We start from the raw sequence: 72089 nt of genomic DNA on the forward strand, positions 1-72089 counted from the left end.
CATAAGTAGACTGGTTTATTATTCAATTTGGGTAGAACCGTTTATTATTCGAAAGGGGTGTTCAACTGAATAGCGAACAGTGCGTAACAAGATTAGCCTGCACGGACATGTAATGATGAAACGCATTCAAGAGATATTACAAAATGTGCAAATATTCTCAATAGTATCTAAAACGATCAAACGAAATGATATTAATGACAGCTGTGTATTGATATCAGTTAGGATATTAAACATTGTACTTAAAGGTTCAACCTGTAATGTCATTTAGAAATAATTGTTTGTTGATTTTGCTTCATTTCATCATTGAAAAATGATGATTTTGCGCTGAAGTTATTTATTTAACTTTTGCTAAAAAAATAAAAAAGATAAACAATAAAAACAACAACAAATCATATAAATCTCTGGCGTCTTGGTCTAGCATCTACAGTATAAAACTGGTTCTACAGATGTCAGCTTTGAAAAATAAATTTGAGACGCACAATGAGAAACCCAACATAATGAATTTGCGACCAGCATGGATCCAGACCAGCCTGCACATCCGCGAACTCTGGTCATGGTCCATGCTGTTCGCTAACGGTTTCTCTAATTTCAATAGGCTTTGAAAGCGAATAGCATGGATCCTGACCAGATTACATAGATGCGCAGGCTAGCCTGGTCTGGATCCATGCTGGTCGCAAATACACTGTGTTGTTTTTTTCATGGTGCGGCTCAATGATAAACGTTAACTAGCTTAATAAATGGGTTTAACTCTTACTCTGCTAAGTCTAAATACAATTATCTGATCTTGTCCATCATCCAATTTGGACAGTACATGGGGTGCTTACCAAAAAGATACTGGCTGAATAGCGAACAGTACAGATCATGATATACACTGGTCGCAAAGGCAGTATTAATTGTTTCCGACATGGCAAGGGTACTGCGAATTTCAAAGAATGTCACATCTGTATGACCCTGGATATGGTATTAAAATGGTCAACTTCTATATGATATATATTAGAAATGAACAAATCCCATAAAATTCCCCGCTTTATAAGTCAGATTAGTCTGATAACTTCGCTTATATTTTCTCATTGCATATCTATTGTTTATTGTTTCTACATTTCCTGTCCTGAAGCATACCCTTACCAAAATGAAAAGTGTACGGCAAATTTGCCGCAAAGTTGCGGTAAATTTGCCGCAAACATTTTAGTTCACCAGAACAGAGTAATAAATGTCTGCAGGAGTTTGTGGCGATCTTTCGGCAAACGTTTCAGTGACTTTGCTGCAAACTCACCACCACTCAGCTTTCACAACCTTTAAGATACTTAAAAGAGTTTCAACTCCATGTAAGCATAAAACATATTTACTAAAGACATATTGTTACGCTCCTACCCCTTGGAGTCGCTTTCGGAATTATTCCTGTGTTTATGTGTATATATAGCCTATATGCTATGACAGCGGTCAGTCGCTGCCTAGCAAATATGCTAATAAGTGCTACCTGCCTGTAGCCCTTGGGCGTGAACTTGGGTATGGTTCTGGACTACACTGACTGGCCGGATTGGACCTCAGGGTTAGGTTTTGAGCATATAAGTATACAACTGGTAGACGTGTGTGTGACTGTTCAAATGTTCTTCTGGAGTTGACCACTGTGTGCTACTTCCCCTGTAGACCGCAATAGGCTGCTTAACGTGACCGGACTATTTTGACTGCTCGACGTGTCTGTATTTCTATAGGCTGCTAGGTGTGATAGGTCTTCAGTTGACTGCTCAACGTGACTGTACTGCTATAGGCTGCTAGTTATGACAGGACTTCAGCTGACTGCTCAACGTGGTTGTACTTCTGTAGTCTGCTCTTCTTGACACGGTCTCAGAAGTCTGCTTGTGTCTGAAGGATCGAGTGGTTCTAACCTTTATGCTCCAAGATAAGATACTCCTGGGAATTTAATTATAAATGTAAAATGAAATGCAAGTCTGTTAAACGTTTCTAAAATTTATTAAACAAAACTAGCATATTCAATGCAGAGTTCATAAAATCTATACTGTATGCATGTAATCACACACAAAACACGGATACGGAGGTAACAGTCGCGAAGCTACCACAAGAATTCCGCGAACTGTCAGTTTCCCCAAGATAAACATACAATAAATTAAAATATTGCAAAAACCTATTTTTACACAGTAATAAACTTTAAAATGACTTTCTAAGAAATCTAAAGTAAAAAAAATAATGCACACCTTTCTAATTTCGAATCTGGTAAAATATTTTAAAAATTCTGAGAAAATGCCAAAATGCAGTGTGCAGCCGAAATTTTGGTGTTGGAGCTCCAGAATGACGGTGAGCAGCCCTTATATACTGTCACCGAACACCCCACAGAAAAAATGGTGAAATGGTGAATTCACTAAAAGAACAGTGAATTCCCTGAAATAACGGTGAATTCACAGCGGTGAATTCACTGAAGAAATGGTGAATTCACCAGGAACGCTCCACAGAAAAACTGTGCCCACAGAAAATTATGGTGAAGATTAAAAATGGCTCTAGCAGACTGAAAAAATACAAAAATGATCTAAAGTATTTAAGAGACATAGAGAAGGCTACAATATAAACCTCACCTGTACGAAATTTTACAGCTGTAAAAGACCTGTATTTTTGTTCAAAATAACAGTCATGCTTATTCCAAATTTACACCTGTAGATTTTATATAACAACATTGATTTTACAGCTGTAGATTTCAATTAACAGCTGTCAAACGAATGTAAAACAGTTCGAAATATGCAAATGAGCTACACCTGTAAAAAAAGTTACAGCTGTAAAAATGAAAAAAGTTACAGCTGTAAAAATGCCCAAAAGTTACAGCTGTAGAAATATTATAGGTGTTGAAAAAGAGAGCATTATTTTAAGGGACGAAAGTAGAGGTGCAAAAAGTTTTAGGATGAATTGCAATTCTCTAGATAAGGTAGCAATTACTATGAAAATGGCAAAATAAATGATCTAGTACGTAAAGTATATGTGGTATGATTACAGTATGGCAATTGCAAAATTCAAGAGTAGGATACAAAGTAGGACATATGCAGATCTTGTTTACAAAACTTTCTTTGTCAGTCAGGTATCGAGACAATACTCCTCTGGGACAATACACCCTTGGACTTTACTCCTCCAGGTCTTTACACCCTAGGACTTTACACCTCCCTTACTTATATACTATAGATATCTATGGTGTAGGCAGTAATACTTATTGATTATTTAAGTTGAAATTGATTTGATTAAATAGAGGGAGTTTGTCACACTTACACTGAGTAATTGATAATTAAAAGTTAGGCATGTGGATATTAATCCACTGTTGATGTTAATGAAATAGATTGAAAATGTTTGGGAAATAAAAGTTAATTGGGTATTTTTGTAGGCTCTCAACAAAATATTTAGCCAAATCTGACTGATATTTTCCAAATAGATTTTAATTCTTTTGTAAATGTTTTAAGAATGGATGCTGGTTCAAAATTCTGTCTTGTTGAAATTAGCTTTTTTTCAGATTTATGTATTATTCAGCTTTCTGATTAATAACTCATTTTTTAACATATTTATTTATAATTATTATATTTTAATTAAGAACTCATTTTTTTAATTATTACAGTATTAAAATTATTATAACTCTGTTTCAAACTTAATGTGAATTGTAATTGACCAATTTAGGATTATTTGTCAAATATTGTGAAGGTAGAAAGATTATATATTAAAAATGATAATTAAAATGCGTTTGTCAATGCATTTTGTATCAGTCATTACAGTTTATAAAACAATATTAAAATATTTTTTAATGTATTATGAAGTTATTTAATTTAAAAGATAATATACATATATTTGTGACAACATTTGTCTGTTTAAAAACTGATCTCATTGCTTTATGATATATATTGTCCAAAATAGAAGAATTAATTCTAAAAAAATATATTGTCTTAAGTTACATGTTAATATTATCTTTCACATTCCTGTGAAATTCCAATTCAAGCAAGTGTCACTGTTTGATAGTAATATCACATTCCAGAGATGCTATTATGTCTAGCAATTAGTTAATTCCCACATATCACATGCCTATATTGTTTTATTGAAGTATACATGGAAAAAACTTAAAGAAGGAAAAGAACAAATTCAAAGATATATCACTTTTTTTAATAATTTTCATAATTTATCATTTCATTCTCATGTAACACTGTAACAAATTAACATATAAAAATGTACTTATATGTATATCTAATAATCAATCATGCACTTCACATCTTAGAAATTTTACTCATATTACTCATAGTCATATTTAGCCAAGATATCACAAAGTACACAGTCCTAACAAATATATGTTTCTTAATTTATCTGAAGTGTTCACTTTCTTAAATGCATATCAGAATACACAAATTTAAAAGATAATATCCTAGTAAATTATATGTGTGTCTAATCAGCAATCATGCACTTCACGCCTTAGATATTTACAGTCATATATATTTTTCACTTAGCCATATACCCGGCTGGTCCATAAACATGTCTGATTCCTTGAAGGAATTTGGTTGCACTCAGTTCCTTTTTTTCATACTGATCCCAAAGCTCGAATATTTCTTTCTCACAATGTCTAGTTTGGCGACGCTGTTATCTTCCAACACCATGGTCAAGTAGTTCATCGATGTCGATCTCGGCATCAAGGGCCTGTTTCCGCAGAGCTGGCACCATTCGGTAGAAGGATAGTGACCGGTACCCACAATCACTGTTTAGACGGTTGTCACAACCGGGTTGTGCCAACCTGAAAGGGAGATATATAAAATTATATTAATGTACTTGGAATTGAATACAGTAAATAGAATTTAATTCAAAAGGGATTATTGATCTAACCCTTCATTGCTTTATTATAATTCACATGTATATTCCTTGTGTGATGTATTATATTCTAATAATTCTTTCTAATAATACATGTTTTTAATTCTTAAAAATATTAGTATTATCTAAGTCTGTAAGAACAATGCATTTAAAATTAAAATGTAATTTAAATCGTTGTTTGTAATTATTGCTATGCTTGAATGTTATTTTGTTTATGCTGAGGTAGATTTAAAACAGATCATTTTCTTTGACTTTGCCATAAAAAATATATTAAACTGGTTAAGAGTGCTAAGTTATTACCTTCAACGTCATTGTTTGTGCGGATCCTGTACCTGAAGACACACCAGCTCTCAATGGGAAATAACTCGGACTCTATCCACTGTTGTCTGATGTAATGGACAAGCTCCTTTTGTTGGTCATTGGTAGCACGCGCTGCTAGACTGTTAAACGTTGTTGCGATATGATTGCTTGGCAGGAATGGTAGAACAAGGAGTTTACGGATCCAATCCCAGACAGACTTGCGCTCCATGTATGCTGGACCTAGCCCAATAGTTTGTACGTGACGCCACACAGACTGTGCCCATTTTTATCCAATGTGCATTGTTCCGATTATGAGTATATCACACAAAACATTTAATTCTTTTATTTTTTTTAATTGCAATCATCATCAAAGGATCAATTAACCTTTGAAATTCTTGTTACTATATTTGGGTGTGCAAACTTGGTAAATTATTGTGTTTATAAGATGCTAATGCTTTAAATATTATCAATCAGTGGTCATTAAAACATCAAAGATTCAGGTGTTAATGTTTCTTTTGTGATGATCAATTGATTAACATAACAATTATATTAAGGTTACTTTAATCTTGAACTTAGAAAAGTGTGACACAAATCATTATCACTTTTGTATTATTACAGCTGTAAAGTTTGATTTTTAAAAAATAAACAAGATTTTGTACTCATAATTTTGAATAAAATAATTAAATATATGAAAAAGTTGTAAAAATATATATATAAAACCTTGGACTTTACACCTCCCTTTTGGAGGAGTAATGTCTCAGGTTTGGAAGGTGTAAAGTCCCAGGGTGTATTGTCCCAGAGGAGTAAAGACCTGTATTCGTCAGTCATGAAAACATATGACAATCTTGTAATTATTTCTTTTAAACTTATCGGCTTCAAGTAAAGAGTAAATTGTTAATGTATGTACTTATACATGTCCTTTTACAACTATAATACTATAATAGACAATTAAACATCTGTACTTACTCTAGACCGCTTTAAATTCCAAAATTTTACAAGATGTGATGTCTGTGTGAATTTCAGTTATATCCCGCCAAATGCATTAAAGATGGCTGACAATACTCATGTTTCTCATGACCATTTTACAGCTGTAACTTTCAACAGTAAAATTTTTACAGCTGTAAATTGAGACCTTCATATTTTACACCAGAAAATTTCAACTGTATTTCTGATCATTTTTCCACTTACAGGTCTTTTACAGTTGTAATTTCAAAATACAGGTCTTTTACAGACGTTTTACAGCTGTGAAACAGGTCCTTTTTTCGTACAGGCAAACTTGCGCTTTCTAACATTAAATTGATGTCTCATAATGTAAACAGCTTCTTAGCAACTATCAGCTATCCACCGTGTAAAACAAGATGGCGGATGACCTTGTAATCAATAAAGGAAGTGTCTAGGAGTACGGATCCGTACCTCTAGAATCTGATTCTAGAGGTACGGATCCGTACCTCTAGACAATCCTGTTAGGGGTTTTCTAGGAGTACGGACCTCCTTTTTCTAGAGATATAGGGTTATATATATCTTAAATTTTGTTGAAAATGAAATAAAAAAATAAGACTTATAACCAGTGCTCACTTAAAACTTGGATCTAAATGCTTTACAGATCCCATACGAAAAAGAAATTTAATAAAAGGTCAATAAAAGGCAAACAAAGGGCTAGCAAAAGGTACTTCTATGTTTTGTTAAAACCTTTTATAAGCCTTTCATTTAACAAAATACTAACAAAAGACTATTAAGGATTTTGTGAGTAATACATTTTGTTTACCTTTTGTTTCAGATACTGCCTTTTATTAATGTTTCATTACACTTATAATTTGAAATTTACCTTTTATTAGCATTGTATTGGACTTATATTCTTAAATGTTGCCATTTGTTTGTATTTCATTCCACTTAGAATCAACACTTACATATTTTGTTTGTATTTCATTACACTTGCTTTCAAAAACAAGAAGTTTTGTTCATATTTCAATACATTTGTAGGTTTGGACGACTTGTTTCACAAAATCTAGCATAAACAAATTAGTTTCATATTTCATTGATATTGGCTAAATACTGCTGCTGCTGCTGTTTTGAATTTAGAGCTACATCTACCATTCACTATGTTCTTCATATACATAATTATACACTTCTGACGATTGCAAAGGTTTGTCAGTAAGTAAATGGCTACTGAGCACTTGCAAATGCATAATATTCTTTATCATACATAATCAGCTTTAAGAGAGACAATCTATAAACAGAGACCACTTGAAATAATAATTAAAACTTCTCCTGAAAAAACAATTCCAATGTTTTTCTCATTCCATAGAATTCCTTAGAATTTTTTAAGATAATGCAATTAAAGTTTTCCTAGTAAGATTTTTTTATTTAAATTGCAGCAAAGATTACATTGAAAATCTTAAGATTTGTTTAGATTATACTAGGTATCCAAATTAATTGAAATGAAACAAGGAATCTAACTAATTAAAATTTATGTCAGTGTTTTCATTTTGTATATTAAAAATATGTTAATTAGAATTCTATCATTTTATTTATAATTAATATAACAAGATATATCATTGAAAATAGGTCCTATTTATAAATTATATAAGCTATTTATTTTTTGGTTATTGGACACCTCAAACAACAGCACCAGATAATAGGCATTAAAAGTCATTTCATAAGTACAACAAATTGTAAATGATATGCTTTTGATATAATGTTACATCCTCATAAATGAATTAGTCTATTCTTTTGATGATTGGCAATGATTAATTATCCTGCTTTTACAGTCACTTGATATACTGCTGTTCAATGTATACACATGTGTTAACACACGTACAGAGATACAGCTTATCTGATCAAGATAAGGACCAATGAAAATACAGGCTTCTGAACCGTTTTACACCTGTACACCAAAAAATAATCCCCATCTTTCTGCTTGTTTTCTTTTCTCTGAGATCTTTGCAAATGCTGTGAGCAAAATAAATGGTCAAATTTTCCCATGAACTGTATACTTATATATTTTAAGAACACAGATATTCCCTTCAGTAACTATATATTGTACCAAAGAAAATGGCTCATGAATACAAAAATTTGAATGTAAACAGGAAGTTCATTGTTCATGTTGTTGGAGGCAAATGGAATAAAGCTAACTTGAAACTCTAAAATGCTTTTAGAGAGATATCAGGTAAGAGTTTCAAACTTTCTAATGTAAAATTTAAGTTTTACAGCTATATGTCACAGATCTTGAATAAATAGTCTGAAGCAGGAACTTTATTCATCTCAGTAGATTGAACTTTCGATCGCCTGGTTACAGGTAACTTTTTCAGGTATATGTGAATGATAGATAATTTGTAATGCTTCTAAGAAAACAGTTAAATATTCAATACTTAATTGTTGCAGCTCTCAATTATTTTTTTTTAAAAAGTACAAATATGTTAGTAAAATCACCCTGAACCTAGGACTTACAACAGCCTCTAAACATTTTCAGGTGAAAGAGTGTGCATATATCTAGTTACTAGAGGTATATGCCTATATGTATGAATTGATGTAGTTGGAGAAATCAGATCGCTTCAGTGCATGACTATGCTACAGGATGATACAAGATCACAGACAGAAATTCGATCAAGGATCAAACATAAATTACATAATACTTCAACTAAATTGTAAGTTAAATTTGCAAACAGTCTTATACTATACAATTACTATAAAAGGTTGATAAATTGTTTATTTTGTCGGGGTTAGCCTCACACTGAATTTAAAGGTTGATCATAATACACCAATATTTTGTCAGTTCTAAATTCTAAAATTTCTTTTTACGATTGTCTGATAAAACAAAAAACAACAAAAAACTTGCATTATTTTATGGTGAAGCAGATGAGGGATAGTACCCACAGGTGGTGCTCTCAATATTTTCATTTCGGTGTCCAATAAATAAATAAATAAATGGTTTTGATACATGTAGAATGTTTAAAACTGGCTTTAGAGTTGTCATTTCACATACTACTGTACTAAGTTAGGAATATTGTATTGCCTAAAATTATATTTTAATCGCAATTACTAATATAACTCATTTCTGTAATTATGTTATATCATTTTCAGAAATGCATGGCTGGAATGAAGTTCCTGACCCTGGTGGTGATTTTGGAAAAGCAAAGAGACATTCTGATGCCACCTTGTATTGAGCCTGCAATACTCCAAAATGATTTTGTTGTATTCATAATTTTCTATCAAATAATCTTTTAGTTTAATTTTCAAATTTAAGCTAAGTGAATTTTTATTATTCTTAACCACAAGTGTAAAAGTCGCTGGCAGATGTGTTATTCCCCTTTGAATTTTATTCTTTTTGTTTTTTATGAAACCCAGATCTGTCTCAACATTAGATTAAAATAATTTTGTAATGATACTATTTCTTCTTTTTTTGTTTTGTGTCAATATCAGCAATGTTTTCCAATGGTTTTTCATCAAACCTTTCTAAACTTTTGCAAAGAATTCTTCTAAAAAATTCCTTCAACTTCAATGCGATGATTTCCAATGTTCAAAGAGTTCCATGGACTTTCAACTGCATTTTCACAGGGCTGCTCCCATGGGTATGTGAGTTTAAATTTAAATTAATTTTCAGACTTTTTTTTTTCATGCCGTTTTTCCAAACTTTTCCATGGAACATGTACAGACGGGTGTTTTTGTGACATAAACACTTTCTAGTTTTAGTTTATGTTTGGGATCATGCAAGATATCTGGACAGTTTTTTTTAATTCAAAATCAAGAATTTATTTAATTCGGCAAAACAAACATTTTGGTTATCTTACAGTATTTGTTCATTGCTGTGAAATTGATAATTGCATGCATTTAAATAACTTTTTACATTATTCTTTTGATCATAAATATATGTATAAAAATGTATATATTGATTTGTCAATAGTGTTTGATTAATGTGTTCTTACGAAAACTTAAATAAAAGGCAATTGATGACATACCTTTTATTTATGTTTTGATAAAAGGTCTCTCTGCCTTTTATTCATATTTTGTTTCCTATATTTTATTTGCAATTTGTTTCTCATATGTAATGAATGTGAATGCCTTTTGTTAGTATTTTGTTACTACCTTTTATTCATGTTTTGTTTCTTTGAAACAAAATATTAATAAAAGGTCTCTCTGCCTTTTATTCATATTTTGTTTCCTATATTTTATTTGCAATTTGTTTCTCATGTAATGAATGTGAATGCCTTTTGTTAGTATTTTGTTACTACCTTTTATTCATCTTTTATTTGCCTTTTGTTATCTCATTTGCATATCATTTGCTAGGCTAATAAAAGGTCTTCAAAACATAACATTTTATTTGCCTTTTGTTTCAGCCTTTTGTTACCCATTTTTTTTCGTATGGGATACCAGCGTTCACCCGATTGTTTACCTTCTATTTCAAAACCAAAATAATCGAGGAACTCCAAATGAATAAAATGTTCCGTGCCGATTAGTTTGTTGTAAAATAAACTGTTGATAACATATAAGTGAGTGCATGTAACCCTTAAATGATTTCTATTTGAAATTCAGCAGAAAAAAACAAATCAAACATAATAATATGCACCTATTTATTTTGTTATTTAACAAGATATAATGATAATCGGCACGGAACTGATTGTTTAATAATCAATTAACCGACAATAAGTAAAGAAAACTGTTTGTGAAAACGTCCCTTGTATCTCGTAACGGCTACCAAATGTGTGGAAAACATAAATACTTGTATTTTTTCTGCCAGTTCGAATCCTCATGATTTATTTGGTGTTCCTCGGTTATTTACGTTTCGAAAGAAAATGTAACAAATCGGGTGAACGGTGTTGTCTGTAAACCATTTAGGTTTAAGTTTAAGGTGAATTATGATGAAGTCTTATTTGTTATTTCATTTTCAACAAAATTTGAAATGTAAATGACCCTTAATCTCTAGAAAATCGGAAGTCCGTACCCCTAGAAAACCCCTTACAGGCTTGTCTAGAGGTACGGATCCGTACCTCTAGAATCAGATTCTAGAGGTACGGATCCGTACCCCTAGACACTTCCATCAATAAATGCTCTAGATTAAAAGTCAAAATTACATTATTATACATCAAGATACGTGGATTTACATGGCAGAATTACTTTATGAAGGTTGCTACATCAAATGAAATTGGAATTTAACATCTGGAAATTAAAATGAAGGAATAAGGAATTGTTGACATGAGTCGTGAAAACTGGATCCCAGATAGCAGACATGCGTTGGCCCAACGTTGGGCCAACGGCAGACTCTTCGTTGGCCCAACGAAGATTTCCGACGTTGGCCCAACGCCATTTTGCTAATTGGCGCAACGTTGGCCCAACGGTTGGTACACCGTTGGCCCAACGACTGGTATCCTACACTCATTGTTGGCCCTCCATTGGGCCAACAACTGATATCCTACACTCGTCGTTGGCCCTTCATTGGGCCAACAGCATTTTTTCGTCTATCACGGTTGGTCCAACGTTGGGCCAACTCTGTTTCTTTGTTGGCCAAAGATGGATGCCAACGCTATCCCAACGATTACGAAATTGAAAAAAGACTAAAACTAGCATTGTTTAATACATGTTTTATTTTCAAATAGTTGTGATTTTGTTAACATTTAACAAAAAGAAATCTAACATTTATTTAAAGTTTGTTTGCAATTTTCCTGAAGAAATATAACAGAATATTTCATCACTACAACATGTAAAATATTGATTCCAGTCTTTTATAAATCTAAATATTTTTCTTATTTCAGTCACTAATTAAATCCTACTAAAGTGAATTACTGTCTGTATATTAACTCATTATATATCCAAGTTCTGTTTGTTTGTTTTCTTTTCTCACTGAAGTTGCAGCTTTTTATATTTTTTTTCCTCTGCACCACAGTGCTAGGCACTCCATTATTACTCCCTTGAACAGCACCCTGTAAAAACAAAAATCATAATGTTGATTAAACCATCTACGTCAAATTGATAACAATAACTAAAGAAATGCACATAAACATCTGGACATAAACTTGCGTAAAATGTATGAAATTAATTTGTGTCTGTATTTAACCGAGAAAAATATGTTAGAATTAACAAGAAAATGAGTTATTTTATTTACAGAATTTAATACTCAACACAAGTGCCATCCGCCAGCTTTAAATATATAAGTATTTAACATATGTTCAAGTCATATGGATATAACATGCATACAGGATATAAAAAGAAATTCTGTATAAGATTCCATAACTTTATCAAAAAATATTTAAAAAAAAAACAACTTCTACTTACAGTTTATAGCTGGAAGACCGGGTTTTTGTTAAATCTAGACCTATCACATGTATAATAGTTTCCTTTACTTCACATGTCTATAAAGGTAGAAATCTGGCCTAGAGAGTAAAATTAACCACATTTTCTGGGATTTCTTACATAACTCGGGTTAACGAGAGTTCATGTTCTGGAATATTCAACAGATTTATTGTAAACATTTTATGATTGTATAAAATTAGATATTTGTTACAGAGTTAGTAAGGGTTTTTTTCAATACCTTTTTCACAATTCTTTCAAGGTAGTAGATTTGAAATAGTTCAAAATATCATTACGGCTGCAGATAAGTTTTTAGTTTAATTAGCCCAAATTTAACTGATTACGAACTGGTGCAGAAAAGTGTTTAATAATTAATTAAATATTGCATGTTACAACTACACAACCTGTGTATACCTGTGGGGGTTTGTGATAAAACAGTGACCTGTAAAATATACAATTATTATATCATTACATCTAATGGACCAACGTTGGCCCAACGTTGGGCCAACGATGTTTTCTCTGTATAAGTCTTTCCCTGAAAATCAATATCGGGCCAATGCAGAGATATCTTTGACTGACATTTAAAGTTGGTTCAACGTTGGCCCAACAGCTGTACTTACAATACTTATTAATCATTGTTGGGCCAACAGTGGCCCAACAACGATTATCCTTTGACGGTTTTCCGTCGTTGGCCCAATGACTTCATGTTTACAGGGATACATTTACAAACTTTGAAAAGTTCTGTCATGGAAAACGGCTTCAAAAGTAAAGGATAGATCAAAATGCTGGTACAATACGTAATGTCTGGTTGTTGTCTTGTGAATATAACCTAAGACAACATCCAGCTTCATGCGTTGTCGCCAGTAAAAGCTGCAAAACGAACGTAGACAACCCAAGTGAAAGAATGAAGGATAGATAAAAGGTAAAATTTCTGGAGCATTTCAATATTTTATCATACTGATCTCATACATTTGTAATTCTTTATGTATCATTGTTTAGAAAAAATAGATTATTATCAGCATATGATATTTTTTTGCTAATTTAAGAGACAAATATGACTTTTCTTTCTTTTCTTGAAAATACATTGTTAAACCAAGATTCCTTTGTATTTCAAAAACGAAGTGCCTGTTACTTTAGCGCCAGAAGTTTTCAGCAAATTTGCGGCAAACAAATTTGCATATTTTTGCAGCAAATTTGCCGCAAACTAATTTGCATAAATAGTTTGCCAAAAGCTCGCCAGAACATTGCCAGAAGTTCGCCAGAAAGGTTTTGGCGAATTCGCCGCAAACTTTTACCTTACAGATTAGGTTTGCGGCAAATTTACTGCAAACTAATTTGCATGGTAAAAGTTTGCCAAAAGAAAGTTTGCGGCAAATTCACCAAAACGTTTGCGGCAAATTTGCCGCAACGTTCGCCGGAAGCCTGATATTTTGGTAAGGGTAGCTGTGAAACACAACCTATAAGTTACACACAAAAGGTTTTTGACAATCTAGAAAATGGCCAACAAACTGACGTCATCGAAATGTATTTCAGTAAAGCCTTTGACAAGGTTGACCACCACAAACTGATTCATAAGCTCGATACCCTGGGAGTCCATCCATTAGTATGGATCCCAGCAGATCATGTCATTTCTCAAAGACCGATCCCAAAGAGTAGTTGTGGATGGCTTCATCTAGAAGAACTTCCTATTCTGTCCGAGGTTTTTAAAGGATCAGTCATAGGCTCTGCATGTCTCTTCCTAGCCTACGTAAATGAGCTCACAGAGTCCATTAAAAACAAGTCACACCTTTTTCCAGATGACACTATAATAATTGTCTATCTAATGGTTAAATCCTCCACTGATTCCCAATCCCTAACAAAATGATCTCCATTCCCTCGAAGCCTGGGAAAAAGTCTGGTCAATGGAATTCGATCCGGATAAGTGTAAGGTACTGAGGATTACTCGAAAGATAAAACCTATCATCTTTTATTATACACTCCATAATATAGCACTAAAAATAACAGAGCTGCTAAATACATAGGCGTCAAACTAACTAAAGATCTCAGTTGGTCAAAACGTATTGATAACCTCACATCAAAAGCAAACAACATCACTTCGATTCATCAAGAGAAATGTCAAAACAAACAACAGAAAAGTAAAAGAAACCACTTACAACACATGTGTCCACCCACAGCTTGAATATTGATCTTCTATATGGTACCCTTGGCAAAGATCCATCACATACAAAATTGAACGAGTACATCGATCTGCAGCTCGATACAAGTATGTAACAACTATGGCCAAACAAGCAGCGTCACTCAAATGCTTTTAAAGATCTCATCTGGTAATGCTTTGAACAACGCCGTATCACAATACCATTTCAAATCCTTTTTCCAAGAACAATACGCTCCTGGGGGTGGACTACCATGTACACACAGTCTTGTTTCAGCTTGATTCTATTCAATGCGAGGCTGGCAACTGTAATTTTCTAATCTATATTTATGTTTTGGATCTTCTAAGTAACTGTAGCTCTTTTTTCCTGAGCTTGTTTTTACCAGTCTGTCCCTGACAAGCGCTTCCCAGTTATATAATCAGTATTGATTGTTGGGAAGCACACTGTAGATGTAGATTATAAGTTGTTTTTTGGTTGCGGGTTAACCCGCTACCAAAGTTAAGTGTATTTCTGACAATCATGTAGCATCTTTATTTGATTCCAAATCACATCCAAAGGATATGTTCAAGTGCTACACAAAGTAGTCCCATTCATGAACAATGCGGATGAATTATCAATGATCAAGCAGTTCTTATTCATCCTCTATCCATTCACACTGGCCATTTAGATTATATAAGACATGTCAATGATTAGGTATTCCAGCCCATGGTTACATCACTGACTTCCAGCTGTTCATGTAAGGTCAGGCAGGGTTTATCTTAGATATGAGGCGCATTAGTATTTGTTTCTTATACATGTATATATTTAGAGATTGACATTTAAAATATATGTCTGTGTTATACTGCTTAACAATCGTTATCGATTATAACTAGCAGGCGCTTTGTCAGGGATAGCTGTTAAAAATATTAAGAATACAGAGATTATGTACATCTCAAAGATAAAGTAAAATAACTATTTTACAGGTCAGGTTAAAAGTAAAAGCAGGAAGTTGCATTAGAACTGATAGAAGGGTGGTAGCTGCCCAACAAATACTTCTAAGTTGGGACTAGCTTGCAAAGACACGGGGAGACTGTTCCACAGACGTATGCTTCTGGGAAAAAAGGAGTTTGCATGATACTGTGTCTTTGAATACGGTATCAAGTAGTTCAAGTTTCTGGTAGGTCTAAGGTGACTGTGGTCAACAAAAACAAGGTGTTGTTGGATCTTGTATAACATAGTAACTGAGCTGATCTTACGGCGTTGTTCTAAGGTTTGCCAGTTTAGTTTATTTATCATTTTGGAGACACTACTGGTGTAATTGTAGTCGTTAAAGACATATCTTGCTGCAGATCTTTGAACTTGCTCAATTTTATGGGTTAGGTATTTTTGCCATGGATGCCATATGGTGGAACAGTACTCTAACTGGGGTCTAACATAGGTTTTATATGCAACCTCTTTGACTCTTTTATTTGGAGTTTTGACATTACGTTTGAGGAATCTTAGGGAATTTTTTGATTTTGATGTTACATTATTGATATGATTGATCCATGATAGGTCTTTACTAATGGTTACGCCTAAATATTTGGCAGAATCAGCCGATTTTAACTCGATGTCATGCAGCTTATATGGGAATATTACAGGGTTTCTTTTGCGACTGATTCTTAGGACTTCGCACTTATCTGGATTGAATTCCATGGACCAATCAGACTCCCAGATTTCGAGACTGAAAAGGTATTGCTGTAGGGCTTGGGCATCACTGTTTGATTTGACCGTAACATAGACTATTGTTCATCTGCAAACAGCCTCACCTTGCCTTTAACACTTTCAGGCAGATCATTTATGTACGAGAGGAAGAGGCAAGGTCCGAGGACCGAGCCTTGTGGGACCCCAGAGAGGACGGGGAGATTGTCTGAATTGTGACCTTCGACGACAACCTGCTGAGTGCGACCCTGAAGGAAGGACATGACCCAAAAAGTGACCTGTGGATTGACACCTAGTCTTTGTAACTTGTTGACTAGTTTGTGATGATCTACCTTATCGAAAGCTTTGCTGAAGTCCATGACTATGATATCTGTTTGTTGACCTTGTTCTAAGCTGTCACTGACTTCTTGGGAAAAACTTATTAGCTGGGTTTCACAGCTGTGTCTTGACCTGAAACCATGTTGGTAGGGACTGAGAATGTTACACTGATCATAGAAGGACATGATGTTGGAAACAAGAATGTGTTCCATTAACTTAGAGGCAATACATGTGAGGGATATGGCGCGGTAATTAGAGGGTTTACACTTAGGGCCTTTTTTATATGCAGGGGCAATGACTGCATGCTTCCAGTCATTGGGGACAATACCAGTATTGAGGGAGATTCGGAATATGTAGGTAAGGACAGGGGCTATTTCTAAGTACAGTTCCTTCAATAACCTAGGTGGCAGTTCATCTGGGCCAGAGGCTTTACTTGGATCCAGACTTTTAAGGAGCTTTTCTACACCTTCCTGAGATATGTTGACCTTGGGCATGACTGGTTTATTTACAGGGGTTAGCAGTTGTTTGCATGACTGGGCGAGGCTTAGGGGCTGAGGCCGTGAGAAAACTGACTCAAATTGCCGATTGAGTATATTTGCTTTTGCTGTCGGATCGACAAATGTTTGACCTTCACTTTTGAGAGGAGCAACACCACTATTTTCTGTCCTATTCGATTTGACAAATGAGTAGAACTTTTTGTTTTGACCTGGTTTGGAGTCGGCAGTGAAGATTATAGTGTCTAAATACTGCCAGTAGCTAGTCCTAATATCTTTTTGAATTTTACCCTTTAAGCATTTATATTCTTTGACCAGTTTTGCAGAGTGGGAGTGGAAATTTGACCTTTGTATTTTGGAAAACAGACGGTCCCGTTTCCTTATTTGCCTAATGATGGCAGGAGTAACCCATGGGAGATCACGACGGACTTTAGTACATCTAGTTGGGATGTGGATAGAGCTAAGGCGGTTTAGCTCATCCTTAAATGATGACCAAGCAGTGTTTGGATCAGTGTGATTTGCTGCAAGAAACTGCTTTGAAAACATTTCAAAGTCTTGTTTGAGGCCATTCCAGTTTGCTTTCTTGTAGCATTTCATTTTTCTGACCTCTTGTATAGGGCGGCCTCTATTAACCTTTATCTCATGAAAGACAATGTCGTGATCTGAAGAACCTAAAGGGGGTAAAGTAGTGGTGTTATGGACTTGAGAGGGCATGTTTGTGAGGAAAAGATCCAAGATATTATTTCCTCTAGTAGGGATTGTGACCATTTGCTGGAAGTTGAAATTAACTACATTTTCAAGAAAGGAGGTATACAAGTTACGGTACCTACAGTTTTCAGAGATGGATTCTGATGTCCAGTCAACACCAGGCATGTTAAAATCACCAAGGACCCAGATAGATGTTTCATCATCTTCCTTAGGTTTGTAATAGGAAGAGATGTATATATCTTTAATACCTTTGAGGGAAAGTTTGGCCTAGACAGAATTGCATTTTGACCTGAGTTGAGACTGTTCTGAGCTGACAAGGGAGCGAGAGATGGCTAAGAGGGTACCACCTCCTTGGCCCTCTGTCCTGTCATCTCTAAATATTTGAAAATTAAAATGGTCTGGAAGAATTTCTGAATTTCGTATTTCTGGTTTGAGCCAAGTTTCGGTCATACATATAATATCCGGCTTAACCTGGGAAATAACCTGATGTAGATCAGGGATTTTGTTTTTGATGGAACGGCAGTTAACATTTATAATAGAGAGACGCTCTGCAGGCTTTAATTTAGGAGGTCTGGGAGTCTTGACCTTTTGCTTAGTATTTGAGGTAGATGTGGCAATTGGTCTAGATGAATCTTACCTGATCGGGTATTTGACTATTCACGTTCATATCTGCCCAGGGTGTCATCTCTAGTTAGATATTCTAGGGGTAAATAGATGGTGCTTTCACAAAGTGAATTTAAGGAGGTTGAAAGTGACGACGAATAATTAATGTTGCCTACCTACCTAAAATTAAAATAAATCTAGCAAAACCCGCAACCACCAGACATCTCAAGGCTTTGATTATTTTCGTACTAGATGATGACACCAATAATAGGAATTATTCGTTATAAACTATAGTCTACCTTTTTTATCAAGCCTCTCATCGACCTAGATCTCAGTTGCATACCTTCTGCCTTTTTCCATGTATCAAAACAACAACGTTCTGTTTTGTAACTTTCTGTTTATTTTGCATTATTCTAGCGATATTTTTGTGTGAAGGTGACTTTTATCAGAAATTTATTGCATAAGTTAAACGCATATTACTGAAAATTTCCTTTGCATAACTGAACACTGTCTAAAATTCACTGACAGATCTGTCAACGAGGAGTAACTTTTCCACACAGCGTCCATAAATAAAGCCAAGGTCATAAATGAGTTTTAACCTCGTTATATTTCATACCAGTTTGCAAAATCTACAGCATTTAATATAGTAAGTGGGAAAAATACTTAATATCTTAGAGTCAGTGTACCCGGTTTCGCACACATTTCCAAAGAATACCTTCCTATCAAGCTAAAAATGATTAAATTTGAATTTACCTCTATATGTTTTAATAAACACACTTATTTCGGTTTGAAACACGCTAGTTTAACTTCCCACTACAATGACGTCATACCTCTTAGTGTACTTGATTCGGATAACATATTTTGACCAGTTGTTACATTTAAGTGTACCTGGTTCCGCACACCCTGCTATTTATAGAACCCAGTGATAACAATGCAGTTAGTCAACAGAAAAATATTAATTAACTTTTTAACCATTTATATAATTCATTTTAAACATATATTTTCCAATAAAACATCTGAAAGTGAAATTTAAAAGCAGTTATGAAAGTGAAAGCTAGGTACCAAACCCCGTTTTTACTTTTAAAAGCAGAAAAGGTTAAAACAACTGAATACATGAAACAAAAATAAAACAATATAGGAGTGATCATGTTTGTAAACAAATCCATTGTATTTTCTATTTTTAGAACTGATAAGACAAAGACCAGGTGGGCCGACGCCGAGCGTCCATGTTTTTTGTAAACAGTGATGTTTTTCTAACGGCTTAAACTTTCTTAAAACACAAATAATATCAATAATTTTTTGATCAATGGAAAGTGTATAAAACAAGCAATTTATTGATTACTTTTGATTATAAATTCGAAATTAAATGGATTAATTATGAACGCTTAACTTACAGTGTTTTTTCAAAATGTTTGGAGGATCGCTACGCCGCTATTAAAATCTTATGTCATTTAAAACGGATATTCATTTTAAAAAGATATTTAAATGGGAAAATATGAAAATCCTAAGCATTCCAAAACTTTTTTAATTTTTAAAATCCATAAATAAGCGAAAAAGTTATTAAAAATTAAAAAATTCAGATCCCATACACAAACGGTGTAAAAACATTTGTTTTACCCACCACCAGATAAACAGGTATTTATGCGTGACGTCATGGCGATCTCTCCTATAAGCTGTTGAATCACAAAAGACCCCCACAAGTCTAATTATTCGATTAAGTTCTCTGTTTTGATAAAAACGTAATGCAAACAATCAAGCTGAAGGCATTTTGCAGGTTGGGAGAACTTGAATAACTTGAAATATTTTTTCGTTTAGGTAAAGTAGTAGGTAAATACTTACCTGTATGATGGAATAGTGATTTTTCAATTTATTTTGCACCTTGTTGTTTTTTTGCATAGTCATAATATTCATGAAACTTAATATTTTTCAACTGACCTACTGGTCTCCATTGATATTGTTATTGTTTTCGTCTGCACTTACCAGAACGAGGCTCCAGTGGGGAAGGACCCCTTGTGTAAAATTATGTAGGGAATAACTCAGTTTTGTGAAATAATAACAAAGAATTGTTGAATTTTCTGCTTTATTCTCTCAAAGTACATGAATTTACTGGGTGTGCGAACCTGCGTACAGTGCGAAACCGGGTACACTGACTCTACAGATACCTATGTTTTATGTGGGTGTCAGACTATTCCCCCCCCTCCCCCCCAAGATGATTCCCCCTCGATCAAATACGAAGCGGCAAACATGAATTAAAAAAGCGATGAAATATCAATACAATTTTACAAGTTGAAACGTCCTTGGAATTCACCATGAAATTTATTAAGGATGTTACATGTGTTGGTTTGCTTTCATTCCAAAAAGCATGGAGTAATAGTGTTTTCTCTGGATAAAAAGTACTATATCCTTACAATACAGGTTTTGAAAAAATTCTTAAAACAAGAAGTAGATTGGCATTATCTAATTTTGGTTTATCACAATTTCCAACAAGTGCTTCATCAAAAGTATCACACAAAGTTAGTAATACTGATAATTGTCATTATACATGGACGAATTGTTATATTGTTTGTACAGTCAGGGGTGTAACTGTTTCAAGTTATCGCAGTTTATAACCCATTTGAGTTATTGCTTATATTTTCATAACTTGTTTCAGTTATCATAAAATATTACAAAGCCCTCCTGTGCCAGTTCCTCATTTTGAATGTGACTAATGCAATTATTTCCTGAATCCTTGAACTCTTATCTTTCCAGCTATGCAGTTAAAGTTTTACGCAAAAGGTTTAAAGCTATAAAACTCTTAGCATCCCATTATGCTTATCAGGTCATGATCAGACTAAAAGAGAATTTGATTAACCACAGATTGCTACTTATTTCACTGTATAGGTCACTTTGTGAGAACAGCAAACTTTTTTTGAATAACTTACCTAAGTTAGCTTATATTTTATAACTAATACAGGTTATAAAATGCTTGAAAAAGTAACTGAAATATGTTACATAACTTAAAACAGTTACACCCCTGACTGTTATAGATATCATAATCCTAACACATAGAACATAATTAAAATGTAACAACAACAATATCATTATTGATTGATCAATGTCAGCTTTGATCATTGTTTTACAGCTGGTAATTCAATCAAGAGGTTTGAAAGATTGACTGGTTACCGTTTTGATTAAATTTGTTTATTGCAATAATGGCAATACGCAATTCTGGTAATCAACACCTTTCAATCATATTGAGAAATCAAAGGAACAATGATTTGTTTGTAAGTATCCCTTAATTATCATACATTTTAGGTTTTGATTTTTTTACTGGAATAAAATATCCAAAAAAAAAAAAAAAAAAGGTTTGAGATTTATTTTATACAAGTACTATAAGTACTATTTCCTGTTTCATGTGTAAATAATCCTTCTATAAGATGGAAGTATTTATTATATTCTACATTATATATAAAATCAACTAAAGCGGACGCAGTGGTCCTGTGGGTTATAATTGTCCATAAGTATTGAGCTGACACTCATTAATCTTTGCCAATATTTTCTGGCGTTCTCAGATTTTATGCGATATTTGTGTCTTTTTGAGTCTTTTGGCTGAATTTGGCTGAAGCTTTCAAAAATAATGTAAAATGAAGTATAATTTAATTTCATTGTCAGTATCAGTTTTTTTTTTAAATATCAAAAACATCACAAAAGATGTAGGGATATTCTTGGATTTCTAATTTCAAATACTGATTTACGAAAAAAGTTTACTTGCATGAGATTAAGACTTTAGTTCACATCAGCTGGAAATTGAGATGGGTAGATATAATAACATAGAAAGAAGTAACAGACTATGTAAGATATGTAACCAAGGGATTTTGTCCTACACTCAGTATACAGATTTTAGAAAGAAGAACCTCGGTAATAGTAATACACAATGGCCCACTGACTATTCAGAAAACTAATTATTCAATGTCTTCAAAAAATGCTAAGCTGCGTCTTAAGATAGCTAAGTTTATTAAAGAAGCCACACAACATAGACTTAAAAATGATACCACATAATTTCACGAAAATTATTATATATGTTTTGTTTGGATATACCTTAAAGCCCAAAAGCTTCAGGGGGCAAAGCCCCCTGTGAACCCTACCAAAGCCCTGTCATGGACACAGAATGGGCATGCGAGCCTCTTCGATCCGTGGCGTGAAAATTTGGCTCAAACTTTTTTCAGGCACAGCGCTAGCCCTGCACACTTTTGTAATTTATATGTTTGTTTATTGTATGCATACACTTTTATTTTTTTGCACTATATATTTATACCCATATTGTTTCTTATATTTGTTAATGGCCAAAGGAATGTATTATGCCAAATAAATCTTGAACCTTGCTAATTTCAGTTATGCCTAAAAGGTAAAGGACATCCAAGTTATCCAATAATAAGCTTATAATTAGATAATATGTAGCCCTTTGATTAAAACATCAATCATCATCAAAGATGATTTATCCCTTTACCCCATAGATACTCTTTTTTAACACATGTTAAGAATATTTTCACAATGTCTAACTAAAAAATCTAGATTAACAGAATAAAGGATATAAATATAATTATCCAATGAACTGTTAGTAACCAGGTCAAAGAGTAATACATTTTTCATCATGTAGAATAATAAAAAGCTCACCTTAGAACAAAAATAGTAAGAAAAAGCTATTTTTACATCAATATAAAGAAAAAATAATATAAATAAAATAAGGTGACAATTCCCCCCCAGTTTGGGGGGGGAATCGTCAGAGGGGGAATAGTCTTGGGGGGAACTGTCTGGAATTCGTTTTATGTTACTGATGAAAAGAAAGATGAAAAATGTTTCAAAATTTTGCATGATTTCAACATGTAAGTCATAGGGTACTGTAAATCGGGAAATTGTAGTGATTATTTTCATTCTGTTTTCATTTCATGCCTTATATGAAATAAGGCACTGCCTCAATCAGAAATCGATCCAACTTAAACTCGTCCCATAACATTTGAAAAGAACTACAGGTCTAATGATGGCACGGATTGAAGGCACACAATGTTCAAGCCAATAGTAAATATCTCATTCAGTATATCGCATGTTACTGTAGAGGGATCTATCCTGATTTTCTGCGCTTCGGGCAGGGTAGATTCCCTATCAATTTAATGGTAGATTTTGGAATAAAAACAACACTGTCCATATTTGTATTGATGTCCAAGACCAGGGTTTTTTCTAGCTGATTTGGGAACATAGCCTATACCCTCAAAATTGGGAATTTTGACATGTATTGGGAAATATTTAGGCCCATAGCATATAGTAAGGATGTGTTTAAGCACTTTCTCATACACTTGTTTCACATTGTACACACGTCCATTACAAAATTGTCCATAATTTGGTCAATGTTTGTGCAATTTTGATGAATTTTTTTTTCAGAATGTAGATTGGGAATTTTTGCAGTAATTTTGGGAAAAATACATAGTTTTTGGCATTGGGAATATAGCCGAATAACGGCTATAAAAACCGCCGGAAAAAAAACCTGAAGACGTTGCGCTTCAGACAAGTTATAAATCATTAAAATTTAATGTGGACGCTTATTAGGCACAAGGAAAAAGCGTATTCTTCCAAAAAATCCAATGTCGGACGGTCTGTGCACGTGCCAGAAGTACACATTTTTTAAATCGGTAGTATATATCTCATTCAGTATATCGGTCACACATTAAACCGGAATCCACCTAAAAACCGGAATACTTTCTGGTGATTTCCTTTGGGCATGCAAACATTCAAAAAGTGGTTGTCAGAGCCATAAAGTGGTTGTCCCGGGCAGTCTGACTATTTTGCAGTCTGTTACAGCAGGGAGATACTTCTTCAACACCTACCCCACTTAGTGCTAGATCCAGGTCCGCTAAGTGTCATGCCTTTTGAATGATTTTAAGAACACTTTACACATTAAGCATGAGTAATGTCATATGTTATCTAATGACATCTGTGCAATATCATAATGTGGAATGTTCGTGCATATGAGTAGGCTTTGTAATTAGTCAGTCTTATTCATTTTTCCTTGAAAGGATTTTTTGGGCATTGGCAAAAAATTCTGCTCGATCACTGATTTTGCCTCGCTGCTTTAATATAGGCAAGAATATCGACTAGTATTAATCCAGTGATGCAAATAGCTATGGGTCACAAATTCTTAAAGTTGGTTTCCTTTTAATTCACTTTATACAGTGGTGCAAAGTACCGTATACAGGGCTTTTCATCCTGATATAACAGAGGCCTATATTTGGCCACTTTCCAGTTCAAAAATATACTATTTTTAGCTCGACTATACGAAGTATAAGGAGAGCTATCCTACTCGCCCCAGCGTCGGCGTTGGCGTCTTTCTGCGTCCCCACCTTGGTAAAAGTTTTGGTGCACTTTCTCTTTTATCAACTTATCTCTGTAATTACTTAATGGATTTGATTCAAACTTGAAATACTTATTCCTCATCATCATCCACATCATCTGACATGAGGGCCATAACTCTGGCACCAATATTTTACGAATTATCCCCCCTTTTCACTTATATTTTCAGGTTAAAGTTTTGATGCACTTTCATTCTATCTCTGATATTACTGAATGGATTTGATTCAAACTTAAAATAGTTGTTCAACATCATCACCCACATCATATGACGCAATGTGCATCACTCTGGCACCATTTTTTTACGAATTATCCCCCCTTTTCACTTAGATTTTCAGGTTAAAGTTTTGATGCACTTTCATTCTATCTCTGTTCTTACTGAATGGATTTGATTCAAACTTAAAATAATTGTTCAACATCATCACCCACACTATATGACACAAGCTGCATAACTCTGGCACCAATATTTAATGAATTATGCCCCTTTTTGCTTAGGATATACTTATATAGTGTTTTGATACATTTTATTTTTACCTCTCTTATTACTTTGAGTTGATATTTTTGACATAGACTCAGGTTATTTAGCAATATCTTCATCCACAATTGGAGTCATTAAACACTCCAGTGACAGCTCTAGTTTCCTCATATGTGCCGAGTTTCACTATCCAGCATCGAAATAGTTGAGCACGCTGTCTCTTGTGACAGCTCTTGTTTCCCAACTGGGGCTGAGATATTTTCCAAAATGCAAGGTTAGATTTCCTAAAATCATGCCAACGTATGGTTAAGATTTTGATTACAGTTTAGTATTTCCAGAGGAAGTATTAATAATTGTCTGGTATCGATTTTTTGGCGCACTATAGCTACTGTCTACTTCCGGCTGATTATTTTTCCCAAAATGGACAATTATAGCAGATAAATTTCCCAAATTGAAAGGCCTAGGACTCTTCCCAATTTCCTGATCAAAAGCCCTGGACTGTAGATCAGATCTATCGATGGTCAGTAGAACTGTGACTAACATTTTTAATTTCAGGAAAAAATGTAAAATAGCAGCCTGTAGAAAGACGAAAGGAGAGTAAAAACACAGGACATTTTAAGAGGTAAGAGAAAAATTGTTTCATAGTTTTATAACAGAATTGTTACAAATCAAGTTACAGACTTCTGTCGGTTTTGAGAAAAAATTGACACTGAGTTGTTTTAGAACAGACAAGTTAGAGCTGAAGGTTTGTCGCCAACTCCACATTATTTTCCTTTTAAATGAAATAGTCATGTCAGACCATCCACCGTTTATTTCTGACATGGGATTGAATCAGCACTGTGTCAGAGCTTATACGTAGTGTCAGACCTATACAGTTAAGGTGTATAAGTCAAAACTATATTAAAAACACTGGGACAGTGCACAAACTATTCAAGAATATCGCAGTTTAGTTTAAAGTGTCATTTGAGCCATGCCATGGGAAAACCAACATAGTGGGTTTGCGACCAGCATGGATCCAGACCAGCCTGCGCATCCGCGCAGTCTGGTCAGGATCCATGCTGTTTGCTTTCAAAGTCTATTGCTATTAGAGAAACTGTTAACAGCATGGATCCTGACCAGACTGCGCGGATCCATGCTGGTTACAAAGCCACTATGTTGGTTTTCTCATGACACGGGTCATTTGATATCTATAATGTTTTAATTTATTTGAGTAATTTATTTTTTTTCCTATAGAAAATGATAAATAACAACTCCTTTCTTCCACAAAAAGTAGCACGGAGCTTGAACCAGGTCTTCAATGGACAGGGGAGAGAATGCAGTGGTACTTAACACAGCTGCACAACCGGGTACCAGACAGAATGAAGATTTCAGTGAAGGCAGAGAGGATATTGCAGAAGTCCTAGCAGGTTCTGAAGAACACCATAATCATAACAATCATCATGATGAACATTTCCATCGAGAAGAGCATGATATCAACCAGAAGGTACTTAACCCTGCTAAATTTCTAAAGTGGACTGGTCTTTCGTTCAGTTTGGGTGATACCACTTATTGTTTAAAGGGGTGTTTACTGAAAATTTACAGAGTGCAGGCTGATCATGGTCTGCATTGTTCGCAAAGGCAGAATCACTTGCTGCCAGCTGGCTAAAGGTTAATGTTTAGTTTCTGTTCTAGCTTAATTATGATGAAAGCCTAGAGCTTATTTAAATAAATTTTTAGTCCGCTTCCTGGGAAAAAAAGCAGTATGGTGTCATATGAAAAGGCATGGTTGTGACCTTTGTGGAGCTTGAACCCCAACCTCCAGGCTGGGTGGCCAACCACTTAACTACCTGACCACAGCTCCCCTTGATGTTTCATTTGAAATCATTCTTCACATAGTTCATGGTTGTCTCTGTCAATGAAATTAAATCCAAAAAAAACAAAATGAGTCTTGATAAATAAAAATGGATGGATTCAGATATCACAAGAATTTGTTTCCACGACATTAAGTGATTTTACAGTATATATGAAGGATGGTATTTTTATACTTCGTCTGTAATATAGTCACCACCATGTCCATTCATCCTTCTGTCCATTTGTCACACTTCTTGTCTGAAGGATAAATAAAACATTATTGGAAGTTACCAAGTTGTAACCTTATACAATGATAGAGCTTAATGAGAGGCAGTGCAATGACTAGGAACCATAATCTAGGTGGTCCCATTTCTTAATTATCTCCCCTTGAAAACCTTGTCTGTGGCATAACTTGAATACTCTGTAAGGTATTGACTTGATACTTAGCTTATACAATACTTGTTTCTATTCTCCGTTAAGTTACACTGGTACCGGAAACGTCAATATTTTACCATACACTGACGCCAGAATTTCATATCGTGTGGGTAACGTAATTTAGTGTGTGTTGTTGCACTATTTTTAGCTCACCTGTCACAAAGTGACAAGATGAGCTTTTGTGATCCCGCAGCGTCCGTCAGTCCGTCCGTGCGTGCGTAAACTTTTGCTTGTGACCATTCTAGAGGTCACATTTTTCATGGGATCTTTATGAAAATTGGTCATAATGTTCCCCTTGATGATATCTAGGTCAAGTTCGAAACTGGGTCACGTGTGGTCAAAAACTAGGTCAGTAGGTCTAAAAATAGAAAAACCTTGTGACCTCTCTAGAGGCCATATATTTCACAAGATCTTCATGAAAATTGGTCAGAATGTTCACCTTGATGATATCTAAATCAAGTTCGCAACTGGGTCACGTGGCATCAAAAACTAGGTCAGTAGGTCAAATAATAGAAAAACCTTGTGACCTCTCTAAACGCCATATTTTTCATGGGATCTGTATGAAAGTTGGTCTGAATGTTTATCTTGATGATATCTAGGTCAAGTTCAAAACTGGGTCACGTGCGGTCAAAAACTAGGTCAGTAGGTCTAAAAATAGAAAAACCTTGTGACCTCTCTATAGGCCATACTTGTGAATGGATCTTCATAAAAATTGGTCAGAATGTTTACCTTGATGATATCAAGGTCAAGTTCGAAACTGGGTCACATGCGGTCAAAAACTAGGTCAGTAGGTCAAATAATAGAAAAACGTTGTGACCTCTCTAGAGGCCATATTTTTCATGGGATCTGTATGAAAGTTGGTCTGAATGTTCATCTTGATGATATCTAGGTCAAGTTCGAAACAGGGTCATGTGCGGTCAAAAACTAGGTCAGTAGGTCTAAAAATAGAAAAACCTTGTGACCTCTCTAGAGGCCATACTTGTGAATGGATCTCCATAAAAATTGGTCAGAATGTTCATCTTGATGATATCTAGGTCAAGTTCGAAAGTGGGTCATGTGCCATCAAAAAGTAGGTCAGTAGGTCAAATAATGAAAAAACCTTGTGACCTCTCTAGAGGCCATACCCTTGAATGGATCTTCATGAAAATTAGTCAGAATGTTCACCTTGATGATATCTAGGTCAATTTTGAAACTGGGTCACGTGCCTTAAAAAACTAGGTCAGTAGGTCAAATAATAAAAAAACCTTGTGACCTCTCTAGAGGCCATACTTTTCATGGGATCTGTATGAAATTTGGTCTGAATGTTCATTTTGATGATATCTAGGTCAGGTTTGAAACTGGGTCAACTGCGGTCAAAAACTAGGTCAGTAGGTCTAAAATTAGAAAAATCTTTTGACCTCTCTAGAGGCCATATTTTTCAATGGATCTTCATGAAAATTGATCTGAATGTTCACCTTGATGATATCTAGGTCAGTTTCGAAACTGGGTCACGTACGGTCAAAAACTAGGCCAGTAGGTATAAAAATAGAAAACCCTTGTGACCTCTCTAGAGGCCATATTTTTCATGAGATCTTCATGAAAATTAGTGAGAATGTTCACCTTGATGATATCTAGGTAAAGTTCAAAACAGGGTCGCATACCTTCGAAAACTAGGTCAATAGGTCAAATAATAGAAAAACCTTGTGACCTCTCTAGAGACCATATTTTTCAATGGATCTTCATGAAAATTGGTCAGAATTTTTATCTTGATAATATCTAGGTCAAGTTCAAAACGGGGTCACATGAGCTCAAAAACTAGGTCACTATGTCAAATAATAGAAAAAACGACGTCATACTCAAAACTGGATCATGTTGGAAGAGGTGAGCGATTCAGGACCATCATGGTCCTCTTGTTTTCTATTTAGTTCAGTATTGTCAATCTTATTCAGGCTATTGAACAAATTTATGATTTTTACGTTATATTTATACGTGTAGATGCGAATGTAATAAAAATGTTATTATCTTTGCATCAGGAAATATGCACTCGTTCTTCAGCAGAAGAATATTTGTGCTGCTAAAGTCGCGCAATATTTCCGCTGAAGAACTTGTGCATATTTCCCCAATACAAAGCTAATAACGTAAAAATATTGATAGAGGTCAGTGAGAGGAAATGCAGTGAAAAGGACTGATAACTCTAGCTGGTCCCATTTTTGAAGTACCTCCCTTTTAGCTCACCTGAGCACAAAGTGCTCAAAGGTGAGCTTTAGTGATCGCCCTGTGTCCGTCGTCGTCAGTCATCCGTCCGTTGTCAACAGTTTGACTGTTAACACTCTAGAGGTCACAGTTTTGGTCCAATCTTAACCAAACTTGGTCAGAATGTTACCCTCAATAAAATCTTGGACGAGTTCGATATTGGGTCATCCAGGATCAAAAACTAGGTCACCAGGTCATATCAAAGGAAAAGTTTGTTAACACTCTAGAGGTCACAATTTTGGCCCAATCTTAATGAAACTTGGTCAGAATGTTACCCTCAATAAAATCGTGGACGATTTTGATATTGGGTCATCTGGGATCAAAAACTAGGTCACCAGGTCAAATCGAAGGAAAAGCTTGTTAACAGCTTACAGGTCACATTTTTGGCCGAATCTTAATGAATCTTGGTCAGAATGTTACCCACAATAAGATGTTGGACGAGTTTGATATTGGGTCATCTGGGATCAAAAACTAGGCCACCAGGTCAAATCGAAGGAAAAGCTTGTTAACACTCTACAGGTCACATTTTTGGCCCGATCTTAATGAAACTTGGTCAGAATGTTACCCTTAATATGATGTTGGACGAGTTTGATATTGGGTCATCTGGGGTCAAAAACCAGGTCACCAGGTCAGATCAAAGGAAAAGCTTGTTAACACTGTAGAGGCCACATTTATGACTGTATCTTCATGAAACTTGGTCAGAATGTTAATATTGATGATCTCAAGGTCCAGTTTGAATCTGGGTCTAGAAATGGAAGTCAGTAGTCAGAAGATGACCAGTTTTGTTTTGGGGTCATAGCTCCTTGTTTTTGGGTTATAGGGCAAAGGTTCTTTAGGTACTTCTGACAAGTCATCATGTGACATTAGGGGATGGCATAATAATGTTACATGTATATGTATTTTACAAAAAGCTTTTGTTTAGTTTATCTCTGTAAGCAGGAGAGGAATCTGACAAAAAAAGCCTAAATAGTTTAACACAAGTTACTTTATATAGGATCAAATCAGGTTTCAAAAGTTTGGGAGATATGTTTGTAGTATTCTTTATAAGTGGACATATTTGCAGATTGCCATTTCAAGATGTTTAGGAAGTAGAAATATTTGTGAGTCCCCAAAAATTGAAGTATCAAATTTAAGTTTGTTTATTTCTACTTGACTATAACTTTCTGTCTTGGAAAATGTGGAAATAATGCTTACTGGCATTACTGGCATTTTTGTGAATTTCTTAATTTGAAGAAATACATTCACAAACATTTTCACATCTGAAAGTCCACTTTAATATCTGATAAAGGTTGAAATACCTGAGTTGCATTACAGAGCTGCATAATTTGTTAGTAAACAAAAAATTGAATTGGATAATTTGTGCATAAAAATTCCTGTATACATGTATTTGGCAAACTTTTCAATGATTTTAGAAAAGTTGTTTAATTACCTGCATTTATCTTATATTTTCAGGTATCGAATCATAACAAAATTCTTACCTCCTTTATAGCGGGTGGGTTTGCTGGTGCCATAGCAAAAACGACAATAGCACCCTTGGATAGAACCAAAATCAACTTTCAGAGTAAGAAATCAATGAATTTATATTTCTCATGCACCTTCATGATATAATTCCCGTGCCTCTGAACTGCAAATTGTTTTGTGATATATATTGTTTCAAATCTAACACCTTATCAAGGTTTATTAATAATTCTAACACGATCCGATTCATTTTCCTATTAAACAAAGAAGACTGTAAACAGTGAATTATTATACAACAGATCACTGTTCTGACGTCACAGTATTACGTCATAGCGTTAAACTGCATATAGCGGCGCGCTGGAAAAGAAACCAGTTGAAAACGGGCAAATATTTTATAAATGCCGTCAAGGATGTACTTTAAAGTCCTTGGTAACGTGTTAGAATCGAAATAATATATCTCATTTAGTGATTTGCTCTTGAATAAATCATTGTTTGTCATTCAGATGCGTATTATTATATCACTCGTGATATAATTCCTTCGCATCTGAACTCCAAACAATGATTTATTCAACGACAAATCACTGGATGAGATATATTATTTCTTAAGTAAATGATAAAGATATTCACCATTTCACTGATATAGATGATAGGGTCAACATTGAAGATCTTAAAGGGCAAAAGCAAGCATCTGAAATAACAGATTTAGCTAAGCAAATTATTTTTCTTCATGAAATTGGGGCCTGGATGGTCTTTCGTTGGAATATCCGCTTCTAGTGCTGAAGGTCCCGAGTTCACTCCCTGGCCACATCATACCAAAGATGAGAAAAATGGTACTAAGTTAGTAGCTTCCTTGCTTAGCACTCTACATTAAAAAGATAGTTCTAGGACTTGTACATGTATATCTGAGGTCAAGGTAATGTGCCTCATCTCATCACTGTGGGTTCAAAACCTCGTGTGGGTGTAGAATTCTTTCATGTACGGTAGCCCTCCAGCTGGTTTATGGAAGGTTTCTGGTTTACCCATGTGACTGCTTGTGCCTGAAGTCATTCACAAGAGTGTCACCATATTAGGTCTTCTTCCATCATACAGTGCTGGAAAATTGCTATATGATCTACTTAATATGTACAATTGTATTGGTGTGATTTTAATTCCAACAAAAATATTAGCTGCACCCGACATATTATGTAAAAAATAACAAGATTGAAATACAGTTTATTTAAATCATTTTACAATGTTCGTATAGAGGTTGTGATTTAGTATGTGTAAGCAAAATGAGTAGTAGATATAAGGGTCTGCTAAAATTGATCAGCAGCTTCAACAGAATCCCTCTCTACAACTAAGTCTATGCATTTAAAAAGTTTGCTTCCAAAGGTACAATTGAACATGTTACTCTACATTTTGTAAATTGTGTACAATAACTGATCTGTATATATATACACTGGAGAGATATGAAAAAGCAATAAACTTATGCATGAATATATTTTTACTACTAAAAGCATCACCTTGAAATGTTCAACACATACACATCTTGATACTCTATACCCATTGTGTTAATTTTACGGCTGTTGTGGTGATTAAATTTGAACTCAGTGTGTATAGATGTGTATGTGTTAAACATTTCAAGGTGATGCTTTTAGTAGTAAAAATATATTCATGCATATGTTTGTTGCGTTTTCATATCCCGTCAGTGTACACGGGTATTTACTACATTTAATGGTACATGAACACATGTACAAAGTCGCAACTTCTTTGTTGTTATGTATATGTATACTCCTGGAGACATTGTGCCTTTAGTTTAGTGCACATTTACATTGCAGCCTCCAATACAATGAGATTTTCATTCAAGAAAGCCATTCAGTTCCTCATCAAGACCTACAAGTCTGAAGGAGTTCTTGCCCTTTGGAGAGGCAACTCTGCTACTATGGTCAGAATAGTCCCATATGCTGCCATCCAATATACTGCTCATGAACAATATAAACTTCTGCTGAACAAAGGGAAGAAACGAAAGTAAGTGAAACTTTTGTATTCAGAGTAAGACCGACCTTGAAAATGCCTTTGTTTTCCCTCCTGTGGCCCATGCTATTATCACATACAGTATTTTATATTAAGCCCAGTGAAGTTGGGGTGGGGTTTTTGTGTGAAGACAAAAAAAGAAGAATTTTTTAACATACTATAGTAATAAATATATTACATCAACAGCTGTTTGAATACTTACGGAAGTGGTATTGTTTCAATGTCTTGCAATGTGTCTTAATTCATTTGATATAGAGCCTTTGTCAATATATGTATTTATGCTGTTGTGGAATGTAGCATTTGTCATTTGACATTTAAAGGTGTTTTTCACAATTATTTCTAGCAGACAGAATTTTTTGTAACTTTGCATATTTATAGATTGATGTATGGCAAGTTGAAATAAAAAATAAAAATGATATGTACCCGTGCTTCTTTTTTCAATATTTAAAGTTTATTAAGAACACCGAATCGGTATTTTTGTCCGAAGAAACAATACATACATGTCATAATAAAACTACTGCAAACAACTATTTATTCAAAGTTTCACTCTAATGTTACTGTTTATGCATAACAATTAATGAAACCACTATAACTATGCATAAAATGTCAACATATAGATATATTAACTCAGAAAAATTACTCTTGATAGAAGTAGAAATTATCTGAAACTGAGAAAAACACGAAGTATTTCTTAATGATATGAAAAATCTAGCGGACAGAATTTTACCCATTTTATATTTTAAATTTTATATTATGTAAGCTAGAACTAAGACAAAAAAATCTAAACCAAAAAAATAATATCAACCCGTGCTTGTTTTCAAGAAAAATTAAAAAATATTCACTCCACCCACAAAAGTATTTTTTCATTACCCCACCCACCTAAAAACTATGAACAATTTTTCTTACAAAACAAATTGCACAATGTTATTGTCAGTTTCTTAACCAGTTTTCTTACTCACATACGGAATAATGCTCCTTTAAGGTTGCATGCCTCTAGGTCAAATACTTTTTGGGATACGTGCTACACAAACTTTCACATGCCCTTTACGTATATATTGACCAGTCAAGGGACATAAATCTATTTTTACTGAGTGAAACCTCAAATAAAAGCACTGGTGGAAAACTCCGCATGCTGAATTTAATTCTTGTTTGGTTTCATGACTCTTGGCGCATATACTTTTGAGGTACATGCGACGCAAATGTTTAGACCCTTAATGTACAATTTGACTGTCAAGGGCCATAACTCTGGTCTTACTATGTGAAATGCGGGATGGGGCACAAAAGTATAACAACATTTTTAGGAAGTCACATTTGAACTTGAAGGAGATAGATCTACGTTAAGATTTTCTGGAATTTTATTTGACTTGGAGTCGGCTGCATCATTACTGGACGAAATGGTTTACTTTCAAATTGGCTGTCCACAATGTATTCGATTCGAGCACTTCCTACGACTACTCCTCCTATAAAACACCATCACTTTTTAGGTAAAATATGGATGCATGACCTATATTGTCAGTACATAAGATATTTCTTTTGCGCGAGTGCGCTATATATCCGACAATTATGTACTTTCGGCGGCGAATCCTGAACTTTACAGTGGTTATCGCTTGCTGCGCGATTGAGCTGCGCACAAAATATTGTGATGAACTCCTTTAAAGCATGTAATTTAGTTTTATATGAACTGTTTTATATGCACATAAAAATTTGACCATTAAATGAATATTAATGTTCTGTCAGTATTATCCGAGTGTCAAGTAGGGAAATGTTTTTTTTTAGAAATCTGCCGCCAGTTTTAAGGGCAGTAGCTGGTTCCCTAGCAGGAGTAACAGCCACAACTTGCACATATCCTCTAGACTTTGCCAGGGCCAGGATGGCAGTCACTCATAAAGACAGGTATTTCTTCATTTGTCAGTTTATCCATAATCTCTAGACTTTGCCAGGGACTGGATGGCAGTCACTCATATAAAGACAGGTATTTCTTCATTTGTCAGTTTATCCATAATCTCTAGACATTGCCAGGGCCAGGATGGCAGTCACTCATAAAGACAGGTATTTCTTCATTTGTCAGTTTATCCATATCCTCTAGACTTCACTAGGGACTGGATGGCAGTCACTCATATAAAGACAGGTATTTCTTCATTTGTCAGTTTATCCATAATCTCTAGACTTTGCCAGGGCAAGGATGGCAGTCACTCATAAAGACAGGTCTATTTTTTCATTTGTCAGTTTATCCTTATCCTCTAGAAAGCCTTGGTAGCCTAATGGTAGAGCGCCCGCTTCGAGTGTGGGAGGTTGTGGGTTCGATCCCAGGCCGAGTAAATACCAAAGACGTAATAAATGGTACTAGTAGCTTCCTCGCTTGGTGCTCAGCATTTATAGGATAGTGCTAGGACTGGTCATCCGGGTGTCAGGATAATGTGACTGGGTGGGGTACATGTATCATGTCACATGTGTACGGCGTGATATTCCAGTGAGACAGCACTATATACATGTAGGTGGGCATTCTGCTCTCTGCTACAAGTAGACACCGTCGTTTATATGACTGAATTATTGTTATAAAGAAGGTTCAACCCAAACACTAACTAAAAATATCCTCTAGACTTTGACAAGGCCAGGATGTCAGTCAATTATGAGGCTTGGTATACATACAAGTAAAGGAAAATTATAATAATTTTCAGTAGTAAATTTTTTACTTCTTTCATATTAAATGTCTCCATTATATAACAAGGTCACGTTGTAAGGGTTTGAAATGCTCACACTTCTGCTGTATAAAAATAAATAGTCAACAAAAATTTTAAAAGCTGAGTGCTAGTTGTTATTGTTTCTAGCTCACCTGAGAAATGTTCAGGTGAGTTATTGTGATCGCTCGATGTGCGGCATCTGTCGTCTGTCTGTCGTCCGTCTGTCTGTATATCTGTCTGTCGTCTATCAACATTTATCTTGTATTTTTCAACTGATCTTCATGAAATTTTGTCAGAATGATAACTTTGATGAAATCTAGGCCAAGTTTGGAAATAGGTCATCTGGGGTCAAAAACTAGGCCACTAGGTCAAATTAAAGAAACACCTTTGTGTATGTGGTAGAGGCTGCAGTTTTCAATTGATCTTCATTGTTGGAATATGGGTCAGCTGGGTTTAAAAAGTGGGTCATTAGGTCAAATCAAAGAAAAGTCTTGTGTATGCGATAGAGGCTGTATTTTTCAATTGATCTTCATGAAATTTGGTCAGAATGATTGCCTTGATGAATCTAGGTCAAGTTCGAATATGGGTCAACTGGGAACAAAAACTAGGTCACTAGGTCAAATCAATGAGAAACCTTGTGTAGGAGACAGAAGCTGTATTTTTCAGTTGATCTTGAAATTTGGTAGGCATGATTGCCTTGATAAAATCTAGGTCAAGTTCGAATTTGGGCCATCTGGGGTCAAAAACTAGGTCACTAGATCAAGTCAAAGAAAAACCTTGTGTATGCAATAGAGGCTGTATTTTTCAATTGATGTTTATAAAATTATGTCAGTATGATTGCCTAGATGAAATTTAGGTCGATTTTGAATATGGGTCTTCTGAGATCAAAAACTAGGTCACTAGGTAAAATTAAAGAAAAGTCTTGTATGCGATAGAGACTGTATTTTTCAATTGATTTTCATGAAATTTGGTCAGAATGATTGCCTTGATGAAATCTAGGTCGAGTTTGAATATGGGTCCTCTGTGGTCAAAAAGATGGTCACTAGGTCAAATCAAAGAAAAACTTGTGTATGTGATAGAGGCTGTATTTTTCAAATGATCTTCATGAAATTTGGTCAGAATGATTGCCTTGATGAATCTAGATAAAGTTCGAATATGGGTCATCTGGGGACAAAAACTAGGTCACTAGGTCAAATCAAAGAGAAACCTTGTGTAGGGGATAGAAGCTGTATTTTCAATTGATCTTCATGAAATTTGGTAGGAATGATTGCCTTGATAAAATCTAGGTCAAGGTCAAATATGTGCCATCTGGGATCAAAAAACTAGGTCATTAGGTCAAGTCAAAGAAAAACCTTGCGTATGCGAAAGAGGCTGTACTTTTCAATTGATCTTCATAAAGTTATGTCAGTATGATTGCCTTGATAAAATCTAGGTCCAGTTCGAGTATGGGCCATCTTGGGTCAAAAACTAGGTCACTAGGTCAAATCAAAGAAAAGCATTGTGTACATGGTGTATGTGATAGAAAATGTATTATTCAATTGATCTTCATAAAATTTGGTCAGAATGATTGCCTTGATGAAATCTAAGTCAAGTTCGAATATTGGTCATCTGTGGGTTCTAAAAGTAGGTCACTAGGTCAAATCAAAGAAAAACATTGTGTATGCAATAGAGGCTGTATTTTTCAGTTGGTCTTCATGAAATTTGGTCAGAATGATTGCCTTGATTGAATCTAGTTCGAGTTTGAATATGGGTAATCTTGGATCATTAAGTAGGTCACTAAGGCAGCACCATGTGGTTTCTTGGACAATCTGTGTATGAAAGAATTGGAACCACAGCCTTACCCTTGCATGATCGTAAGAGGCGACTAATAGGGTCTTAACACTTGGTTTTGCAGTAACTCTGTGATTCCAGCAGGTATGCAAATTTTGATTCCATACCTCATGTTTTTATTTCGATGTAAATGAGATATGGAACCAAAATTTGCAATCATGTTTGGCGCCATATAACATATACAGTCGAGTCCACTTAATACGAACTCGCTTGATACGAATTTTCGGATTAAACGAACAAAGTCTGAATTCCCCGGCCGAGTCCTTCTATTTTCTTTGTAAATTTATTTCGGTAATAGCGAACTCGCTTCATACGAATAATCGGTAGATACGAACACATTTTGGAAGTCCCAGTAAGCTTAAATATTATTCTTTTCCATGTTTTGATACGAATTAATTTTAGAAGTCGGGGCCGTTATAAAATGTGTTGAAAATAATAATATGGTCAATCTTGTGCCGCGTGGTAATTAGACAATGAAGTAGTTCACACTTTTTCACAAACAAACACTCGGTCCTTTGTGTATCATGTCAATATAAAACAATTTAACCAATTGACAGGTCAAGATTTAAAGATGTGTAAATAATTTTAAACACATTATTGACGTTCTAGTGTCGATACAGGTAGGCTGTGTCTTACAAAATATACAAACTTTTATCCCTCTTAGAATGATTGTTATATAGTACAAGCTTCAATGTTGGCGGTGGATATAATTTGGCGCTCTGGACCTCGACGGCACATTAAAATTTAAATTAATAGTTTTACGTGTTTAAGTGTGACTTTTGTTGAGTAATTTCAATGCTATCTAAATGAATTAACTTAATCACTTTAAAACTATCAACTACTTTCATATATCGGAATCTATTCACCGATGATACCGGTGATACTGCCCAAATTGCTTGGACAAATTATCTGGTCATACATTCATTAATACGAATTTCGTTTGATACGAATATATTTCTTAGGTCCGGATGAGTTCGTATAAAGCGAGTTTGACTGTACTGTGTTTGTGCGCCGTAAAACCCAAATAAACAAATAAACAGATCAAAGAAAAGCTTTGTGTATTCGATAGAAGCTGTATTTTTCAAACGAACTTCATGAAATTTGGTCAGAATGATTGCCTTGATGAAATTTAGGTCATGTTTGAATATGGGTCATCTAGGGTTAAAAACTAGGCCACTAGGTCATATCAGCGGAAATACTTGTTTAAACTCAAGAGACCACATTTTTGGTCCAATTCTAATGAAATTGGCCAGAATATTTGTTTCCATGAAATCATTAGGTCAAACATGTTTACACTGTTATGGCTTGTTTCTCAGGTGAGAGACCTAGGGCCATCTTGGCCCTATTGTTTTTACTATTCAGATGATTAGGCAGTTGTACGAGACACGTATTTTTCTCAAAAGTTGTTGTAGTTCTTGTTTGAAAATGTTTCTAATGCAAACTTAATTAGATTAGGAAAGTTAACTGTTTCTTAATGTTTACAGATATAGAAGTCTGATTGCTTGTTTCCGAAGTGTACTGAAGGAGGAAGGATGGAGGATTGTGATGCGTGGATACACACCCACAATGTTTGGCTCATGTATATACTCAGGAATCAGTTTCTTCACATACGAAACTTTAAAAATTATCCATGCAGGTAATTGCGGTGTTCTGTCATTTTTTGAAGAAATAGTGTAATTGTAACATTAGACATTTAACAGCAGCTAACAAGAAGACATTGGTTCCTTCCTTTCTAACACGGTAGTAGAAACAGTGTGAGAAAGCATGCTGATCTACATTTCTTGTGGTATGAACCTGCAAATAAAAGTTTTCATCAGTGCGAGCTTCAAAGCTGTTTTTCTGCAGAACATAGAATGCTTGATCAACTGACAGACAAATCAAGTCCTGCTGGAATTGATTGTTTTTAAGTGTTAAAGTGTCCGTAGAAGAGTCTGAAAGACATGCCACAGGGTAAAGTTCTGTATCTATTTGTGTTTTTATGATGATAATTATACATGGTTTGCATAAAAGGTATCTAGTTACAAAATGACTGTGTCATATATTAGACAAAGACAAAGGGTTTAATTCCTTAAAATTTTATTATAATAAAATAGTTAAGCTAGACCACACTTCGTTTCTGCAGAACACAAAAAGGGTATTAATCCAGCCCCTTCAGAAAGCTGGTATTGTGGGGCATATAGTAGGTATCAGTGGACATAACTAACACAAATATATATATTGTCATTTCTTGTACAGAATATACAAAGGGTGTTGACCCAACCCCATTAGAACGCTGGTATTGTGGGGCTGTAGCAGGCATCTGCGGACAATGCTCATCATATCCATTAGATATTGTCAGAAGAAGGATGCAAACTGCAGGTTAGATTGTTAATTGTTGTGTTTTAATATGTGACACCAACACTGATTAGGTCGTATGGCCACATCCTGTCTTGATTAGTATGGAAAGACCACAGGTGCTGTAAGATAAGCAGAAACAGTTGCGAGGCAAAGTGGGATTTGAACCCTTACCTGTCCTATGCTATGCAGGATGTTATGAAAATTTAATACAATGTATTGTAGGCAATGTTAGTAATTAACCGGTCTTTTTACAACTGCAAGTAAAATAAGTAAAGAAAATCTTAAACAGTAAGCATTTGAATATCCTTCAGTACTTGCAATGTATGAGTATAACCTGACGTTCTATTGCTTTCAGATTGTCAAAGATATAAAAGATTCTGTGGTGAATTGTTTAATAAAATTTCTGTGCTGGAGCCAGTTACTTTTATTGCTTGTAGAAACAAACTATTTTAAAAAAATGTAAATATTTTCAGGTGTCACCGGTCATTCTAAGGATTACACTACAATATATAGAACTGCAAAGACAGTATATATACATGAGGGCCTCAAAGGCGGATTATACAAAGGCCTGTCTATGAACTGGATAAAAGGGCCTGTATCAGCTGGTATTAGCTTTATGACTTTTGAAACAGTCCGAATGTGGCTGCGAAAATTCCCAATCTTTCATATAGACAGTGATTAACTTAATGTGGTTAAGTATTAACAAATTGTGATTTCAATTGTGAATTGTGTTACAGATACATTTATATGTATACATAGATAGTTTGATTGAAAAGTGATTAGATTTGTTACTTATTAGAACAGTGTGAATGTTGCAACTGAATTCTACAGTGTTATAAACTAAAATGAACAAGAATTGAACGCTTGTATTGCAGTCATTTTTGAACAAGGGTACAACTACTTTGAGTAACAATTTTTAGAATTAACAATGTTTAACTCGTGCATTTGATCATGATATAGATCTATAACTATTTAACCAGGTCATTATCCCCATGAATGTTACAGACCACTCTTAACTCAGTAGGTAGAAAATTCTACGAGTGAGAAGCCGCATTTTTTATTCTCCCTGACAGAGTGACAGACAGCAATGCGTCTGGGGTCATCTGCCCACTGTCTCTGATTCAAACTGATCAGTCATCAATTTTGTGAGACTGATACAGAAACCAAGAATGCTAGTGAGCTTCACTAACCTCAGTTACGTAACTGAAATAGTTTTGAAAGACAGGTGTTAACTCAAACAGACTCAGATATCAATATCAACATATGTTTCAACTTTGATACATTTATAATTCAGATCACTTTTTGTTCTTGTAACACTCTTAAGACTGAAAAGAAGTTTCACTGTGTTTAGCTTTAATTTCATTTACCTTGTAAGAGTGTACATATCTACTTTTCATTTTTTGAGGAACCCTGCAGAACCTACTTTGGAACCAAGGGTGGCAAAATTGAATTGGAATAGAAGTTACTTTATCACTTTTGTTGAATTGTTCCGTTTTTTTCTTTCATCAGATCTTTGTAACATTCTTGTCCATGTCTCACTTCTTGAAATCCAAAATTAGTTTTTTTCTTGCACAGAGCTACATGTACGGGTCAGATGTTGACATGTTGATGTCATCTCACTAAAGCTGGATTTAATACATTGAGTCCTACCATTGTTTGAAATGTACATTTTCATATTAACAGATATAAAGCTGGTTCTGCCTTCAGAAATAGTTTAGCAACACCTTTATTGTTTAGAATATTTGCATGTGTAGATAAAAGTTGAACACAAGAAGTTTTGTATGTAGCCTCCCTTACTTCTTTTAATACTGATATACATTTTTGTATTTGAATACAATCTTTGAGATAAAAACAGATGAATAAAAATTTCAGTTTAAGGGGAGGTAATAAACTATTCGTCTTACTTTTAAGAAGTTCTGAGGCCGGGAAAAAGTCAACAATGTGAAACAGAAACATGCATCACAGAGGTGTTAAAATTACTTTATAAAGAACAACTAAAATTCATTCTTTCAAATTTGTTATGTGTGGTATTTTAATTATTTTATTGTTAACACCTCTTCATGTACATGTATGTCAACTTAAGTTAAAGCAATAAGAAACGTGGTAGTATAATATATGTAAGACGGGTATAAGTACATTCATTCAATTTTCATCTAGGGCATTTTTTATGTTTATTCAGGAATGTTCAATTTTGCTCTTTTAGTAGATATTTTGATCTCGCACTGAAAAAAGGAACAACCTTTTATTTTTGCTTTATTCCTGTACCATTTTGAAATTATCTCTCCCGCTTTAAGTGTGATATATAAATATTTAGCTCAGTCGTTTGGACCGTGAGATTAAAATATTTGACATAGGTAATTCCTTACTTTGAATCAGAAATTTAAGTCAGACTTCTGTGCTTTTAAAGGATTTTCTTACATAGTTTATATTCCATTTCTGTTACTTTTACACCTAGAACTCAACAATTGCAACTCTTTGGGTTTTTGCAAAATTGTAATAGATTCACTAAAACGAAAATGCATCCACTTATTTCTAAAACAGAAAGTTTAAATTTCTGACATTTTACTGTGGCTCTGTGGGCCGCCATTGCCTAGTGGTTAATGTTGTTGACTTAAATTAACTTGCCCCGCACCGATGTGGGTTCGATCTTTGTCCAGGGTTGAATTCTTCATGTGAGGAAGCCATCCAACGGCTTAAGGAAGGTCGGTGGTTCTACCCAGATGTCCGTCCTTGATGAAAAAATGCACGGAGGGCACATTGAGTCTTCCTCAACCATAAAAAAATATAAACAGTTGCCATGTGACCTAAAGTTATGTCGGTGTGATGTTAAACGCGAACAAAAAGAAAAACTTTAGTATCGTTCCCAATCAGTATTCAAGCTAGCCTCCAGTCGTATATGCCATACCGTCCATCGCCACAGATATGTGGTGTTACGTGCAGATAACAGTTTATAATGGTTTGAAATTTAGAGTCTTACATGAGTTAGCTGGTATTTATGTGTCTTAGATTAACTGACTTTTTGTAAAAATTAAGTTTCAGTTGATGAATAATTTTATAACCCTGTAAGAAAAACGTTGATGAAACATTTTTTTCTTTTGAAAAGGGTAATTTCCCATTGTAAAACTTTCGAGCTGATAGAAAGTGTTTTTGATAATATTTTAAACGTGTTACTTTGTCACATGCCCTGTGATGTTAAAAAATTGTATAAGTGTCACATTTAGTAAAAGCATAAAATGTTATTGTACATCAAAACGAACGATTCTCTTTGTAACAAAATGAATTTTTATACCCAGTAGTTTCTCAGTTGTTATGATGCATTATTTTTTTTTGAATTTCTTGGTTTGTGATTGTGCTCAAATGATTTTGTCATATCCTGTGATAATTTATCATGTGTTGAATATTGTTTTCCGTTAGTGTAAGAAATTCATAGGAACCAGAAACGAAACTAGGTTTTTTAGGTGCCTTGAAATATTTTTTTTTATTTTGCTGAGCTTCATTCTGATACTGTTAAACTGACGAAAGAAAGCATAGAAACTACTAGTATATACATGTATAGGTCACTCTTTGTTTTAGAAGTTCACGTTTATCTGAAATAGTTGATAACGTTTTTATTTGGAAGTGAAAATATTTACTTCGTTATCTTATAATTCATACAGTCCAAAAAATGCTAAAAGTAATCAAATCTAATTAGAAAATCCATCAAAAGCATAGAATGAAGTCAAGCAAAACAATAGCAGAAATGTTTGGTAGTCTATTCACGGGTGACACCACTCGGCACTGGAGCTCGTGAAGATATTGAATGGACTCTATGCTCCCAAAGAACCAGATGGCATTAAAGTAACAGTGTGGAACTAGTCATGATGTAACCAGTTGACAACTATGACAAAGTTTGAACAGTAGCTAGATGTGTTAACATCTAATGCAGAAACAATTTAACATCTAATGCAGAAGCGTACAAAAACATTAGACGTACTAACAGAAAAATAGAACGCCTCTCACACAAGGCCAAAGAAATTGTTTCAAGATTTCTTTAGTAAATATTTTTGTGGCAGTTCTAATGTTTCAGTTGATAAATCGATGGTTGAATAGAAACCTATCGTAATTGACCGAATTTACAGAACAAGTTAAGGCAGTTAACAATTCAAACACGGCATTTTAAAAAATGATAAACGAGTCATGCAAAATCAAAACAATTTATATCAGTAATGTAGAACTTATGAAATATAGTTTTGTTATGTTGGAGCGTATTTATATTGCAATAATAATTATGTATATTTTGTACTCTTTTTCTTTTTTCATGTATTATTCAGGAATGATTCATTTTTAGCTCATCTGATTTTTTGAGAAAAAAAATGATGAGTTATTGTCATCACTTGAGCGGTTGTCGGCGTCGGCGTTGCCTGGTTAAAGGCCTAGATTCACTACTATATAAGTGTACCCCCCCCCAAATCCAATATACAACTCCCATCTTATCTGCTGCTTATCAGCGAGTATGTAACAGTAACAGATTAGAGGGCAATTAGCACAGCAGGGACCCCAACTAGACCATGAAGATGTGTGCAGTGGAGTTGAAAGAAATTAATTTTTCTTCAGTGAATGTGGAATGATAATAAAAATAATTATTATTTTGATATTATATAGATGATAATAACTATTACTTTAATGTTATAGTAATGATTATAATAATAATAAAAAATAATCACAATTATTGTTATTATTATTATTATCATTATTATTATATTACATATAGGATAATAAAAGATACAGTAATAATACTGAAAATAATAATGATCATAAAACACAAGTATAGTGAAAACTTCTTTGTGCTGACAAACCATATAATATAAAATCAATGTGTTCCATCTATACTTGATTTTCATTTTCAGTATGTTGCCAAAAGTGACTTTTTTTCATGCTTTGCTTTGTAACTTTGAAATGCACATTCTGTTTTCAATTTTAGACAAATGTTATTTACAGTACTCTGCAAGCTTTAAATGAGTGAAAGTTACATTTTTCTGAAATATCACAATTCTCCAGACATAATTTGAAAAAATAAAAACTTGCATATTTCTTTAAGTAAGTTTCTCGTTATTTCATTATTATGAAAATAAGTTTCTGATAATTTTATTATTGTGTTTGATCAACAATATTTTTCTTTACATAAAAATGCAAAAAATAGCATAACTTTAAATGTTATAAATTATTCATTAATTTAAAATAAATGACATTGTTTCCCTTCTCACTAATTCATACACTTGTAAGGTAGACTGTCTCTCCAATAAACAATGACCCTTGTTTATTGGAACCATACTGTGATGGTCATTAGCCCCCAACTGTGCTGGTGAAGACAGAAATCCCTTGGCCCACTGCCAAAATCTAGGCCTTTAAGTTTTATGTTTAGGTCTCCTTTTCTCCTAAACTATCAAAGCTATTGCTTTGAAACTTGGAATACTTGTTCACCGTCATAAGCTGACCCTGTATAGCAAGAAACATAACTCCATCCTGCTTTTTGCAGGATTTATGGCCCCTTTTGTACTTAGAAAATATCAGATTTCTTGGTTAAGTTATATGTTTAGGTCAACTTTTCTCCTAAACTATCAAAGCTATTGCTTTGAAACTTGGAATACTTGTTCACCATCATAAGCAGACCCTGTACATCAAGAAACATAACTCCATCCTGCTTTTTGCAAGAATTATTGCCCCTTTTGGACTTAGAAAATCAGTTTTCTTGGTTAAGTTTTATGTTTAGGTCAGCTTTTCTCCTAAACTATCAAAGCAGTTGCCTTACAACTTGCAACACTTGTTCACCATCATAAGCTGACCCTGTACAGCAAGAAACATAACTCCATCCTGCTTTTTGCAATATTTATGGCCCCTTTTGGACTTAGAAAATATCAGATTTCTTGGTAAAGTTTTATGTTTAGGTCAACTTTTTCTCTTAAACTATCAAAGCTATTGCTTTGAAACTTGCAACACTTGTTCACCATCATAAGCTGACCCTGTACAGCAAGCAACATAACTCCATCCTGTATTTTGCAATAATTATTGCCCCTTATGGACTTAGAAAATCATTTTCTTGGTTGAGTATTATGTTTAAGTCAACTTTTCTCATAAACTATCAAAGCTATTGCTTTAAAACTTGCAACAGTTTATCACCATCATAAGCGGACGCTATACCTCAAGAAACATAACTCTATCCTGCTTTTTGCAAGAATGATGGCCCGTTTTAGACTTAGAAAATCATGGGTAGGACAATATTTCTTTTATACAAAAAAATCAGATGAGCGTCAGCACCCGCAAGGCGGTGCTCTTGTTCCTAATACATTAGTCCTTTGAATTGTCATTTGTAGCTTTAAGTGGTATTATCAGTGTAAAACTTTACTGTCATGATGAAGATGAACGTAACAGAGCGCATAAGGGATTATATACCATAAGTTTTACTATATAATTGGACATTAAGGATAAAAGCAGACACACGTCCTCATGCGCCGAAATTTTACCCGCTTATTCGTCCACCATATCTTTCAAATTTTGAAGAGGGACAAAGCTCCTACTAATTTGTTTTTGGCGCAAATTTTACAAATTTATCATTTTATTTCTTAACAATTTTATACATGTTTATATAAGTAAAAACACAGATAATGAAAGGAAGAACTTATGCCAGCCAATGCATATTCAAAAATAGAAACATTGCTTACACTACTAATGTAAAATGCTGTGATGAAGAAAGAGTTAATATTATTACAAGCGTGTGTGCAACTATTAAGTTTGAACATCGGTAAGGTGACCATTATATTACTGTAAGGTTAACCTTCAACTGACAATCTTGCCTGAAAGGTTAATGTTTAAAAAGAAGTTGTGGATGGATTATGTAGACATCGGCAATGAGGATATTTAATAAATTTTGCTGTGTACTGCATCATGCAGACATCAGAAGCGTGAACACAGACATTTCCAGTATATTTTCTGTGCTTGTATCGCTCAAAACCCCGGATAACTCAAACATTTGGCTCATCCCTTCACTTCACGCCCAGCCACGTCGAGGATTGGAGTTTTACTGTATGTTACAAGGTTTTAATATATTTGCGTCTCCTGTCGTCACGGTAATCTTAGAAGTTAAACGTGTAAGACTTCCAGTCTAGAGTTTTTCGGTTTGCATCCCGGGCGAGGCTTTTGTTCTTTGTGATGATTCGCGAAATAACTTTTAAGGTCATTATTCATCCAAATGATAAAGTACAGGCATTCTTTAGAGTTTATTTGTCCTCCTCCTTAAGTAAAAGTTGGAAAAATCTTGTATAAAGCTACATAACAATATCTTTCATTGAAGAGTGACATAATGGTCAGTTTACAAGTGTTTTAAAGTTGCTAATAGGTAGATGCTTTGCGAGGTTATTGTTGCTATGTTAATAATGAAAATAATGTAGTTGGCTTAAATTGAATAGTTTATATCTTAGAGATTTTAACAAATTGATCAATTGATTGTTAATGATAAAATAAAATGAGAAATAAGACTTCCTTCTCTGTTTTAACTTGAAGTCTATCGATCAAGTGTTCAGAGTGAGCTACCAGACTGAGTATAGACTGGTGATTTGACGTTAGTTGTCAGTTATCCTCATAAACCTCCCTATGGGACCTCCGTGGCCGAGTGGTTAAGGTCGCTGACTTTAAACCACTTGCCCCTCATTGATGTGGTTTCGAGCTTCACTCGGGGCGTTGAATTATTCATGTAAGGAAGCCACCCAGCTGGCTTACGGAAGGTCGGTGGTTCTACCCAGGTGCCCGTTGTGATAATGTACGGAGGGGCATCTAGGGTCTTCCTCCACCATCAAAAGCTGAAAAGTCGCCATATGACCTATAATTGTGTCGGTGCGGCGTTAAACCCAACAAAATAAATAAATACCCCCTCCCGTTATTTGTAAATTACGTTTACTTCATTAACAGGGAAGTCACTCCAGCAAGGGAAGTAACTCCAGCAGGTTGTTTCAACATTGACATTTTTATTGCCCCTTGCTTCGAACATTGGTTTTGTTCAGCCGTCAGATAAAATTGTGCTATTTTAGAGGCTTAAAATTTTCTTATAAAATGTTTGCAGTATTTATATAAAAACGTGCAGCCAAGGAGTCAGGTTACCTCTTTGACAACATATTATTAATCATATAATGGATGTTCACCTGGCTGAGTCAGAAGCATTCTTGTCTGAACCTCGCTCAAGTTTGTTCAGATTGTTCTAGTTTTACAGTACTTAGGGTCGCCGGAGCTATAATGAAAATATACTGCTATTTAATCATTCGATGAATCGTCACCAAACGCATACGTGGATCTTTCCTTTAAAAGTTTGTACATTAGTTTAACAATAAGGAAATCTTACTTACCAAATGTTATTGAACATGTTTTGAATGGCGTCGTTTATATCTTTATAGATATTATATTCAGATTTTGCTATTCCAACAGCCAAACTTCTAACTAAACCTTTTTTTCTTGAAAAAAAAAATTAAATTAAAATGTTCGAAGTGGGATATATGAGAGGTTTATTAAATATTAGCCGCACCCTAAATCACTGCAGCTAGAGATTTATTTTCTAACCTGAACCAGGGTTCATTGTGGTGCACATTGCATTTATTAATGACTGGCCCAAAAAAAGCCCAGATGTGAATCCCATCGAACACACGTGGGATAATTTGGACCAGCTCTATTTCACCGCCGAACGTCTGTGAATTAACACAAGCCTTATTTCAGGCCGAAACCAGGCTCTTGTGTCAATACGTTTGTACAACTTGCCACTTTTTATGAATTTCTGAGCGTAATTAAACCCCAGCAAAACGAAGTTTAGCGGGTATATGGGAGCGAGCTTGGCTTTCATGGTTTCCGGACGATAACTCATGAAAGGCTAGACCGATTTAAATAATTTTTGGTACACATGTGTAACATCAGAAAATACAGGTCAAGTTTGACTTTGAGGTCAGTAGGTCAGAGGTCAAGGTCACAGTGATCCTGAATAGTTAAACGGTTTCCAGATGATAACTTGAGAACGCTTAGGCCTAGGATCATAAATTTTGGTATACAGGTGTAACATGATAAAATACTGGTCAAGTTCGACTTTAAGGTCAGTAGGGCAAAGGTCAAGGTCACAGTAACCCTGAACAGTTAAACGGTTTTCGGATGATAAGTTGAGAACGCTTGAGTCTAGGATCATAAATTTTTGTACACAGGCGTAACATGATAAAATACAGGCAAGTTCGACTTTGGGGTCAGTAGGTTAAAGGTCAAGGTCACAGAGACCCTGAACAGTTAAACTATTTCTAGATGATAACTCGAGAATGCTTAGGCATAAATTTTGGTGCACAGTTGTAACATCATGAAATTACAAGTCTAGTTCGACTTTGAGGTTAGAAAGTCAAAGGTCAAGGTCACAATAACTCAAAACAGTTAAACATTTTTCGGATTATAACTTGAGAACACTTGAGCCTAGGATCATGAAAATTGTGAGGGAGGATTCTTATGACTAGCAGATAGCCTCTAATGATTTTGAGGTCAGTAGGTCACAGGTCAAGGTCACAGTGACCCGGAACTTTAAAACAGTTTTCGGACAATAACTTCAGAATGTTTGGGATTAGGATCACGAAACTTAATAGGGAGGTTGGTCTTGACCAGCAGATGAGCCGTTTTGATTCCAAAGGTCAAAGGTCAGGATGACCCGGAACATTTAAACCTTTTCCGTACAATAACCTGATAACGCTTGGGCCGAGTGTTATGAAAGGGATGTTGATCTGGACCAGCAGATGGCCTCTACTGCTTCTGAAGTCAGTAGGTCAGAGGTCAAGCAAGTTATGCTTTGACACTGGCTTAGTTCTGTGACAAGGCCATATTGTGGGGGTATAATTCTTCACTCCTGTGGCAACTCTACATACTTTTCGCCTAAAATATGTTCCTTTGACGCCACTTTAGTTCTGCAAATGTGGTAAGACGGAAGTTTATCCGTCATGTGTCCTGATAACGTAGAATAAAGGCTTAATTCAGTGTATGAAAATGAAAATCATTTCATGAATTAATGGCAATCTGTGAGTAAATTTATTACAATGGCAACGTTGCTGTCTTTCTGAAGTTAAAATATAAAATTCAAACATGTGACACGTTAAATAATTCAAAATAATGGCTGAAACCCAAATATGTGGATTACTTTAATCATAGACAAATATCTTAAAAACAAACATACGGACCGGTACATTTTATTTCACCATATTACATGCCAAATGTTTATTTAAGACTGTGGAAAATTTTATTAAAATCTACACTGTAGAAAAATTCTATTGACTCCTATTATGATAACGTGCGCAATGTCCTAATTTTTCAAATCGGTCTAGCAAACAAACAAGCGCACGACCCTGTCTTTGTGCTGAATTTGCTGAAATATCAGGGTTTAATCAATTTCTACATTGTAGTAAAAATATTCCGAACATGCAGAACTACCTTAATTAATGACAGTTAACGTATCCAGTACCAGTACAAACCTGTTTTCCGCAAGTGACTGCCAACTTCCCCAGACGAGTCGAAGGTGGATGACGAATGATTTCAGACATAATGTCAAATCGTCACGGAGAACATGCATCTCACCCAGGAATCGAACTCACCACCCCGCGATCAGTAGATCTACGTTCTCCCTATATTGGCAGGCTACTGCATATATAAGAGAGCTAGATCTATAAGTAGGTGATCAGGCGCGTAGCTAGGGCATTCTTCATAGTACGCAGAGGTAATGCGTAGGGGTCTTGGTATCCTCCCCATGATTTTTTTTTCATCTGAGAATCGCAAATGGTGCATTTTTGCGTGTATTTGCAGCTAAACATTGCACAAAAACCTTATTCATTCTTAATCTTTTATATAAAATGTATTATTTTACTAGGTATGCGTGTAATATTGCACGTGCAATTTGTGGTTCATTGATCCATGTTATATGTGTGCAGTATTCAAAACTGATGGTTGGTGGTAACACACTTTCAAAACATCATTATGATTGGATAACAAGAGATGTGTGTATAAGTATATATTCGAGAGTTGTTAAAAGGAATTTCTCTTTCTCTGGCGAGCTGTAAAGCGCGAGATAGCGATGGTGAAGCCATCGTGATTCCGCGCTTAGAACACTTTGCGTATTGTGAAGCGTGAAGCGCGAAATCACGATGGTGAAGCTAAACATCACGGTTGTGAAGCGAAAAATTTCGAGAAAAAAAAAAAAGTCCATTTTGTGCTTTGTCATTTTGATCTCGCGCTTCGGGTATCGCCTTCCCATGGCAGAGAAGCGTGAAAGACGAAGCGCGAGATCACAACGGCGAAGTGCGAAACTATGAAAATTCCAGGCTTTAACATTAGCATTGGGCAGATTTCGTACCAACATTATTGAATCATAAAACAAGTATTTTAACGTAGCGGGATTGTTGATATAATATTATCTAAACGACATCTAAAACAAAGTATTACACTGAAATATTGTTTTGATGATTTTTAAAAATGTTGTTTAAGGTCTTTCGAAATATTATACATGTAATTTAGTTACGTAATACGCATTGAAAATATTAAATCACCAATTATATAGAAAGAGCATATTTATCTCACTGTGAATTGGTTGTCAAATACTGTAATATCGTATGACTTGTACCGGTGTCAATAGCTTAGATTTAACTAGGTGTAATGAATGGATTTCTATTGAATTTTATTTTCTATGGAATAATAATTGATAATTTCATACACTTAAGTACAATTATAACATGTATCTATGATATTAAAGGCTGAGCGTGAAGTTATTATATCTTATTTTTTTTTATTTATATACCGTTACAATAGTTTCGCGCTCAGCTCAAGATAAAGTAAATATTATGCGAGACAAATGACGTCTGCAGTGTTATTCAAAAGCTTTTAGCCTTGAAAATGTATTTTTTTCCGATTTCTCAATCAGCATTTTATTAATTGTTAACACTGTATTATAATTGTGTCATAGAAATTTCCTCCTAGACAGCGTATGATTGTAATATTTCACATGGTCAGGAATATTACAAAATAAGCATATATCAGATAGTAGGATTATGAAATGAATTGCAAAACTGTACCTATATTGTTATAAAACTACAAAGACAATTGGTGAATTTCAATGCACGTTAAATCAACTAATCATATAAATCAGTTGGCTATAAAAATAATGTCTATAAGAAACAGGTTCGCTATATTTTTATTACAAACTCAGGTAAAACGCACTTACTTGTCCCGATGAGTTCGCTAAAACCGGAGTTTACTATACTTCAAACACAATATGAAGTAAGCAATGCTAGTGCACGAAGCCATCTCCGTTGCATGACACTAGCCAGTTAATTTTGTATAGTTGCCAGATTTTCACTACGCAGCTGCGTATTTGCGTAAAGGTAGCTGCGCGCTTGGTGTTGGTGTATATATGCTCAATGTCATTCGTCATGTAGTCTATTTATTGCTGTTGAAATAATATCAGTCGAAAATAAATTAAATTAAGGACTTCTTGCATTTTACACCAACGTAGGTATATTATGTAATCCAATACACTGTATATTGTATTTTATCGAAATTAGCGCCCCTGAGTTTATATCCACCATTTGTACTACATAACAACGGAGTATAACATTAATATATATTTTTCATCGATGCATCAACGCGACGTCAGTTGATAATAATCAAGTGAGAATTATGATGCCGATATGGAAAACAAAAAGGAGTCGGATAAACCTACTTTCGATTTTACTGAAAGCTCACAGACAACTGACTTCGTTTTGAATGTTGAAGGAACTAAACTATTTGTTGCAAAAAGTATTTTGTCACTTGCATCATCTGTATTTGAAAGATCATTTCGTTCAAACTACAAAGAAAACTTGAAGAATGAGATGGATTTACCTGGGAAGAAGAGCGAAGACGTGATAGAATTTTTGAACTGTATATATCCGAGCACCTTAAGCGAGATAACGTACGAGAATGTGTTGAGAATTTTACCTCTGTTAGAAGAGTATCAAGTCCTACATCTTAAACCAAGATGCGAAAAGGTTCTTTTAGATGGTATCGGCGAAAATACCAAGATTGAAGAATTGTTTCTTGTACTAAAAGAGACCTGTCTATATAACTTAAACGACGTTCGTGAAAAATGTATTACACACGCTGTTACGAAGACTAAGGAAGACATTGATAGCGCATTCAAGAAACACCAAATACCTGCTGACACATTGATTGATATACTTGGTAGAAAAATACAACAGCTGGAAGCATCAAATAAAGAATTGCAAGTTAAGTCTGCAGATCAATCCAGACAGTTGTTGCAAAGGGTGGCAGATATGGGAATAGAGATTAAAACGCATAAAGAGTACATTGAAAAGTATCTGAATCTTACGGAAGATCTAGGCCTAGACGAAGGGTTAAACTGGGGGAAAACTGAAATTATATTTAAAGTAAGATCCAATGAAAAGATAAACGCGCTGCTTAATTATATGTCAAATTATAACACAGGCAGGAATGTTTTCCTTTGGAATATGCCTTTTACAGTATCTTTTCGCTATAAAGATAGAAATGAATTTGTCGAGCAAGACCGTGTTCGGAATGAATGGCTTTTCATTAGAATTCATTACAAAGGATCAAGAAACATATATTCTGAAATAAGACTGCGATGTACTCTTCTAAATAGCAAAAATAAAACGGAGAATGAAGTTATTTGTACAAAAGGCAAGTTTGGACACGATCAATACACAGAGCATGCTATTAAAAGAAGTTCGGATCTTAGAGGATATTTATTAGACGGATTTGCTTGGATTTTGGTACAAATATTTGTATCGAAGCCAGATGAATAGTGATCTCAGAAGTTTCTGCTATATGTTCGAGAACATTTTATTCTTTTGTCATTATATCGAGTTCTATTTAAAAGTTGCAATTTTCATTTCGGAATGTGCGACAACTCTGTTTCAGTTAAGTTGACTTTTCTGTGGTGTAGTTGGCTGAATCATTTTCTTAATTATTTTGAGCTCTCCCTTTTGTTAAAAACGACGCTTGATCAATCAACAGCATATTTAAAACTGTATCTTGTTAAGGTAGTTTTGCACGTTTGATAAAGCGGAAGTGATAGCGCAAAGTCATTTATCCGGAAAACGTAGAATAATGCCTCGATTCGTCGTACGGAAATGAAGATCATTTTATGAATTAATTGAAACCTGTGAGTAAATTTATAACAATGGCACCTTTTCTGATATCAAAATATGATATTAAAGCATATGACACGTTGAAATAATCAAAATAATGTCTTAAAATTAGCATAGAATGTCCGGTTCATTTTAATATCATGGTCAAGTATCTCAAAAAGAAGCACATGGACCTATACATTTAATTTCACCAAATTATAAGCCATGTGTTAATTTACAACTGTGAGAAGTTTCGTCAAAATCTACATTGTAGAAAAATTTCTATTCTCGAAAATATATGTTATGAAAGCAATGACTTTCCCATAGACTCCCATTGTGAAATATTGCATGAATTCCAAATTTTTCAAATCAGTCTAGCAAAAAATCAAGCACACGACCATATCTTTTTTATTTGCTGATTTTTCTATGTATATTCTAAAGTTTTGAAAAATCAAAGTTTAATCAAATTCTACATTGTAGAAAAACTTTCCTTCCAAGCGTGCAGAACTACCTTAAATAAAGTATAGCATACAAAAATCTCGGAATCATTTTCGGTCAAATTTTAATTATCTCGATAATGAGTTTTAACTGCATAAATTTTGCAGAAGCTTAGCCAGACTTTTATGGTACAGTAGGTACAACTTTACAAACAAGGTAGGGGCCGGGATGAGTGTCCCCGCCACTCTCATAGAAAACAAAAACAACATAGATTGAATTTCCTGTGTTTTCCAGAGAGACATTTGTTTAAGCCTTTTCGATAATAAAACAAGCTGCATTTTATACATTTGTTTTAAATTCTCACCTTACATGTCAGGGGTGAATGCGAAAGAATTATAAGTGCATCTTTTTTTAATATTCTCACAGACTTCTTTCGCATTCATCCCTTGATATGAACTCTTTAATTATAATTGGTTTCTTAAGTCTGTCAACGAGTGGTATGAGTGTTTATACACTTACGTTATCATGTTTTCGATGGACAATTTCAGACTCAAACAATGAAATGTCACAGCTGAAAGAGTTGTTATCTAGTGAATTGTTTTACCATCTTTTCTTCAGTTCTACATAAATTGTTCGTGATATTTTGACACACAAAAAAAAACCCAACTCCCTCTTAATGCACCGGTCAGTACTGAGGGAAATTGAATGGTCATGGGAGAAATAATATTACCGACAAACGGTTGAAATGGTTTATTTTCAATGTACAACAAAGGACAGGTTCTGTCCAGCATTCACTCCCTGTCATTTGCGTTTGGTGGTTCCAGGCTTCTGTGGCATAACATTGAAATTGAATTTTCTTGACGCCCGTAAGGCCCTTCTATATAATGTACCAATATTTTCATCAAATTTACCTCTTCTATATGAGCAGTAAGAAATTCATATTTTGGTGATACTTTTTTCTTTGTTTCTAAAAGACAAAAATACATTTGAGGAATTTAGAACCACCCCCACAAATTCTACAGGAAGACTCCGTCTGCTTCAGTGTGTCTACGACCTTGATTTGAAACGTCTTATTGCCATATGTCGAGATTTCTTTTATGAAAATTCCACTATCGAAATGAAACCGCCTCGGTAGCCTAGTGGTAGAGCGTCCACTTCGAGTGCGGAAAGGGGATAGTGCTAAGACTGGTCAGTCTGGTGTCACTATAATGTGACTGGGTGGGGTATCCTGCCACGTGTCTACGACGCGATATTCCAGTGAGGCAGCACTATAAAGTTGGGCATTGTACTCACTGCTTCAAGTAGACATCGTCGTTTATATGACTGAAAAATTGTTGAAAAAGACGTTAAACCCGAACACACACACGCACGCACGCACACACACACTATCGAAATGGAAACAGTTTCTTCCTTGACTCATGAACAGCCTCGATGAAACGGAGACTGCTATTATGTTGCTTAGTTGCGTGCTTTGCTTCAGTGTGTCTACGACCTTGATTTGAAACGTCTTATTGTCATATGTCGAGATTTCTTTTATGAAAATTCCACTACTGAAATGGAAGCAGTTTCTTCCTTGACTCTCATGAACAGCCTCAGTGAAACGGAGACTGCTTTTATGTTGCTTAGTTGCGTTCTATGCTTCCTAATGATCTGTTCGCAGATTTTTATCATTCATTATCATGAATATCCATACAAAAACCTAAAAGTGAAAACTAATGGGCACATATAAATTCAATATCCTCAGCTCAACAATTTGTGTATTTTAAACGAAAAACAGTGGCGATTCACCAAGAAAAGAACCTGAAAATGCCAGTTTTGCGTTATCTACTGAATGGAATCTTTTATATTTTGTGTATTTAATCAAATATCCGTTTGATATCTTCCATCTTACCGACTGACCTCAATCCATGTTTTAAATATTAATTACCAAAGTAGGTAGTGTTTTGTTTGAATTTAAAGCTACACGCCCTCAGTTTGGGAGAAAATTTTCAACATGTTCTTTTCCGCCAAGTTTGGCATAGAATGTATATAATTATGACCCTGACAATGATAACGTGGGTGAAAATAAAAGTTAGTTATTGGTAAAAATGCAAGAAGTATGTAAATTTTCTGCAATATTTCAAGGCGTTGAAAAGTGCACTGGTAGCAATATGAAAGATATTGCCAAAATATCAGCGGAGCGGGCGTTCTGATTCAACTTTTCTAGCTTTAGATAGTGGAGGAAGAGATGAGGTGCCTCTCCTTGTATTGTTTTGGGCATGGACGGGCATCTTGGTAGAACCGTTGACCTTCCGTAAGCCTGTCGGATGAATTCTTCACGTGAAGTGTTCTACAACCCAAGCGAGGTTTCGAACATACATAGCACAGCAGCGAGTGATTTGAAGCCGGTAGTCTTAAATTAATTAGAACCAAAGAAAATGTCCAAAATATATATATGGAAGAAACTATAACAAACCCTCATATCAATTTTCTCCGGAAATACTATGAAAATAGAGCACAAACCAGTACATTATATTTAATACACGACGAGCAATTAAATAATTCTTGTTTAAACAATTACTTTGATAACACATCTTAACTATATTTTGCATTTATAAAAGCAAATTCATTATTTAATGCTAATATATTATTTACGCGATCGCCCTTCGTGATATTCCATGAGGTATTCATAATTATCTCTTCGACGTATAAGTTTCATTTTGTTTTTGTTTTGGGTTTAACGCCGTTTTTCAACAGTATTTCAGTTATGTAACGGCGGTATAAGTTTCATAAGTTCCATCACTAAGTTTAGAAGATAAAGCCAATACATTCACTTAATATAAGGCAAGAGGTTTAGGTGAGTGAGACATACTGTAATGATATCATGTTTCATGATCTCTCTCAATAATTAGCTCCCATTAAAATTCCATTACATTCGCATGCCTATAAGGTCTCGATCATTTTTCGCCATCATTTGTCTTCTGGATAAAAGTCTAACAGTACAATTGTATCTATTTCTTGCAACCACATTTTTGGATCAGGGACAAACACATGTTATTCCAGATATTTATCAGGATCCAACCAACACCATTATTAATTTCCCGATAGCATAAATTGTGGTTATTTGCATACCAAACAATGTAAGATTCTGAAAACAACAGCGATGAAGATAATGGTAGAAAAAAAAACACGGGTTTGCAAAGATACAAAAAAATTGAAAGAAAAAGTAAAATGTTTACAGTCGATTTCGCTGAAAAGTCCTTGAAGACTGTCTTTGTTCCGCTCGTGTAAGGTAGGTACTCCTTAACAAGGTAATACGTTACAGGGAATAGAATTGACCAGGAAAGAAATTAAATGATGTCATAGAATTTCTAAGTTGCATTTATCCTGACACATGTACGCAAATTACTTTAGATAATACTGTACACATATTATCACTACTCGAAGAATACCAAGTGTTATAGCTTAAAACAGATGGGAAGATGTACTTATTGAGGGTGCATTTGAGACAATGTGTATGGAGCAATTGTTTCGGTTGATAAGTATGATAGTATGCTTATATGACTTGGAATATCTTTGTGAAAAGTGTTTTAACTGCGTCTAATAAACCAGAAGACAAACTGGAAGAAACTTCCAAAGAATGTACATTGCCTTCTGATGCGGAGATAGAAATGGTTGAGAATATTAAAGAGAAGTTAAGGAAAGATATATTTTGTCTTTTATCAGGGTTCTGGTAGATAGATAATGTTAATATGTTTAAATATGACTGGAAACATCGTGATGAAAAGTGTTTTAACATTGTGACTGATAAACCAGAAGACGAAACTGAAATAAACTTCCAGACAATGTCCACTGCCTCCTGAAGCGGAGATACAAATGCTTGAGAAAATAAATCAGAAGTTGGGGAAAGAGAGATTTTGTCTTTGAACAGCAATCATTCGTAGACGCTTGAAAAATCCCTAAATTACTTAAAAGAAAAATTACAAAATTGAAGCATGAGCAAACAGTAGTAGAACAATATTTGTCAACCAAGATAAAGAGAACAAAGGAAATAAGGCTTGATAGTGATCGAATCTGACTTCAAGAAAAAGCATTTAGTTTTAGCAGTTGACATGGAGAGAGAGAGAGTCCGAAGCTAAAACTTAAATTACAATTTGGGATTAACCACCTAACGTGGTTGAATCCATCGACACATCCAGATCAAGGAAAGATGTCTGTAAACTTGAAATGAATAACACAGGAAGAAATATTAGACTGGTGCCCGTGTTTACTCTCTACGTTCCATAAATACGTTTGGAGAGAATGATTCTCGATATACAGTCGGGTACCAGGCTAGAAGAAATATTTGCTTTCAAGGTTCGTGTAGTTCTTGTTTACGGACAAAACAGAATGTTAGATTTTGGCGGGAGAATGTCGCCAGCCAAAAATAGCAACGAATGCAACATTAATATGCGAAATTATAGATAAGAGACTATTATTTGGAATATTTTGTTGTTTTGTCTTGGAATTGGTGTTTACAAAATAGAGAAGAACATACAACATTATATACAGTACAAATGTGATAACATTTTTTTTAAAACTTAAAACACGCATTAGGAATTAAAACATAGTGAATCGGACAGCGAATAATTTTTTATGAAACAGTCATATGCAGTAAGTGTTGTTAGACAAAGCAATTTTGAGTAGTGTTGACACATTAAGAAATGTAGGGCCGTCCGCGAGGTAAAATCATTATTTAGATGAGCATAGTGATGTGTATATATATATATATATGACAAGCGAACTCCAGTGGCAGATCTTAGAAGTCAAACAAATTATACTTCCTAAAACCTATTTAAATGCTTAGTTGAAGTGGCATTGCTATCATATCCCCTATGTGAGTGACTCACCATATGCAATCCTTATCATACAGACAGGTCCATACCTCTACCAGTCTATTCAAGTTTTCTGTTATCTCTTACAGATATGACATGGAACAGCCTTCCTTCGTATGTCGTTATGTAACCTCATCTTGATAGCTTAATGTAAATCCTGCACTCAATCCCTAGAGAGCTGAAGCAGTGCTTTTAACAATTTAACTCACATGAAGACGTTCTGACATCTGTTAAATTTAACACTTTTGATACCCTTGTCAAGTATCTTTAAATTTTCTCTCGTACTGACGCGCTGCTAGTAATACTCAAAAGGTTATTATAGCAGGATAGGAATACAGGCAGACTGATAGGCAGGCAGGCGGGAATGCAGAATGTAATTGAAATTATGACAGAACTTAACAATGTAAAATGAAATTAAGATACTTTCGAAATCCGAAATACTCGACCTTTAACGTCATTTTAATAATTTTGCAACATCTTTGATTTCTTTGATATCTTTATTAACACAATTTCTCATATTTATTTTGTTTTCCCTGCCTAGCTAATTTATGTTATATCCATCGGGAAAGGCCGTTTACTGATGTTGCAGGAACTTACGCTCCGACCCTGCTTATTTTTTTATTTATTTTATTTTTCATTTATTTATTTTTTATTGCAGCACAAGTACAGCCAGTGATAAATGATATTATAAATGTAAATGGAATACAATTCAAGTAAACTTTAATATGTGTGTTTATGATTTTACAATCTGAAAAGTATCATAGCATTATTCTATTATGTGGAAAGTTTAATATGTTATTACTTATTAGTAATAACTTTCTGAAATCAATATAGGCCTATATAATGTAAGATGATGGATCTTTCGATCTGGTGTGATTCAAAGGACAATTTTCTTTACAACCTATAGGCTAATAATTATTTAAATAAAACACATGCCGTATGTTAAAAAATGGAAACATTTTTTTTTTTGCGGTGAAAACAAACAAAGAAGTATAAAATACATAGCTCCTTACACAAATCTAACTAAAAAACAAATTATTGATTATTTGGTTATTATCTTAAGACATGATTATTTATCTTGAATAATTGCTTTTAACCAAGCAAAATGCCGACATATATATTAACCCTAAAAATACATCAACAATTATAGCAATCTGCTAAAATTGGCCAAATGTTAGATAGTTATCCTTGAAAAATATCATGAAATTGACTGAAAATTTTAACAGAAAATGCTTTCAAGATGCGAGCATCTCAAATCTTAAGATTTTCCCGAGGGAAGCCCCCGGAGCCCACTTAACAGAGAGTGGAGGAGGGAAATTCCCCTCTCGTGCTCTCGTGCTCTCCCGCTCTCCTGTCTTCGGCATTCGTGGAACGCTGTCTGGTTATATTTAAGCTTTAGGATATGATTATTTATCATGAATAATTGCTTTAAATCACATGAAATGCCGACATACAACTCAATTCCAAACACAATAAATCCACAAAACCACTGTGGACGCATTGGTCGAGAGGGCTAAGACGCTTTCATACGGAGGTGAAGCTTAGGCCCCTGGTTCGAATCCTGGCTACTCCCATTGCGGTGAGTCCTTGGGCAAGGCACTTTATCACAATTGCCTCAGTCGACCCAGCTGTAAATGGATACCAGCAAATTGCTGGGGTGAGGTATAATTGGTTTTATCTGTTCTTAATATAGGGTTGCAGAAAAGCTCTATAGAGCTTATGTTAATTGTTTCACCAAGCGACGGTAAATAAAACTTACCTTTACCTTTACCTTTTACATTTATAGCAATCTGCTGAAATTATCCGAATATTGGATAGTTAATTATCCTTGAATTATATCATAAAATTGAAGGAAAATCTTAACAGAAAGTGCTTATAAGATGTATAAACAAACGCACTTACTGACATCCCAAATCTTATGATTTCTCGGGAGAGACTCCCGACCCGAACCTCCCTTTTAAGACAGAGAGGGGCGATTCCCTTCTTGTTTACCGCCCCCCCCCCCCCTCCCCCCCCCACACACCCCTTTCTCCTGCCTAAGGCATTCGCGGGCTGATGCCGAATGCCGGACCACTTTTTCGAAGCCGGCGACGGCCTTAATATTTAAAAGAAATTCCGTTTAGTATGCAAATTATGTGAAAACGATGCTAATTAAAATAATTAAAAATAACTTTTAACTGCGTGTTATGGGCTGATTCATCTAAATTTAAAACTGATTCATTGTTTATTTTCTAGTTGTTGGTACCGGCGAGAACCAGGCTACCAACTAAAAAATAAACAATAATAAATCAGTTTTCAGTGTTATATGAAGTATGGCGAATTAAAAATAACGTTTAACTGCGTTTTATGGGCTGATTCATCTAAATTTAAAACTGATTCATTGTTTATCTTCTAGTTGTTGGTACCGGCGAGAACCAAGCTACCAACTAAAAAATAAACAATTAAAAAATCAGTTTTCAGTGCTATATGAAGTACGGCGAAATACTTAAATTATTCACAAAAATAAATATTATGACAGGCTCATAGTTAGCCTTTCCGCGTAATGGGCCCTTTCTGTTATCTAGTTATATCGGTTTGAAAGAGTTAGCGCCCTTTGAGACACTTGCTCCATTTGTAACTTATTTTTGTTACAATAAAAATTGTGACTGTAACAGTTTACTTCAAAACAATGGAGAATTCTGAAAGTGACAATGGTGAATTTGACGATACAGATACACATGTTGATAAAGATGCTGAGAAAATTAGAAATGAAACGTCTACCTATGATTTCACTGAAAAGTCATGGAGGACAGACTTCGTTCTTGTTGTTGAAGATACACGGTTATATGTTTCCAAGGCAATCTTATCACTTGTTTCGCCAGTTTTTGATACGATGTTTCAATCTAATTTCAAGGAAAGCTCGTGTGATGAATTAGAATTGCCTGGAAAGAAATTAAATGACGTCGTAGAATTTCTGCGCTGCATTTATCCGAACACATGTACAAAAATTACTTCTGATAATGCTGAGAACTTGTTACCGCTAATAGAAGAGTATCAAGTTTTACAGCTTAAAACAAAATGTGAAGATGCGCTGTTAAAGAATGACATTGATGAATGTACTGTAGAGGAGTTGTTTCAATACTTAACAGTCAGGGGTGTAACTGATTTAAGTTATGTAACCTATTTCAGTTATTTTTTCAAGCATTTTATAAATAATACCAAGCATTTTATAACCAGTATTAGTTATAGAATATAAGATAACTCAGGCAAGTTATTCAAAAAACATCTTTTTGCTGTTCTCACAAAGTAACCTATACAGTGAAATAATTAGCAATCTGTGGTTAATCAAATTCTCTTTTAGTCTGATCATGACCTGATAAGCATAATGGGATGCTAAGAGATTTACAGCTTTAAACCTTTTGCGTAAAACTTTATCAGCCTTGCGTAAACATTTTTACAGCATAGCTAGAAAGATAGGAGTTCAAGGATTCAGGGAATAATCACATTAGTCACATTCAAAATGAGGAATTGGCACAGGAGGGCTTTGTGATACTTTATGATAACTGAAACAAGTTATGAAAATATAAGCAATAACTCAAATGGGTTATAAACTGCGATAACTTGAAACAGTTACACCCCTGACTGCTTAAGATTGTCAAGCTTGTACGACTTGAAAGAGCTACGTGAAAAGTGTATATTCCTTGCAGCAGATGTATCAGAGGCAGAGCTAGATGAAGCATCAGAAAAATTCCCACTGCCCCCAGAAGTGATGAAAGAAATTTTCGAGGTAATAAATAAGAGGTTGAGGGATGATGTAACTTATTATTCAGACTCGTACCATGATGAGTGCAATACATCGGACAGACTTAAAAGGAAAAACGAAGAACTGGAGCAAGACCAAGCTATTCTGCAGCAATATTTGTCTGCTGAGATAAGGAGAAAGAAGGAAATAAAGCTTGATAGTGATTATAATTGGCAGGGGAAACATGTTGTTTTAGAAGTTGACATGGAGAGTGACAGCAGACCTAAAACTGAAGTAACTATTTGGGATATTCCATTTACTGTACAAGCGTATATTGACACTGATTATAGATCAGGAGAGGATCGGCTGAAAATTGATTTAAAGAACATGGGATCAAAAATTGTTTGTGCTGTCAGAGTTCGCATTATTCTTGTTAATAGACAGCCTAAAGGACAAAACATAATGTTAAGTTTTGAGGGTAACTTCTCATCATCTCCAGTATTTAAGCAAAGAATGATCATGTTTACGAAATCGAAAGACCAAATTATGAGTGATGAAAATGGACTTGTGCTCAATGGCAAAATAGGGTTAATAGTACAAATCTACTTGACGCAACCAAACATAATATAAAACAGACAGTTTATTACTTCAGACGTATAATATAAAGCAGACAGTTTATTACTTCAAACGTACTTTGGTATAAGACATAGCTACATGTAGATGAACACAATATACTTCCTTCACCAAATATTAAGTTTTAAACCAAAATAAGTCTGAAATTGTTTACTTTCATAGTTGAGCAGTTTTAAAGTTATATTAAAGAATATAAATTTATGAAATTCTGCTTTGCAACCAAACAAGTGTAAGGCCACATTTAAAAAAGTCTTTGTTTGCTGTCTCCCGACCCTACTTTTTAAAGTTGGGTAGGTAGGTAGGCAATTTTTTTTTTTAGTAGGTGGATTATACTTTTACCAGTACTAAAGATATATGATCGTTTCTTAAAGAATATTTCTTCTGTAAAAAAAAAAGACAAATCTGTATATTTTGTATAAAAGGATGAAATCAAATAATACAATTTAAACATTCTTACTTATTATTTTGCTTACTTGAAATATATGCAGTACTTGTCATATCGCAACTTTAAACATATTTTTGGACGCAGCATTTTAAGCAGGTAGGTAGGGAGACAGCAAACAAACATATTTTTAATTTTGGCCTAACATTCTAAATGAAGACGTGTTTGCAGCTTTATTTTATGTTTATATAGCTCTTATTTTTATGTTAGTTCAATACTGCCCATTTTATGCATACTACTTTTTGAAAATATATCTTATTCTAGGAAAAAAAATATTTCACATCAAGTGATGCAGTCCTCTTCATTGATAAAGCTATTAAATTCAAATTTCTTGACTGCAAAATTTTTCTTTAGTACAAATATTTTTCTAAAACCTTCCAAGTTTTCAGCTTGAAGGTAAACATTAGTTCTTTGTAAATGCATTTACTCTTAGAATCTTTATATATGTCGGAGACTATTTACTGAAAATGTCCATTTTGCACCTTTTCTGTTGTTAGGCGTTCTGCTTTTAATAAAAAAAAGTATTTTCCTTTAACTTTATTTTCCTTGAAAGGGAGCTACAACAGATAAAAAAGCATCTTTCAGTTTCAAATATCCAGTACATTACCCTTTAGCCTGCTGTCGGCAATAGATTCTGCCTTTGCCTCCGTGCAGTCTGATCATGGTCTGCACTGTTTGCTATTCAGTCAGTAAATTTTCAGTAAACATCCCTCCAAATAATAAATGGTACTGCCTAAATTGAAAGATTGACCAGTCCATTCTAGAATTTAAAATTAGAAATTTAGCCGGGTAAAAGTTAAAACGTTCACAAAACCAGAAGTGATGTCCCACGTGTACTTTTCTTTTGATATTCATTAAAAACAATGATATTATTTTGATAATATATGGTGGCAATTCTATATTATGAGGAATGAGTACACAAAATTTAGCATTATATTGGAAGCACTGGATAATTTTTTGTTTTCAATTTTCGCATTGTTTCTGAAAGGATATTCAATATGTTCAAGTTCAGAAGTTGAAAACTCAATTTATTGTTTCTTTAGCCATGGAGTTTACCAGGCCCACCTGCTGAGCTCAGTAGGAGAGTTTAGATCTATGGATCACAGGGTCATGAGTTTGAAGCCCAGGGTGAGGTGACAATTTGATAAAAAGACATTGTGTCAGGAATCATCCATCCTCTACCTCTGATTCATGTGGGGAAGTTGGCAGTTACTTATGGAGAGCAGGTTTTTACTAGTACAAAATCCAGGAACACTGGTTAGGTTAACTGCCGGCAGTTACATAATTGAAATACTGTTGAAAAACTGGGTTAAACCCAAAACAAACAAACATAAAGTTTAACTACTGGTGCTAATGTTCACTGGTAAATGCTATTTAGTTAGAAAAAAAATGCTTGTATTAAATGAACATGTACATTTAGATTTTTTTTTTGCTACAATTTGTTCCTTATGCACATTTTCAATTATATAACAAAGTAGGCATAGATTTGATCATTAGCTCGACTATACGAAGTTTATTGAGAGCTATCCTACTCACCCCGGCATCAGCGTCTTTCTGCGTCCCCACCTTGGTTAATGTTTTCTTACACTTTCTCTTTTTTTTCTCCTTATCTCTGTAATTACTTGATGGATTTGCTTTACACTTAGAATAGTTATTCCTCATCATCACTCACGTCATCTGTCATAAGGGCCACAACTCTCACACCAATATTTCATGAATTATCCCACCTTTTTACTTAGAATTTCAGTTTTGATGCACTTTCTCTCTATCTCATTTATCTTAATTATTACTGAATGGATTTGATTTAAACTGAATGTAGTTGTTCCACATCATCTCCCACATCATATGACACAAGGTTCACATCTCTGGTACCAATATTTAATCAAAGAACTATAAAATACACAGAATGGCAACTGGGGATAATCCCGCGTCATCTCATGTTTGCGCGTTATCTAATTTCAGTGTTTGCCAACTTGATCAGTCGTGATGAAATCAACAGACGCTTACTGAAGTATAAAACTGGCGGTACGCCCGGCGCGTAATAAACCGAATCAAGTCCATTTTTCAAACAACCGCTGTTGATTTCTCAGACTTCCAGTCATAATTTCATTCCTTCCCTGTATAGAAAACACAAATAACATTGAAAAGCACCATTATCATTATAAACAAACGATCCAAAAGTAATCTTATTTCAAAGCATTTGCCGAATTGATCAATCGTGATCAACAGACGCTTACAACGAGATCTCATTCAGTTGTCACGGGATGTTTGCAAGACTTCAAATTGCCAATCTATTTATTTTTATAGCTCTTTGATTAAATGAATTATCCCCCACTTTTACTTAGAATTTCAGGTTAAAGTTATGATGGACTTTCACTGTATCTCAGTTATTACTTAATGGTTTTAATTCAGACTTAAAGTATAGTTGTTCATCATCATCACTCACTACATATGATACAAAAGCCATAACTCTTGCACCAATATATCATGAATTATCTCCCCTTTTCACTTAGAATTTCAGGCTATTTAAAGTTTTGATGCACTTTCACTCTATCTCAGTTATTAGTAATTTATAACTAAATGGATTTGATTCAAACTTAAAATAGTCATTCCACCTTATCACCTACATCATATGACACAAGGTGTTTAACTCTTGTACCAATTTTTCCTGAATTATGCCCCCTTTTACTTTGAATTTAAGGTTAATTTTGATGCATTTTAACTATATCTTAATTATTACTAAATGGATTTGATTTAGACTTGAAGTTGTTCCACATCATCACTCACATCATATGACACAAGGTGCATAATTCTTGCACCAATATCTTAATATGAATTATGCCCCCTCTTTGCTTAGAATTATACTTATTTAGTGTTTTGATACTTTATCTTTATCTCTCTTATGACTTACAAAATGTACATGTAATATTTTTGACACAGACTCAGCCTATTATGCAATACCTTCCGCCACCATTTGAGCCATTAAAAACTCCATTGACAGCTCCAGCTTCCTCGGATGAGCCCAGTTTCACTATCCAGCATCAAAATTGTCGAGCGCGCTGTCTCCTGTGATAGCTCTTGTTTTACATATATATTACTTTTCATAAGAATTTTGTCTGAAGCAAAGCATGTAAACTATTTGATTACCATGATTATAATGTATGATTCAAGGATTCATGTCGCTTATGTGTTCAGTCTGTTATTAGCTGTGACTGGAATTCTTAAGGTCTATGTTTTAGTAAAAATACTATTTTTTGCAGCAAAATATCTAAAAAATTTCAACTCATTCCTATATTCGCCCTAATTTTTGTTTAGAATTGCACTTAAATTTTGCCCAGAATTTTTGTTAGAAGGTGCGTGACAGCCTGTTACGTATTTGTTGTGAAATTTTTCACTTTTTTCGTCATTTTATGTCTTAAATTAATCGCAAATGATCTTGTTATGCACTGAAAACTAATAATGAATTAATATAACATTGTTTTTCAATATAGTACTGTGAAATAAATCAGTTTTGACTGTAAATATTTGACAATTAAGATTACTGGATATTCTTGAATTTGCCATGTGGTTTATGAACATGTAGAATGTGGGGAAAAAGTTGATTTTACACTCAATTGTTAGTTATTTTTCATTCAGCAGAAACGTGTTTAGGTAATAGCTTAATTTTAAGACAGATATATTCAGAAAGAGTGATTAAGATAACCAATGTGTCTCAAGCCATACAGCTACACCTATTTCTTATATACGTACATGTATATGTAGAAGAAATACTGTTGTACATATTCGTCTGTCATAAAGTAACATTTATCACATTAACATATTGGAAGTTTGCTTAACTTTGGAATTAAAGTTTGGACTATTTTCTGATTGATATTTCTGAACACTTTCCCAAAAGATCCTTGTCATTTGAAGTATTTGCTGTCATAACAGGTGACAACCATAAAAAGTAGGTTTGAATTTTCAGCCCACATGTTGTGTTTTTGCTTCCTCATTTCGAAAACAACACATAAGAAGTTATTTTTTAGCTCACCTGTCACATAGTGACAAGGTGAGCTTTTGTGATCACCCTTCGTCCGTCGTCAGTCCGTCTGTCCGTGCGTGCGTGCATCAACAATTTCTTGTCTGCACGATAGTGTTTTCATTTATGATTTTATTTTAACCAAACTTGCACACAACTTGTATCACCATAAGATCTCGGTTCCTTTTTTGAACTGGCCAGGTCCCGTTATGGGTTCCAGAGTTATGGCCCCTGAAAGGGCCAGAATTAGCTATTTTGACCTTGTCTGCACAATAGCAGCTTTATTTATGATTTGATTTTTACCAAACTGGCACACAACTTGTATCACCATAAGATCTTGGTTCCTTTCTTGAACTGGCCAGATTCCATTATGGGTTCCAGAGTTATGGCCCCTGAAAGGGCCAGAATTAGCTATTTTGACCTTGTCTGCACAATATCAGCTTCATTTATGATTTGATTTTAACCAAACTGGCATACAACTTGTATCACCATTAGATCTTGGTTCCTTTCTTGAACTGGCGAGATTCCATTATGGGTTCCAGAGTTATGGCCCCTGAAAGGGCCAGAATTAGCTATTTTGACCTTGTCTGCACAATAGCAGGTTCATTTATGATTTGAATTTAATAAAACTTGCACAAAACTTGTGTCACCATAAGATCTTGATTCCTTAGTTGAACCAGCCAGATCCCATAATGGGTTCCAAAGTTATGGCCCCTGAAAGGTCCAAAATTAGCTTTTTTGACCTTGTCTGCACAATAGCAGCTTCATTATGTCTCCCCCACTCTGGGGGAGACATATTGTTTTTGCCCTGTCCGTCCGTCCGTCCGCCCGTCCGTACGTCACACTTCATTTCCGGGCAATAACTGGAGAACCATTTGACCTAGAATCTTCAAAAATCATACGGTTGTAGGGCTGCTGGAGTAGACGACCCCTATTGTTTTTTGGGGTCACTCCATCAAAGGTCAAGGTCACAGGGGCCTGAACATTGAAAACCATTTCCGATCAATAACTAGAGAACCACTTGACCCAGAATGTTGAAACTTCATAGGGTGATTGGTCATGAAGAGTAGATGACCCTATTGATTTTGGGGTCACTCCGTCAAAGGTCAAGGTCACAGGGGCCTGAACATTGAAAACCATTTCCGATCAATAACTAGAGAACCACTTGACCCAGAATGTTGAAACTTCATAGGATGATTGGTCATGAAGAGTAAATGACCCCTATTGATTTTGAGATCACTCTGTCAAAGGTCAAGGTCACAGGGGCCTGAACATTGAAAACCATTTCCGATCAATAACTAGAGAACCACTTGACCCAGAATGTTGCAACTTCATAGGATGATTGATCATGAAGAGTAGATGACCCCTATTGATTTTGGGGTCACTCCATCAAAGGTCAGGGTCACAGGAGCCTGAACATTGAAAACCATTTCCGATCAATAACTAGAGAACCACTTGACCCAGAATGTTGAAACTTAATAGGATGATTGATCATGCAGAGCAGATGACCCCTAACGATTTTGGGGTCACTCTGTTAAAGGTCAAGGTCACAGGGGCCCGAACATTGAAAACCATTTCCGGTCAGTAACTTGAGAACCACTTGACCCAGAATGATGAAACTTCATAGGATGATTGGTCATGCAGAGTAGATGACCCCTAACGATTTTAGGGTCACTCTGTTAAAGGTCAAGGTCACAGGGGCCCGAACATTGAAAACCATTTCCGGTCAGTAACTTGAGAACCTTTCGACCCAGAATGTTGAAACTTCATAGGATGATTGTTCAGGCAGAGTAAATGATCCCTATTGTTTTTGGGGTCACTCCGTTAAAGGTCAAGGTCACAGTGGCCTGAACATTGGTAACCAGTTCCGATCAGTAACTTGAGAACCACTTGACCCAGAATGTTGAAACTTCATGGGATGATTGAACATGCAGAGTAGATGACCCCTATTGATTTTGGGGTCAGTCTATTAAAGGTCAAGGTCACAGTGGCCTGTTCATGTAAAATCATTTTTTGGAAATAACTTGAGAACCACTTGACCTACAATGTTGAAACTTAATAGGATGATTGGACATGCAGAGTAGATGACGCCTATTTATTTTGAGGTCACTTGATCAAAGGTCAAGGTCACAGGAGCCTGAACAGTAACTTGATAACCACTAGGCCGAGAGTGTTGAAATTTAGCGGGATGACTGGACATGCCAAGTAGATGATCCCTATTGCAGCCAACCATCAGTGTCTCTTTGACTTTCGCTCCTGAACCCTATTGACTTCTTGCCTATAGGACTTTGCATTGGGGGAGACATGCGCTTTTTTACAAAAGCATTTTCTAGTTTATGATTCGATTTTAACCAAACTTGCACACAACTTGTATCACCACAAGATCTTGGTTCCTTTCTTGAACTGGTCAGATTTCTTCATGGGTTCCAGAGTTATGGCCCCTTAAAGGTCCAAAATCGGCTATTTTGGCTTTTGCAGCCATATAGAGACTTCATTTATGATTTTATTTGATACAAACTTCCAAAATAACTTCAACAACAATAATTCTTGGATTCCATGACAAATCAGATCCAAGCATAGGTTCAGAGTTATTTTATATCTGTTTACCTCCCCTGATTGTAATCAGAATGGATTTATATCAGTAAGTACTTATAGGACTTATTTGAAATTTCATTATTGTCATTAGTTGGACTGAGCCAATCAGGGTAGATAACTATGGACTGATTTTATGTCAGATTACCTCCCTTTATTTCAAATTAAAATGGGTATATCTTCTAATGAAGATACTGATCTGAAATTTCATTTATGTCAACGATTTATTTGGCAGATCCTTCTTTTGTTCACTTACAATAATTTTTTTTAATTACTTCCCTTTTACGTTACTATAAACAGCTTATTTTTAGTAACTTTTTAGCTCACCTGTCACAGAGTGACAAGGTGAGCTTTTGTGATCACGCAGCGTCCGTCGTCCGTTCGTCTGTGCGTCCGTCCGTCCGTAAACTTTTGCTTGTGACCACTCTAGAGGTCACATTTTTCGTGGGATCTTTATGAAAGTTGGTCAGAATGTTCATCTTGATGATATCTAGGTCAAGTTCGAAACTGGGTCACGTGCCGTCAAAAACAAGGTCAGTAGGTCTAAAAATAGAAAAACCTTGTGACCTCTCTAGAGGCCATATATTTCACAAGATCTTCATGAAAATTGGTCAGAACGTTCACCTTGATGATATCTAGGTCAAGTTCGAAACTGGGTCACGTGCCATCAAAAACTAGGTCAGTAGGTCAAATAATAGAAAAACCTTGTGACCTCTCTAAAGGCCATGTTTTTCATGGGATCTGTATGAAAGTTGGTCTGAATGTTCATCTTGATGATATCTAGGTCAAGTTCGAAACTGGGTCACGTGCGGTCAAAAATTAGGTCAGTAGGTCTAAAAATAGAAAAACCTTGTGACCTCTCTAGAGGCCATATATTTCATGAGATCTTCATGAAAATTGGTCAGAATGTTCACCTTGATGATATCTAGGTCAAGTTCGAAAGTGGGTCACGTGCCTTCAAAAACTAGGTCAGTAGGTCAAATAATAGAAAAACCTTGTGACCTCTCTAGAGGCCATATTTTTCATGGGATCTGTATGAAAGTTGGTCTGAATGTTCATCTTGATGATATCTAGGTCAAGTTCGAAAGTGGGTCACGTGCCTTCAAAAACTAGGTCAGTAGGTCAAATAATAGAAAAACTTTGTGACCTCTCTAAAGGCCATATTTTTCATGGGATCTG

At 34.9% G+C, this 72089-nt stretch overlaps 1 protein-coding gene and 1 long non-coding RNA gene across 12 annotated transcripts; both read left to right on the forward strand.

The window, feature by feature from the left end:
• Positions 1–7518: 7518 nt before the first annotated feature.
• LOC123551092 (uncharacterized) lies at positions 7519–10482 on the forward strand. Its single transcript, XR_006686342.2, has 3 exons — positions 7519–8302; positions 8606–8780; positions 9217–10482. It is a non-coding gene; the product is annotated as an uncharacterized LOC123551092 (long non-coding RNA).
• Positions 10483–18694: 8212 nt separating this feature from the next.
• Positions 18695–47553, forward strand: LOC123542168 (mitochondrial coenzyme A transporter SLC25A42-like). 11 transcript variants are annotated; one of them, XM_053531734.1, is made up of 10 exons: positions 18744–18808; positions 23318–23428; positions 25782–25848; positions 26497–26709; positions 31176–31284; positions 32999–33188; positions 34971–35087; positions 39190–39341; positions 39941–40063; positions 40516–47553. In XM_053531734.1, exons 4-10 carry the CDS (start codon positions 26524–26526, stop codon positions 40722–40724), a joined length of 1086 nt encoding a protein of 361 aa, XP_053387709.1. In that variant the 5' UTR covers positions 18744–18808; positions 23318–23428; positions 25782–25848; positions 26497–26523; the 3' UTR covers positions 40725–47553. The 11 variants fall into 11 exon arrangements, with proteins under 11 accessions (XP_053387712.1, XP_053387703.1, XP_053387701.1 ...); XM_053531733.1 differs by having other exon boundaries at positions 26500–26709; XM_053531737.1 differs by lacking the exon at positions 23318–23428 and having other exon boundaries at positions 18695–18808; positions 26460–26709.
• The last annotated feature ends 24536 nt before the right edge of the window (positions 47554–72089 follow it).

The sequence above is a fragment of the Mercenaria mercenaria genome, chromosome 19, assembly GCF_021730395.1.
Source record: "Mercenaria mercenaria strain notata chromosome 19, MADL_Memer_1, whole genome shotgun sequence".
Taxonomy (NCBI): Eukaryota; Metazoa; Mollusca; class Bivalvia; order Venerida; family Veneridae; genus Mercenaria; species Mercenaria mercenaria.

Coding starts and splice junctions, on each gene's coding strand:
- LOC123542168 (XM_053531737.1), top strand. CDS start 26,524: ATGGACAGGGGAGAGAATGCAGTGGTACTTAACACAGCTGCACAACCG. Junction 39,342..39,940: donor TTTAAAAATTATCCATGCAG/GTAATTGCGGTG, acceptor TTTCTTGTACAG/AATATACAAAGGGTGTTGAC. Junction 40,064..40,515: donor AAGAAGGATGCAAACTGCAG/GTTAGATTGTTA, acceptor AAATATTTTCAG/GTGTCACCGGTCATTCTAAG.